General features: G+C 38.1%; 2 protein-coding genes across 2 annotated transcripts; one reads left to right on the forward strand and one right to left on the reverse strand.

Annotated features, from left to right (window-relative positions):
* Positions 1-44,775: 44,775 nt before the first annotated feature.
* On the forward strand, positions 44,776-49,436 carry LOC106954184 (uncharacterized). Its single transcript, XM_015043485.1, has 6 exons — positions 44,776-44,895; positions 44,976-45,038; positions 47,190-47,492; positions 48,331-48,459; positions 48,537-48,567; positions 48,644-49,436. The coding sequence occupies exons 1-6, from the start codon at positions 44,853-44,855 to the stop codon at positions 48,768-48,770; spliced, it is 696 nt and encodes a 231-aa protein (XP_014898971.1). The 5' UTR covers positions 44,776-44,852; the 3' UTR covers positions 48,771-49,436.
* Positions 49,437-52,527: 3,091 nt separating this feature from the next.
* On the reverse strand, positions 52,528-60,598 carry ptafr (platelet-activating factor receptor). Its single transcript, XM_015043463.1, has 2 exons — positions 60,503-60,598; positions 52,528-54,527 (listed from the first exon to the last, which is right to left on the reverse strand). Exon 2 carries the CDS (start codon positions 54,516-54,518, stop codon positions 53,382-53,384), a length of 1,137 nt encoding a protein of 378 aa, XP_014898949.1. The 5' UTR covers positions 54,519-54,527; positions 60,503-60,598; the 3' UTR covers positions 52,528-53,381.
* Positions 60,599-65,095: the final 4,497 nt, after the last annotated feature.

The following is a 65,095-nucleotide window of genomic DNA, read 5'->3' on the forward strand; positions in this document are numbered from 1 at the left end:
TTATTCATCTCGTTCTCCTGACAGCTCAGGCCTAGATTTGTTTTGAAGTACTTTTCAATTGTCCCAACTTTATTTTTCTCCCCACAAATTGCTATGATTCTGTCTTAAAAAGAAAAGTGACCACTGTAGCGCAGAATAATCGCAGAACATTTTCTGCCAGCGGGAAAGAGGAGAGAGGATGGACGTGGGTGTGCCGGAGAGAGGGGAGCCTCTGACCTGATGTTCCAGCACCTATCTGCTAATTAGACTTGTTCTATAACCAGATGCTTATAATTAAATTTACATGCAGTGGTGAATAGCTGGGTAAAAAGAACAGATCCATCAGGAGGCCGTGAAGGAGGCATTGAGCGGCTATTGCATGGTGTGTAAAATACACAAGAACATAAAAAGCTCATTAAGTGAGACAATAAACTGAAGGAAACCCTGGAGCAATTCAAACACCATCTTGATCCTCACCCTGGAAGCGTCTTTCCATCACTCCTCTGTTCTCGTCTCGCTCTCCGTGTCACACTTTATCCCCTCCGTTTCTTTATTCATCTCTTATTTGCATTAGCAGCCAGGTCTGTCTTCTTCAGGATTAGGTCTTTCTCTCGTCTAGGTCTTGCCATGACGTCTCAAAATATGGCATGACCTTGTCAGTGTTAAGCTTACACTGCAAAAACTAAATCTTAAGTTATTTTTCTAGTGCACATATCTTAGTGTACTTGAAATAAGACAAAACTAATAAGAAACTTTCCAGCAAGAAACAGGAGATTAAGTCAATAATTCCCTAATATTGATGAAAAACAAGACATTTTTCCTATATTATAAGTTAAAATGTTCCCCTTTTCATCAATAATAAGGAATTATCGAATGTAAAGTAGGTCAATAGTTCAAAGATGCATCTATCTTCCATGCCAGAGAACTGATGGTGGCGCCACCCTGTCTTGTTCTGCGGTCAGTCAATAGATGGTACATGGGCAGAAAAATACCCCGTTGATTTCCTGTCAATTTAAAAAAAAAAAAACGAAGCAAACAACGGTTTAATTTTTGGTGAAACTCAGCGGCTGGTAGGCTGTGAACTGATCAAACAAAGTACATATTGAGGACCGGTCCATCAAAAGCAAATATCAAAGGCTTCCACAGCCTGAAGTCTAATTGATGTTATTTCCCAAAAGGTTTTCTTGTGTTCTGTAAACAAACAGAGGCAAAGTGAGGAGGAACGAGAGATTTTAATACGCTACACATTCCAGCTTAACGAACAGCTACAGGAAACACAATGTTATGTAACAAAGCGATAGAATAGACATAAATGATATCAATAAAGGATTATAACTTCATTTTATGCCTGGCATTTTGCAAAGCTAAATCATCTAAACAATCTGTGAGCTAATTTCAATATTAGATCAACTTTATTTTGGATCATTTTTTATTCTTATGAGTGTCAAATATTTCCCATGTTTCTATGCCTTCTTTTATCATATTTTGTTCAAATATATTTTACACACACTGCTGCTTCACTTAGTGGATTGTGGTTGAATTACAATAGAAAAAGAAGAGGTTTCACTCTATTAGGTGTCCTTTTAACTTTTAGCTTGAAATGTTGCCATCCAGAAACCACTTTCTGAATTATTGCTGGCTGTGCAGGAGGCTCTACTTCTGCTTTTCAAACATGTACGACTATATATTTACACATCTGTTTGCAGCCATTTTCACATGTGAGTGTAAACGTTTAGTAAGTAGTAGCTTATTTGGATTTAAAGTAACAAGACGCCCTAAAACAACTTAGTATGAAAGGTTAAAACAGGCAGAACTGACCAAACTAAAATCTCATCATCTAAGAATAATTTTACCCTGCTCCTCTCCAGTGCTAATTTTTACTGACTATGCCACCAACAAACATCAAGAAGCTGGAGACAAAAAAGAAAAGAACTGGGAAGCTAATGGCCTCAGAACGTGATGCAGCCTTTCAAGCCCTTTTCTTCACTCTGCTCTTCTCATCATTTCTCTTCGGTTCTGGCAGTTTTTCAGAACCACGCTCCAATGAGCCTGCTGAAGCCAACAAGCACAGCAAACAAGTTCAGTATTCCCACAAATCTTTGGACAGGTTTGATCCAAGTCTGGTGGCAATTACACACCCACACAGGTGCTGCCAAGCATCCACAGGCATGTACGTGAACGTCTGCAGTTTTTCTTTGTTTTTATATCGCTGTGCATGGCCTGCATGAGTTCGTGTGTGATTTACTAGCAGGACGGAGGCAGTTGTAACAAAAGAAGTGGAAAATGTCACTGTGTAACGACAGAATTTAAGCATCCCTGAAGGGAGAAGTTAGACTAATGGTGAAATGACACAATATACATTAGCTAATATATTCACGATCTACAGGGACCCCTTGTCTGCTGCCCACTGTCTGACTGGGGCTCCTCTGCAAACACACCCACATGCAAATGAACGCATACACAAAGAAAAAGCAGCAAACGGTATTCCGGTTATGCACAGCAGCACGCCAAGGTCTGGCCCCGGTGGACCAAGAGCCTAAACCAAACGCATTCCAGACTGGATAATGAGTTTTGGATTCCACCCAATTTTAAAACATGATGGATTTGTCTTTTATTTTTCCATGATCCTCCAAGGCCCTCTGTCGTTTCTCATAAAACCTGTGATGTAGATGCAGGAAGCTAAATAAATTAGAGACTAGAGGTGTTGTTTGGACATGGGATAATTAACAAGCACAATCAGTCTGTCAGTAAACGCCTCTGTTAGGTATAGCCAACTAATGCAAATAAGCAATAATTAATATGGACCATGTGTAGGTTTTCTTCGTCGCCTGTCAATCATTTGTCGCCTATATGTGAAATATTCACCACCTGCAGCCCTGGTTATGTGCAGATTCTTTTCATATCTATAATTATAATGAAATGCAGAGCTGAATTTATTAGCACACATTTGATGCAAGCGTTTGCTGGCGCAAGCAGCTTCAGTTTACTGCGAGCATGCACAGTATGTGCAGACCAGGCAAGAGGTTAAAGCAAGAGAGATAATTTAAAGATACTCTGAGAGGACATATTCTTGCTCCTCTGTTTCTCCTTGATATTGTAATGAGTCTCCATGGTCTCCAAACATGCCCATAAATTTTCATAACTGGTGGGTGGACCAAAGTTGGCACAGAAAGTGAACAAATGGCTCCTTCTCAGGCATCATGAATATCAATGAAAGATGGGAAATGGTGGTCCTGATGAAGAAGGCGGAAGGCAAGCAAATCCTGGTGACTTCCAGAGTAAACCAGATCAAAAACTGTCCCTGAAGCGCTTCATGACCATCCTGCTTTATTCTTCTCTCTGCTTTTATATTGCTCACAGTGGTAACAAGTTCAAATCAAATGGCTTTCTGGCAACAACAGAGAAAAGTAATCAGCACCTTGCTGATATTCTGTATGAATCATATGGAGTCTGCTGTGAAAAATGGTCCGCAAAGCCATAGTGTGTCAGAAATATAAATCAGTCGATTGCAGCCTAATTGTGGTCTATCAGGTTACCCTTTCATGGTAAACAAATCATTAGAACAGTAATTGTAGTAAGGGATGAGCTAATATGATGATTTCAACACTTGCATCATTGCTAAGGAGACGATGTGTTTGACGCTGCATGTGTAGATTTCCCTGGAAACCGTCCATCAGAGAGGGAGTGATGAGTGGAGCAGAGACAGAAGTCGATATAACAAAAAGCAAACCGGTTAGAAATAAAATTTAAAAAAGAAAAGTATTTACATTAAATACATTTATTAATGTATTTAGATGTTAAGGTCAAATGTAAATTCAACATGAGAGGCTGGTTTTGAATGTTGTTTAAAAACTGCTCCTTTAGTATCATTTGAAGTTAACAGAAAAATGAACCCTCCAACCTTTTTCCTGCCTCCTGCCTGCACTCGGCTCCTCCACATCAACCCCACAAGATCGTTTTTCATTTCCAGAATTCATAACTTTTGCTGATCGCAGAATTCATAACTTTTGCTAATCGCAGATTCTTAGAAATATGTACAGAACAGATTCAATGAGAAAGCAAAAGCAGAGCAAGAAAAAACTATTTCCGCTGTTGTATTGTTGGTATATAATTATTAAAATTAGCCTTCATGTAGAAAAATGCTGCCCTTGTTCATTACTGAGTCCTTTACAGAAAAGGGACTCTTTTGAGTGAACAATTTGAACATAACTTTATTCCAACGCTTTATATCGGTTAGAAGAGAAGCAGGAAAGTGCGCGTTACCCACCGACTCCAGAGCCGATAGCTACTGCAGCCAACTGACAGCCGGCCTTTCCACCGCATTGAAATTATGAGCAGGATGGATGTTTGAGCCATGACATCAATATCTACTCATCCACATGTCCATCCAGAAATCGGTGGAGAGGAATGTGATTAAAAGCTTGTGTGATTCAGACTTTCAATTCTATCGATCTCCTTACATAAACTATAATTTGAGCCCAAATGTGCATCTCATATGGACACACAAGCCCCATGCACACGCATAGACATCAGCGAGAAGTGGAGTAACAGATGACCTTATATCCTCACTGCGGTACACACACACACACACACACACACACACACACACAAATACATGCGGGTGTAACACAGATGTGTACATTGTCTGCAGTGAAATTCAAAGGGAAAGGCAGTTTCTATTTGTGGACATGAGGTTCACAAACTGGCCACTGCCTAAGATTTATCTCCTCCTCACAAATTTCATTTGGGGAAGGAATAATAAGGTCTAGGAAATGAAAGTTAATCATGAATCCTCCTTCCCCTTTTCTCTACTATGCACAGCTCTTCTGAGGTCTGCTTTAGTCTAAAACCTTTTGTCTTTGTTGCCCCCTGCAACCTTTTAAATACATCATAAATCAGTGACGACGTTCAATTCTAGTGGCTAATTGTCCGATAGAAATGAACTGCAGTAAAGGTTCCTCCTCCAGTGAAATAAGGAAGGATTTTCCTTGCAAAGGAAGGTCCTATGGATCCTGTTAGGTGGGGGATTTTTGCTCTTACTCTTGTTTTCCCTCCTCTGCTACCCGTTTGTGTCTGGCTGCAACCTTCTGATCCCTGCCAGCCGTTATCCTCTTATCGCAGAGCATCTACTCAAGCTTTCTCTCCACTCATGGCTTTTTCACACTAGATCATAACATCCACACCTGTGTCCAAGTTCTTCTCGTTTTTCATGTTTTGATATTACTTTTCATGTTTTCTTTTCTCTCCCTCAGCCTTATCTGTCTTCCTGCCTTGGTATACGTCTTAAAAAATACTCACCTTACCTCCAATAGCAGATTTCACCCTTCAGGCTGTTAGTGGGAAAATTGTGGATGAAACGTGAAAAGAAAGAAGACCAAGAGATTCTCAGGTCATTCCACAGATGCAAGACGTCTGTTTTGTTTGTTTGTTTTTTTTTCTCCTCTCCAATGCGTCAATCCAGAAGAAAAGTGGAGCGCTAAAAAAATCCCTGAAAGATTTCTCACTTTTTTTTTCCCCTCTCACTGTTGCACATTAAATTAGGATGCAGTATAGGTGAGTAGAGACAATACACTGTGGAAATCACCTGTGTTAAAATACCAGCTATTTGTGGCATAAACCAATGAGACAATAAAAAAGATTTGAACTCGTTCCACCTTTAATGTGACACATGGTGTACAAACAAACCAAGAGTTAGTTAGTTAGCAGATCTAAGTCAAAACTAATGTTGAGATCTTTATTTTCTTTATCTTTATTAGTTATACATGTTTTTTTTTATTTTGAAAGCTAAAAATCATATTTTGAAAACATAGCCATGAAACACTACTTTGATTTGATTTATAACATAAAATCCTTACATCAAGATTTGTGGCTGTAAGGTTAAATTATTATGGAAATATTTGATTAAAATCTAATTTTTATGTATAATTTTACATTTCTTAAGGTTCTTAAAGTCTCCTATATCCAAGTGTTGATGTTCAAGGTCAATTTTCTAATCACTGTTGCTTTTTAATAAAAGAAAAATACAGAAAAACAGCCAGTTAGACTTTTGGAATGACTGAAAAAAATTCAGGACAGAAGAAATTATAATTTCTTTTAAAAATATGTCGGTCTTCTTTCATCTTTTATCTTTTATCAGTTATTAACTAATAATAAAGTAATATGATTGAACCTTCAATGGACATAAAAAGACCATCAGAGCTGCTTTTGCAAATTTGCTACTCTATTATGATGTTGACTTAAACTAAAATCATCTTTTCCTTTGAACAAAAATTATTTGAAAATCACAAAAGCTTTAATTTTTTGATAATGTAATCCTCACATTACCTGATGAAAAATCTGAATGAAAACACATTTTGAAAAACTCAAAGTAATTTCAGTGTTAAGTCATCAATGAGTAAAACAAGAATCCAATGTTTCCTTTTCGGATTCATACAACGGCATTTATATGTTTGTTTAGGAAAACCTTTCCAGCCCAAACGCAGTCAAACGCTTGAAAGCAGCCATTAGGCAGTCACTGATGAATCCAATTTTCCTTGAATAAAGCAAAGCCGGTGTCATTCAGCGAGTCACTTAACCTGAAAGGCTTGTGTAAACATCCTGTGGGATAAATGAGCATTATCTTAGAGGAGGCCAAAGGCTGGTAAGGCTGGGAGTTGATGGAAATAACTAGAAAACAGCTATCGCTTCCACTTCCTGGACTATACGGATGGCTGTAATGAGTTTTAGTGTGTGTGTTTTGGGGATCAGGAGATGATGAAGAGGGCACTGATGGAAAGTAAAGCAGAGGAGATGAGGGGGGAAAGGGAATGAGATGTCTGGGATGTTCAGAGTAATAACAGGGCTCTGAGGTGGGTTTGTTAGCAGCCATGACAGTCACACCAGTCCAGATTATTCCTGACTGATGTGGCTGGAGTCTGTAGGGTTGTGATGCTTACCTAAAAGTGTTTCCTTCTCCCCTTTTCATGGTAGTTTTATCCAGATTAACTGCTTCAAGGCTGCATCTGTAGTTATTAGCAGCTGCTTCGGTTCAGTTTTGCCTAAACAAAAAAAGGGATTGACTATTTGTTGTGTTCTGGCAATTTTGCACCTCCGACATGATGTGAAGCAGAGATATTTTGGTCGTAGCCCAGTTAGCACAGCCACTAGCTGAAAAACCAAACTATTAGCCCAGTAGAACTTTTTCTTACATATGTTGCAGTGGGAGAGACCTGCGAATAATTCATAGGGGTTCTGCGCTTTAGTTTTTGTGAAGTCTGAAATGACTTTGCCAGCCAGAACTTTGTTGTTGTTCTTACAGCCTCAAGTAAAAGAAATAAATTTGCTGTTCTTGCAGAGCATGTTCAAGTCCTGACAAAAGGCAACTAGAACAAAGCATACCTATAGGCTAGTGTTTTTTTAAATGGGGCCTCTAGGGAGAGCTAAGGGGGGCTTAGAAAGCTGGAGGGAAGATGAGGGGAAACAATGCAAAAAATAAGAATTTAAACTTTTTAACAATATTTTTGTCATAAACTCTAATCAGTTAAAATAGTTTATTAAAATGTTATTTGCTCAACTTTCTGATTGGCTTCAGTAGCTTGCTCCTCAAACAAGTGTAGCAATTTCTGACAAGAACAAGACTGAAGAAACTGTCCTGCTGTATAGTAACTGGAAGCCAACTAAATCAGAAAGCATGACGCAGCATTTATGCTAGATGAACATAATTGTTATTGGTACATAAAAGAATGAGGAAAAAAAACTGTTAAAAGTTTTGTTTCTTTATATATTTTGTAGGATTTTCTGTGGGTTTGTAAACGGATCCCTGTCAAGAAGCTGATGCTGTTTGGAGGGCCGTACATGGAAAAATGTGGGAATACTTCACAAGAACACACAAGTAGGACTCTATGGAAGATTACTTATTACTTATTACTCATATTACTTACATTTAATAGCCCACAAGAATAAATTGGCCCAGATGACGTGTCAAGAACAAGACGCAAGAAAAAGTGCATCACTTTCTAATTGCAGTTCTGAGAGAGAAAAGATTTTTCCATTCTTTGGGATTACATATTGCCCCTTAGCCTATTACTGTGTTAACAGCCTATTTACAATGAGTTACTAGCATTCTAGACGATATGACTTAACATTTTCTACCAAGATTCAGCAAATTCAGATTGCGAATTTGTGCTCTACCTTTAGTTTCAGCTTGAGGAGACCAAACTTTAAGAGTCAGCTCATTCGTCTCTGCTTCCTCCTTTTTTCCGGCTGCCACCAGTTTTCCGTTGCACTGTAATTGGATACTCTTCATCTCCCTTCTCAGACTCTGCTTTGAATTTAAGTGGAGCTCAACCCTAGCTGTGATAAAAGTGTGCAAGTGTAAGTGCCTGTGACAGCTCACACTCAGGTCACGAAGCATCTCAAACGGTCTTAGCCTGCCAACAAAGAAGCTGAATTCTGTCGCAGCCTGAAGGTTTAGGGTCTCAAAATGCTTAAATTTAGCTGCAGTTTTAATTCAATGGTTTTAATTTAGACTTTTATTGCTTTGTTCTCCTTATTGGAAATCAAGTGCTAGTTTGAGCTTGTTTTGTAGGCTGGAAGCACATAAATAAAGAATCATGCGACAGCTCTTGCATGACAGCCCCGTCATTATCTGTCCGTCAGTCAACTTTGCAGCATATGCATGCACACACTGAGCACATACACACCTAAATGCACCCATCAGGGGCAACTCAGAATATTTTGAATGAGTGTTGTGTCATTTATTATCCAATATACGGTCAGGAGCAAAGAGAAAAACAGGTTGAAGAACCAGACCTGGCACCTCGCAACCATTCTGACGCCCGACTCAGTGCAAAACAATTTTGCTCCTCATTTCTGTTCATTTTATAGTCACTGGATCTCTGTAGGATGTCAGAACAAATTCTTCCTCTCTGTTTGTGGACTGAAGGTGACAGGAGCTCGGGATCGGGTGGTTGACATTGGTGGAGGAACAGAAACAAATAGACAGAAGAAGAATTTTCACATTTAACGCCTGTCTGCCTGATAACTCGGAAAGATTTCTTTCATATTCCTCCTTTCAACTTTCTTTAATCTCACCTGTATGTCATTATAGTTAGAAAATTTGTAATTATAAACCATGAGTACCAATGTCAGCATCCAGCAGCTCAAGGCTTCCCTCCCCTCATCATTCTTTGTATCCTGAGTGTAAATCAGAGCCTTAAGCAGGCAATATCCTCAGCCAGTCCCAAAGCGCTCTCTTATCTTTAATCCATATATTGCCTTTTCAATGCAGCAATTTTCCCATCTTTTCCCTCAAGACTTATGAACATCAGGTTTTATTGGTTGAAGTCTTCGACAAGTGGAATTAGAATGGTGTGAGGGCAGGTGGAGGAGGAGCTGCACATTTATTTGGAGCAGAGTGAGAAATATGGGATGCCTATTAAAGTTGTATTTTTCCCAGCTGTAAAAAAGTCTCGATCAAACGGGAGCTCAACTGTTTGGGATCTGTTTGGGAAAAGGTCACGCCGCTGCTTCGCTCTCCACACACAATCAATTTGATCCTGTGAGGCCAAACTAAAGGGTGTAGCAATTGAAATGACTGATTATGCCTCACTTAGCACTTTAAAAAATAGTCATTAGTATGAGTAAATGCCATGAGAAAATAGGTAATCGGCAATAATAAAATGTGACTGACAGCTGTTTTTTTCCAGGCTGTGATCTTTATAATGCTGCAGCTGTGACTAAACAGGTAATTATTAGTCTTATTAGCTCAAATATAAAATATATTCTACATTCATTCTGTGCATGTTTGAGTTTGAGAATTCAGTCATTTGTAAATCATCAATATTTTTGTGCATTTCAAATCAAATCAAATCAAATTTTATTTGTATAGCACATTTCAGCAGCAAGGCATTTCAAAGTGCCTTACATAATTAAAATAAAAACAGCATGTGAGAAAGAGTTTAAAAAAAAACATCATTAAAACACAAACAGTGAGAAAGAGAAATACAAAGCTGTCTCCATTTGAGGATCGGTTACAAAACGTTCAGTTTATCCTGCATCGCTCTAATTGATGTAACTTGAATCGCCTAATTTTAAACCTGAAGGAATGAAGGTTTGATTTTTACAGAAAAGCTGCTGGAAAAAAAAAACAGGTTGGGGAAATAAATTTGCACTAAGAACAACAAGTTGTTTGGTTTAGCAAATTTAGCAAAGTCTGTTTATAAATGTGAAAAGAAAAACATGATGACACATTAATAGATTATTAATAGTGTGTGTATGTCGGGATCAAGGCTGTACAGTTTGTAAGGTTTGACTCCATCAGGACAAATATGTTATTTTTCCCCAAACATTAACATTTCTTTCTAGTTCTTCTTCTTCGAGGATTGACCTCACAAATGAATTCAATTTAATGCTCTATTTGCCCCTAACGTAGGTCAAGTCATTACTTTCACATTTAGTTTTATTCCTTCTGTGAGATCTGGTACTAGTTTCACCAGTAGATTATTTCACTGATAACATTTTTTATAATACAATATTTTCAGTGAATTTAGTACTTCTTTTATCAATATTAAAGGAATTATTTATTCAACACAAGCTCCTATATCTTGCTGGAAAGCAGATAGTAAATTAGTTTATTCTTTTTCTAGTGTACAAAGATATTTAAACTGGAAATACTTGGTAGGATTTTGTGTTTTTTGCAGCTGTTCTGGGTTCAGTTCTCATTTTTGCTGCAAGTCCTCCCCTTTACTCTCTCGCTCTGTCCATTCCCTGTCTGATTAAAGCTCAAAGCTCAGTACAACATGTGCTCCAAATATATAGACACCAAAATTACTGCAAATTTGTGCACATAGTTCCCTAAGCAAAGAGAACACATCTCCCACAAACTTTCATTTGATAACTGGTGTTTGATAGGCTCTGATTTTTCTCAGGTTTTGTTGTTTGTTCTAATGTTTTGCAGAAACAAGTCCTGTTTTATGAAAGAAAACTTCTGGATAATCAGCACGCTGATGCTTTGGTTATTCTATCCAGCATGTCAGCAGTGTTGGAGCAGATCGGCATTGTCCTGGGAGAGAAGAGCAAATTCCCCATAATCTGCATTGTGATGTCTGCATGTTATTGTTCTTCTGGTTTAAGCCCTGATTAGACAGCAGACTGAAGGTATTTGTTCTGTGACATGCCTCCGATTACCGAGGCACACAAAGTACACGACCAACACATACAGCCATGTGTTCAATGACTGATCACAGGGAAAAGGTCGACTGGAAAAAATGTGCATCACGCTACATGTTAGGATACCTAAAGACCATGCTAAGTCTTTGTGCAAGTCACACTGATGCATGTGCTGTGATGAGTGTGGAAACACAGGTAAAAATCTGACTCATAGGTGACTCAGCAAATCATGAAGTCCTGCTACGATGACTGAGGATGTTCCAGACTGCTGCAATGGCAGATTATTCAAATCTGCTCCTGACTAATGACATGAAACTAACATGTTCAAACCATATTAACAGACATATAAGTAGGCACACGTGCTTTTCAACATGTACTGCATGATAAATCCACTCTACTTATGTTTAAGCATATTGTTTTTGCCCTGTCTTTGTCTTAAGTTAAAAATAAATTCAAACTTGGGAGTTCTGAATATGCTTCATTCATCATTTTGCTTTTGATGAAAATGGTTGTTTCTTCTAGATCCAGCCAAAAAGAAACAACTTTTCAGGCCAGAGCTTATTGTTAAGGAAACAAAAGCTGATGCTCAGCAAACTCTTGCTTCCAGTTTATCACTGACTGGAGCTGGTTTGGTGTAACAGGGGCTGGAGATACAAAAACTACTCTGACAGCCTGCTGAAAAGTCACTTTAGCCTTTTTTTCAGTTCTTTTCTTCCTCACTTCCGACAGACAACAAAGCAATGCGTTCTTGTTCATAAAATCCACATCTCTTAATGGAACACGAACGCACACGACTATAGATATTCGAATACAGCATAGATCACCAACAGTATTTCAGGATTTTATGAACAAGATTTCATATTTTTTGCAGTGCTTCTTTTGCTGTGAGTAGAGGTGAGGCACTGGAAGGGGAAACAGGACATTTTGCATGTAATCTGTGCGGTTACTGCTGACTAATGGATGTAGGACCCCAACTCTGTCCTACTGCAGTGTAGCTTCAGGGTTATTTCACAGCTTTCTTTGCCAATAATGTGAGCACTCAGATGGTTTTATGGTGATATTGAGGTGTCATATGTTAGTAGCTCACTTCTCCTACAATTTTCTTGAACGTAGTGTTGCATACATGTGACTTATCTGAACTTAAATTAGCAATAACTACCACATAATAATGCTTGCTTAATCCCCAAACCAAATTTTTACTTTTAAAGATTACTTCTTTGTTCCTGGAATCAAGGTGGGTCCCAACCATGTAAACAAATTTAGGTCCCCACAGCACAGCTAATGCAAACTGACACACACATGCACACACACGTGTGTCGTTCACCAGAGTCTGGGACTGTAGCAATTAATGGGGCAGCAAATGAGATTGTTACTGATGTGTGGTAGCAAGTTGAGTGAGGGTGCGGAGGTGTTGCAGGAACACAGAAGAGAGCTCGGGGAAAGCAATAGGTGTGAAGATGTGATGCAAATTAGAAACTTTTGCATTGTTTAAATGGGAGTAAAGTTACAGAAAAACATGTTTCTGTAACTTTCTTATCCCTTCAAAACAGGTGTGAACCTAAAGAGGCTGCAGGAGGAACAAGAAAACTTCGAGATCCTGCTTTGCATTAGTTATGGCCAAATGAAATTTGTTCTCTTACATTATCTCCACATTTGTCACCTGATTTCTTTTTCCAGAATAATACTAAACAATTTTAGCTACATGTGTACATGAAATATGCAGGAGACAGTAGGAGAGTCTGAAGAACATATATGTCTGAAGAAGGAGTCTCCTCTGAGCGCTGGCCTGGAGCGTTTTTCACCCGTCTGACGTACCTGACTCGAGTCTAGAACAAAATTACAAATGTCTGATTTCAAAGTGCAGACGGGTCGAACGCGCTGCTAGAGTTCAGTATGTTACCCAACAGAAAACAAGTAAAGCCATACAGTAGTTAATTAAACTACCACAGAATGATGCAGTAGAGAATGCTGTGCTCATTAATGGATCATCCTCCATACTTTCCATCACTGATTAAACATCTAATAAAATATCAGTAAAAAATCAATCTTTATTCAGCCGTTATTGTGCTTTCTGAATATTGAGGAGTTGCAGTTTGACTGATTTTTAGTTTGTTTTGATCTGAGGGTCAATTACATCTGGAGGTGTACTTTTACCGCCACCTTATTTCTGGTCTTTAGGCAGACTAACAGGGTGAAATTAGCATTTTACAAATATGAAATCAATACCAAAAACAGACAAACAAATAGATTAAAGGACTTTACAGTGCCTGGGTTGTGCTCTGGTGCAGGCGTTATTGAATGTCTGCGACTGAACAGAATAATCCATTAATAAATTGATGGACTGTTTTTCTCTAAAAATAAAAGCACAGTGACTGATGTTAATAAGGGAACCAGGCCCACTTAAGGCTCTTAACTTCGGCATTTGCTTTTTATCTGCGTTCCTGTCCTTTCACTCACACACTTATTATGATCCATATCCTCCATATCCTCTGCCATAAAAAATTTCTGATTGCCTCTGCTACTCCATTTGTCTCTTCGTCCTCGCTTCTGATCCTTGGTGACTGAAGAAGTGGCCCTGGAATATTGCACTCCAGAGGAATAAAAAGGGTCTGCAACAACGTCTTTCCTGAAAGCCCATATTTTGCTGCAGGTGGATGCTGCTTCATGAGGACGAGCCATCCATTTATATCACTTAACCCAGAGGACACACTATTAGAGAGCTGTACAGGAAGTAAACACGTTCTGCACATACACAACCACTCATGCAAAACAGTAAGAGGCCAAAACTCAGGCAAGAACACACTTATAAAGACGTGCACTGATACATCAGTGTTTCTTATATTTTAACCCTTTCATGCACAGCGGTCACTGCAGTGGTCAGCTGTCTAAAAACCATTTTCTTGTATTTCTGTGTGTTATAAATGTAGACAAACCACTAGTGAATCATACAATACATCATCAACTACTGGCCATCCACTGCAAGTGCAAGAACATTTTAGTTAAATCCAAAATGGCAGACAGATGAAAAAGCAACTCAGGAATATTTGGTCCATCTTTCTACTGTAGAGGACTCTGCAGGTAAAAAAAATATATAGTAACATCAGCTAACCTCTAAAGACTGATACTACTGATGAATTTTACAAATAACTTTGTATTTGGATAAACTTACAACTGATGACCTAGAAAAAAATCCTAAAAATATGTATTTTTTACTACCTTTTTTGTGCTTTTAAAATAATCAAAAACACTTTGGAAAAAATCCTGACATAAAGGATCATCATTCATGCATGAAAGGACTGAAATACCTAGTTGAAGTTTTCTATAAGTGTAAGTACTTTTCGCCTTTTTAAATATGATTAAGACTTTATTTTATGCAATTTTGCAGGGTGCATGTTTGTTGGTATGAAAGTGTAAAATTGGACGACGGGGCAAGTAACTTATTTCGATATCACACTCTGATATTTTCATTTAATTATTGCCTGACCCTATTAGACTGAATATGCAATAAACATTCAATAATATAGAAATTCCATAACAAACTGAGTATTTCATTTTGAAATCTCATACAGTTCGTTTCTGGTGTGAATGCAGATAGGCGTATAACCAAACAAACTACAGGAAATCTACGTCTTTTAGGACTTCACAAGCTACAGTTGCTGGGAATGATAGTAGAAATGAGTTGCTAAAGCTAATGCTGTACGTACAGAAACTGTACTTGATCTTCTGTTTTCTGCTTAGCGATTCTGTGGGCAGCAATTTGTGGGTCAGGGGGGTGCAGAGCATCTCATCTTCATCTTATTCAGCTTGCAGCTTTTCCTGATTCTGTTCCAAAATTAGAACTATCACATTGTGAAACGTGTTATACGAGATGCTCTTGACATTCAAAATGGTATTGCAGTTGTAATAACAGCATAAATGTGAATAAAATTAACCACACTAAACAAAAATAATAAAGTCCACCTTTAAGACTTTCCTGGTCTGAATACACCGTGAGTGGGCAAATATTATATGCTGAATTATTGAGAAAATAGGTCAGCCTGCCATGCTGTTGGAGCCAATTTAAGCATTCAACATGGAGTGGTAAGTGATGAAATGTGGGCCCAACTTGACTGCATCTTCTCCCATCCTGTTTATCCAGTAAATAAACGACAAGGAGTCCAGGAGAGGGACACTGATGTCGTTAAGATGTTTCCGTAGTCAAAGGGTTTCATAATCAAACATGTCAGGATGACAGGCTTGTAACCACTAAATCCTGTCATGTTGTGGCTCTAGGAAAATAGGAAAATGGTGGAACATTTGAATCAGGAGGGAATCTTTCACAGCTCCAAAAATGTGTTAAATATCTTCTGATTGCATACATAAGCTCTTGTTTATCTCCAGCAGTTAGTGGGACAGATGCTTCCTCAAAGACACAGAATGGACAGTGTATGGACAGAACTTAGACAGGGCAATTAACTTTAAAATGATATTTTTGTGGCATCCACAGAGAATCCACATATGAACAGAGAGAACAAACAAACTATATGCATCAACCTTTTGCTGCAAGGCAACAGATCTATTACTCTACACCTCCTTGTGGTCTCTAAGAGTTAAAACATCTGAATAGGAAGAGTAAATCTCCTCATACATCTTTCTTAGTAACATAACTGCTTCTGTTGTTCTCCTCATCTGCTGATATTTGATGTTGTTTGCCATCAGTTTTGGAAAATCCTGGTGGGGAGCTAAAGAGGACAGAATTTATGCCTCAGCACTGCAATCAACGTTGCCGTTACCAGACTGCAAAAACTTTGAGGTAATAAAGAAAATGACCCTCTGTGATGGAGTGAATTAAAGCAGAAGCAGTAATTCTTTAAACTTCAGAAATGGAAAAATCAGTGCAAAACTGTTCGAGAAGGATTTTTAGTGTGAACCGTCTAGTTTATAGCAGCTTTATGGTACTGTCCTGTTTTAACATAACTGCTTTTTAACGCTTGCACAGAGGGTACACATAAACACATGTATACACACTTGGAGGCAAGTAATCTTTCAGGTGCTGGCACACTTGCACACATAAAAGTACAAAAAAAGTAGAGTGGCACATTAGCGGAGGGCCGTTAATGAACTGAGTCCCTGCCAGCAGTAATGAGGGTGCATATTTAACTACATTAACATCCCATTCTCTCTCACCAGTGCAGCAGGCAGGGCGTGACAGCGCTCACAGTCAGACATATTACAGTTATTTGTTGCAACATTGATCCGAGCATCAGGAAACTGCTGCCTTATCAGCTTACGGGGAGGCAGGGGGGGATTTTTTTTTTTTTTCTGAATCTCTAAGTTCTTTGGATTTGCTCTGAGCTTTGTTTGTATTTGTAGTAATGCTCTGAGAAGGTGTGCTGTTTGCTGCAGGGCTTTCCTTTTATGAGCGTCACAGCAAAGAGAGACTTCTGATGCAAAACTGAGATATTTATTTCCTGCAATAAAAGAACAGTTGGTGGTATAATAATAAAAGAACAAATAGTTGATGCAAAAAGAAATTAGAACTGCCTCGTACACCAAACCCTGCATGCCTTTACAATTGAGCTGCACAATTCATCAAATTTTAATGGTCATCACAATGTTAATGTGCAATAACTCAATTCCAAAGGAAGGCTTGGCAGCAACATTTGACAAGCTACAAGATTCCAGATGTCATGTATTAAAACTGCTTGCAAATAATATATTTTGCCAGCTACATATAGCTTTCCTTCACTGTCCTTCACGCCTGCTTGTTATGGCAAACACAGCTTCCTTAGCACATAAGCCAAGCTGACATTAACATTTTTGGACAAAAATATAGCACAAGCTTTCAGCACCATGTGGTACACAAGTGCACCAAATATTGCAACAACAACCCAACAATGATGTTAACATAATCTCACAACATGCTGTGGTCTCTGCACTGATCAATACTTACTCACCACAGCATGCTGAACGCTTGAAACTCAAAGTAAAACTGACAACGTGACCCATTTTCTGCCACATATCTGAATATTTAGGGAAACTCTTTTAAAAAGGAGCTTGTGGTTTTGATATTGCAGATCTTTTAGCTTACTTCATGTTGTTGGACAGAAACTATTTAAATGATTTCTTGATTAAAGAGTTCGAAAGGTAATTGGGCCTTGATGTGGGTAATAAAACTGAACCCCAAAATGTAGTTAAACACTTAATTTGATGAGTTAATGAGATGATTTTTTTACACAGGGCCAGGCTGCTACGGGTAGATTTTCCTCTTAATACATTAATCCATCATTTAAAAACTGCATATTGGATGTACCTGCATTTTCTTTGTATTATATTAATATTTAATTATCTGAAATATTTAAATGTGACAAAAAAAAAAGGAAAAACAGAAGCCGTGAAGGACGTAAGTTTTCAGCCATGATAGTCCAGTAGACTTTGTTTGATTGGGACCATATTTGCAACATTTGTTACATTTTCAGCTAGTTCGCTTTCACACTGCACTGTATCATATGATCCAAACCCTTTAAACAAACCTTTTCCCTTCCTCACCTATGGGGGCGCTGCACTAAGAACCACCAAAGGAAACAAAATGAAAGCCTCTGAAGAAGACATGAGCCCAACTTCCATCTTAACAAAATGTAAACAAAATTGGAGCAGTGTCAGAATTGTATGATTTCTCTTCTGTCTTTGGCAAAAGACCATGAGCCATTTTCCCCACTAGCACTAGACTCTTGCATTTGTTTCGGTTGTATTTACCCAAAAGTCCCTGTGCTATCATCCACTTCCTGCTTTTGGAGCAGACTCTGGTACACTTGGCATCGGCATGCATTCGAACTGCACCACAGTTCACTTCAACCGAACTGAGATTCAGATTTTCAGGCATAGCAGAGTTTGTTTTTTGGTCCTCATCAGAGTTAATTTGTGCATTCACACCTCACCAAATGAATCAAACATTCAAGACAAATGAGCTAGAGTTGGATTAAGGGTGAACGCACCCTAAAACGCAGAGATTGATGGGGAAAATGTGGGTTGATAAAACTGCAATTGAATGCAGCCCTACTTTACAGTGTGACAATTTGTTTTTGAGCAGGCAGATGCCAGTTACATTTCCAGTGTGCAATGACTTTAATGAGAGCTTCTTGATGCATGACACATCATGTACATATTTGACCATGAAATGAAAGCATAATTACATCAGGGAGAGGCTTTTGTCTTTTCATTTCCTCTCCTCTGTGCTCTGTTCCTCTCAGGTGGCCCCAGCCCCTACAAGAATGCACTCAGGGGCAGCCTGTTTCCTCAATCTCTCTTCTCCTCCCCCTGGCACACTTGTAGACTCGCAGAGCTCTTTGTAAAAATCATTGTCAGGCCAGGGCTGTAGAGAGTGGAATAAATAGAGAGAAAGGATTTGACTGTGTGATGGGGCTGACTTGTGGATAAAGGTCAAACAGACTGATGGCTCCAAAGCACAAGGACACAGGGTTATGACAACTTATATCACCGCCGTCTTTGCCGCCAGTGCCATCAGCGTTGTCTCCATCATTGCAAGTTTTATATTACTAGTAAGTGGCATGAGGTATCTGACGTTCCAAGGCTTCTGCAAATTGTTCTCTCGACAGTTGGAGCTGGTATTTCTCTCTCTCACACAGGTTTTACTTTGAGATGAATAGCGATGTTTAAGTGGTGGCTGGGGATGCCGTCAAATTGTCCTTGAGTGTCACACAATAGACACAAAACGGAGGAGAGAGTGGCGAGAATGGGAGGCGGAAAGAGATAAGAGGGAGAGGGTTAACAAAGAGGTTGTCAGAGACTGAGGTGCTTTGTCATTGTCGGGAGCATTTAATGAGCAAGAATTAAACAATGACAGCCTGTAATAACCTGAATGTTGCGCGAGCTGATGCAAAAACAAGAAAAAAAGAAAACTCAAAAATCAAGAGTTTTCTTGAAGCTGTTTGGCTAGTTTTGGCACCAGTGGTACAACCTGTTCATGGCCTTATGCACACCCTTTGTACTTTTTTTTTTTCCCTTTATAACCATAAGTTTTAAGTGTATTTTGAAGAGTTTTTATTCGTCAGACCAACATAAAGTGTTGTGTAATCATAAAGTGGAAGAAAAATAAAACACACTTCCACATTATTTTCGAATAAAACTGTGGAAAGTGTGGCATGTCTTAGTATTCAATCAGTTTTTACAATGACCTTTGGGCGTTTCCACTGCAGGAAGCCTTACAGGAACTCTGGTGGTTTTCCACAAGTAAAAATCTACCCAGAGATCGCTGGGTAGGTAGGACTTTTTTATAAGTGAAATAATCTGGAACAAGTACTTTTTAATCAATATTAAGGAATAGTTGACTTAAAACAAGCCCCTATATATATCGCTAAAAAGTTTCTCCAATGCATGAACTCATGGCCATACAGTTACCCAGAAAAGTACCAATAAATAGTTCTTATCGTTATCACAATAGTATCACCAAATATCGTGAATAAATGTCAAGTCCATATTTCCCATACCTACTGGGAAATACATAATACACCCCTTCTAGTTAAACAAATCCAACAGATAACAGAATAACTTAATTTACTTGATTGGAGGTTCATGAGTTGAACTGTTGCTTCAAAATGAAATTAAACATTTAACAGCTCTAGTAGTTGTAAACACAACTAGTCTCTGTTATACACTCTTTCTCCTGCAGACAAAATAACCACAGAGTCCTAATGAGCACGATCCTGCATGTTTTCCCCTCGCAGTCTGGTGAAAGGTTGGGCCACCCAGGTCTTCTGCTTTCCAGCTGATTCCAATTAGATGCTCCCATTAAATAATACTGTAATGCAGCGGTTTACCGAGAACAGAGGAGAGAGGAATAGAGCGCATTAAGAAAGCCTCTCTTCTCCAGAGGTTAATCTTCCATTTTCAGCCTAATTTACAGAGCACCAGGAAACAGGCATGTAGGGAGAATGAGAAACAGGGAAGCAAAAACAGCAGAGGTGGTTTGATCTGAGGGGAGAGATGCATCAGAGCTAAAAAAAAAATAATTACATTTACACAAAAGAGAAATAAGAAAAAAGGCCTCAGCGTCTCCTGGATTCTGACCACGCAGCAACACCACATGTAGCTAAAACATTTCATTTGTTCTCTGTCTGAGTGGAAAATGACTGGTTGTGATCCAATCAGACGGCCTGTCACCGAGACGTGAGACTGAGCGAATATGAGGAAACGTTTACAGGCCGGCCCACCCTGCGGCAAGCATCAATCTCCCCTATCAGATTACGCGTGCACTGAAATAAATCCAGAGCGACTGGCCGATATGCAGATCACACCGCTTTATGTAAATGACGGAGGAGCTGTCTCCAAGGTGGGTGGAAACTCTGGCAGAAACGCCAGTCGACACAGTCACGTTCAGAGCAAGAGGGACTGCTGCAGACGACTGCCGTGGCATGGCATCAAATGTTTGAGAAACAATGCATCAAACACGTGTCAGATGAGGGAACAATAATATTGTGAATATGCTGAAATAGGTCAAGCTCAGTCCAGCTGATCTGAGATCTTTGTGCAGAAGCTGCATGCGTGAGGAGAGTGCATGTCTGCTTTGAAGAGAAGTTTTGTGTCTGAGTACACAGCACCCCCTAGAGGATAATCCCAAAGTCCCGTTCAACTGTGCATGTATGTATTCTGCAAAACACAAAATCTTACCTAGTATTTTTGTGTGCAAATATTTTACACTTGAAATAAAATCAAATTAACTTAAAAGTAACATTTCACCAAGAAATGAGTTTGTTTCAAATCAGTAATTTCTTAATACTGATGGAAATAGTGCTACACTGGCAGATTATTTCACTTATGGGAAAAATGACTTGTTATAAATAAAGTAATGCGTCACTCACAACAGTACTATTTTCATCAATATTAAGGAATTATTGACTTCAAATAAGCTCCTAAATCTTAACAGTAAAGTTATTTGTATGTTAGTTTTGTCTGATTTTAAGTGTATTAACAGAGCTCTAGAAACAACAGAAATACTTGGTAAGATTTTTTTTGTGGTAGATCTGTGTGTTTGAGATTTGGAAATGGAAAAATGGTAGCACACATTAGACTGAGCAGAGACTCAGTGATAGTTTTGATAATCTGGATTAAATCCTTCTGGGACAGTATTAAACACCACGAGTCATGCACGCACACACACACATACACACAGCCTATATTTTCTAAGATTACAATACTACTTTTGATACCACCTCATTCATATTTATGTGGATTAGATTTCTTCATCTCTCGTCCACAACTTTGGATTCATTCCGTCTGAAACGTGAACACACCTGCTTCGTTCTCTGATTCCACCGATAAAAAAATGTAATTTAGTTTGTTTTCGTGGAGATTGCACCACCTACAAACTCCTGCATATCTGTGTTTCCTGGGTCGTTTGGAGAACTAAGGGGTGGGCAGAGCTCTGCCTGGCCCAGAGGGAGCATTATAGGTTTGATTGGATTGGGGTTGGGGATTTGTGTATTAAACTGAGATTACGATGTGATCCAGCATTTCACAGGGAAATCCACTCAACAGTAGTCCACTGACCTCTGCGCTGCCTGGTTTTATTCACTTCTGCCCTGCCCCACTGGGCTGTGGCCTCCCCACTTGTCTTTACAGTTTATTTACTCCACCCCAGTGTGTGGTGTTTTCTTGTCTTGTTTCTCTACAACCCACTGAGTTCAGTTTTAACCGACATGATGTTCCAGTCTGTTTTATAACAGAGCAGATTTACACACCCCTCTTCTTGATAAGCCAAAATACAACCATGTTAATAAAAAAATTCAAAAATGTTCCTATTCATTATGCACAGCAACTCATCTCAATATTCAAAATTAGGTCATAAATTAATGTTATGATAATCAAGTTTTGACATTTGCTAATTGATTCATAATCGTCCTTGTACATATTTAGAGGCATTCAAATTATTTTATCCGTCATTGTTTTACACACAAACCAAAGCTCAGAGTCAACAATAATAGGAGAAAATAATAGGAAATTTCCAGTAAATGGATAGAGACAATAAGTAAATTTGTCAGGCAGGCTGCCCAGAGGCTGACAGTAACGCTGAAAATCTGGTCAGTACTGTTTTGTTCTGCATCCGTTCTCTATTAGAGTGGACTAAGAATTTGTTGGGTTGTTAAACAAAATCATTTTCTTCCAAATAAAACATTTAGGCCCGTTACAATTTCTGAAAACTAGAAGACTGTTTTATGGTCTGGTGGTTGCATTATGTTCTGGGCTTTTATTCTGAAGGAACAGGGACTCTTGCAAAGTTCAGTGAAATTATCAACATCCGCAAATCGGTTCCGACTCTAAACCTCTAGATCCCTGTCAGAAAGCTGGGGATAATCATGAACATTTTGATTTTTGCAGGATATACGTCAAATCAACTGTGGAAAAGGGTTGCAGCATTTTATCATCACTTATCTATTAACAGGGTGTGTTCCCTTTAAAGCAAATTGTAGCAAATTACTCATTTGAATTTCATTTTATCTTCTCTTTTCATTAAGTTTTACTCACTTCAATGTTATTTATTAAAATTAGTTTGATTAATTATGGAACAAACTGTAAAAAAAGACTCACTTGGTCATAAACGTCATCAGCATTTCAGACACTGTTGTAAACAGTATTGACCTCTAACTGATTGTAAAAGCTTGGCAAGCAGCTTCCAGCTGAAGACCAAAGTCACAATACAGACCAAATTATTGAGATGCATTGTTATTGATCCCGCTGTCTGAGTCTCTGCAAGCAAACCATTGAATACATTTGCAAAAAAAGATCGAACTGTGCCTTCAAATGTAGAAACCGTCTAGGGCGGATGAAGAAACCAGACAATGACAAGTTTTGTCCAAGTGTAATAAACTGTACATTCATCCCAGATCAATGTAAAGAATCTAAATGCCTTATTTTCCATAGAAGCATAATTTTACACTTAAAAATTATCAGCAGTTCTTTTAACACTGAGGTTTGGAGATATTTACCATCCTCTTTCTCACGAACTACGTTTCCATTACAAATCGCCAATGTTGAAAAAACCCAATTTCGCAATTGCGGTGTCTTCATTAGATAAGAAACACAATTAAGATCGCACGTTAATAAGTTTGTTCATGCAATAAGTCACTAATAAAACATAATGATCATGTGACTCATGATGCAAAAAAGTGATTACATTGCAGTTTTGTAAAATAAACCCATTTCAATACAGCCAAAAAAAGACTTCATCCTACCATCTTTCTATCAAAAAACAAGTGTTTTATCGAAAATGACATTTCCATTTAGTACATTTATTTTGGAAATGTCATATTGTACAATTATATGGTCAATAGAAACGCAGCTGCTGTGCATTGTGCTGAGATTAACCTGGGTCCTCAACCAGCCTCTCATTGTGCCTGTTGTTTTTAAATGCTTCTCAAATCATAACTTATTTTAAGGTTTTTGACAAATCTCATTACCAGTGGGACAAATGCATGTTCTTGACATTGCAGTAATTCTGAAGAAACCTCTAACTAGAGACTGAGCAGCAGAGACAATATTCCACCTCAATGGTCGCCATTTGTTAGAACTGCTAATTGAGGCTTAATTGAGATTAGCAGCCTCAATTAGCAGCCATTGAGGCTGCTAATCCACATCAGTTGCTTTTGCTGCTCCTATTTCAGTTTCTATCTGGCAATGCAAGCGATGGTTTGAACTTCCTCTTTCGCTCTTTTTCAGTCCCGCTGTGCATCCATGAAGACACCTTTTCAACTCCTCTGGGATTTGGGATGCCAATCAGATGCTCATCAACAATGTCTCAAAGTAAAAAAGTATGGGTACAATCCTTCATCCAAACATCCAAAACCAGAGGGAATAACTAAACAAGAAGTGCTTCAAGCAAATAAATATATTTATTTAATTACTGGTATTGGATTTCCTCCCATCAATATTAATTTAATTTTGTTGCATCTGGAAAAATTAATTCTAAATTCTGTTACCAAAGCCAACAGAATGCCGACTAAATTGATCATAATCTTCATACAACATCAGCTAATTTCATGTTTTCTGCTCTGCTCTTTTACTTGACTTGACTCTTCAAAGTTAAAAACTAATCTGATTAACACAGGCCCCTCTGTGAATTTTTTTCCGGCCCGATCCGTTTCAGAAATACAAAGACACCGCTGCACATCTGTTGCACTGATCTGTTCGTTGTCTGGATGGTCGAGGTCGCGAGTGAGCGCCTGAGTCCCCGAGAAGATTAGCTCACAAAGGAAATCAAGATTCAGTGAAAGAAGACGTGTGACAACTCTTTATTTCTGTCCTATGGATTCATGTCTTTCCGGGCGTGAATCCATAGTATTTACCATGGGTCGACCTCCCCCATCCCCGACACTCTCCTATCTGTCTCTAAACAGAGGTAGAAGTATTGGCTCTACAGAAAGGGACATTGATTTTCTGTCAGAAATGCAAGGGCTGAGGGCCTATTAGGCAAGGACCAGACAGACGGACAGATGCGCACGTGCGCACACACACACACACACACACACACACACACATTAGCTGTACCACTTCATGCATCTAAACGACTCTGGGTACAAAATTTGCAATATTTCTGCATGCACATCCCCACTGCAGTGGGAGGTATAACTACCGAAACACAGTTTTGTCGCTGCATCATAGTGAAGGTAAGCATACAGTATCTGATGTACCATGTGGTCCATATGTCCCACTGGGACAGTAAGTGTAAAAGATGGAGACCACCTCAGAGGACAGCAGTTCTGCTATTGCATTGTTTGAAAAAAAAAAGGTTTTTGGGTTTTTTTTTTCATTTTATTTCACACACCTAAATGAATCAAAACATTAGGTAAATTAGAAATTTTGACAGATATCATTAATCACATAAAAGTAGATCGATGTTTTCATTTATTAAGGCTGCAGTATGTAACTTTTATACAAATAAATTGTTTTTACATATTTATTAAAGTTATCATTTTGTCGTGACAGTATAAGACAAATAAGATGTGGAAATAAAAAACTTCTACATTGTCCCAGTGCTCCCAGTAGAAATACACCACTCAGTCAGAAACAACCAATCAGAGAAAGGAGGAGGGTCTTCGCACTGTCAATCATTCACATGTACTCGCTGCTCACCCTTCCCCTTTCTCTCTTCACCACAACAAAGCCTACCATGAATGCTAAGGCTAGTTAGCATAGCCACCAATGATGACGAATCAACGGTTTTCCTTCAAGTCCTTTCTTTGTCATTTGCACATTTAGTAGAGAGTACAAGAGCTTGATTGACAACGCTAAGACCCTCCTCCTCTGATTGGCTGTTTTTGACTGTGTCCATCCACTGCTCATTTTATAACACTTTTCATTCTGCTTGTGTGAAGTATACATGTTTTGTTACCAAAACAGCTGTGATGCAAGTTCATTTTCAAAGTTTTCTGACCACAATGGGACACATTGAGAAACTTTTATTTCACTCTCAGAAGCCCACAAAATATTTTCAAAGAAGTCTTAATTATTTCCAAACCGTGGGCCAGGTTCAGCAACATTACATGTTTTCTGCATTTGAACAATTGTCGTCCACTTGAGTCACAAAGACTTTCAAAACGACTTTCCCTATGACTTTAACATTGAAGTGTTGTACATTTCTTTTTAAAAATTAATTTTGACCAACTTCATCTCATCAGTCAGGTTCTTTTTATCTATTAATTAATGGCAAAAAAATATATACACTTGTATACCTCTAAAGGTTTGTAATGATCATTCTGACAAGATACCATAATTTTTTTATTATTTTTTTTTCATCAATCTTTTCATATTTAAACTAAAGCTCAGACCAACTTTTTGGATATGGCTGTAGCTCCCCAGATTGACATTCCCATGTTATTTCCAACTGCTTGCAAGGATGAAAAACTGGTGCAAAAGTGTGATAATCTGAAAACATTAAACATTTTCCCTTCTTATGCTGTTTGAAATTGCACATACAGGCATAGAAGTGGGTCTTAATCAGCTCCACATTGCCACATTTTTCCTCTCTAAACTTCAAATGCTTTCTTTTCGCTCTCTCTCCCTTCCCCTCTGAAGGACATTTGGTTGATTGATGGTGGTCCAGGCGTTTGTAAAGAGGCTCCAGGTGGAAAGCTGTTATCAGCTGCAGGCCAAAAGATTACCTCCAACAGCTTCCTGCTCAAACTTCTCCTGACTAAACCCACCAACATCCTGACGGCCCCCAAGATGCCACACAAACTCAAACATCCACTTGATTTATGTGCATCAGCAGCAGCAACAGAAAAAAAAAAAAACATTTGTATAGTTTTACCTACATGCATACATTCAATACCTACAAATGCAAGACTTTGTGAGTCTTGGCTTTTGGTAGTTCTAGAATAGCAGAGCTATTTTCATTGCAGAAATTATGCGGAAAAAATACAGTGTGCTGAAATCTGAGAGTAATTTTTATAAAAAATATAAAAATAAAAACCTGATATAGGGCTGACTTTGCTGAATTGACACTAGGTGGAGTCTCTGCTCACTTACCAGTTGAGGTTAAAACTGACCAATAGTACCAGTGGAGACAAGGAGGATGAGTTCACTAAATGGCAATAACAGGTAGTTATTTTATACAAATTTCTATGTGAAACAATTTTACAATCAGGGCTGAATCATTTTACCATTTTAAATATCTGCAGCAGTCTATTAAAAACATCCACATACTAATGCGAACCTGAATGTTACTCTCTCCTGATAAAGTCAGAGGTTGTTTTTACAGCATTGAGTGCATCTTGTCAGTAATGGAATCTGTCTGTTCAGAAAAATGTTTTTCTGTCTCTTCTGCAGCAGCTGTATTTGTGGTTAAAAAGAGAAAAACTGCAACTGCATGTAAAAATAGCTATGATTAGTTTTCATCTGCGAGACTTGATGGGCATGTTTGCGTGTACGTAAGGCAATCTGGGTCATGAAACTGGTGCAGAAATAAAGCAGGTTTGCAAAACTTGTGGAAAATATAATGCGTAGCATCACCTCTAATTTCCCCCACTCCACTTGCTAATCTCCTGCTGACCGTTTAGCCTGCTTTCCTCATTATTACCATGGAAGTGAAGAAACTTGCAGAAATATTCATCATTTAAGTTTGTCTTTGCATCAGGCCTGGCATCTGATTCAGCCAGTCCTTCAGTCAGGCTGGTTTTGAAGAAATTAGTCATGCACTTTTTGTCAAACCATATAGCAAAGCCAAACTGTTGCCTTTGAATGAGTTGAGGTCTGTATAATGTCGCAAGGCGAAATGTGGTGGTAACATGAGGTTCACCATGTTTCTAACATACAATATCAACATCATCTCATTAAAGAATAACTCTTTTGTTTAGTTTACATTTTTTAGTAGTACTAAATTATTTACCAATCCTCAAATGAAAATAAAACCCTCAGATTTACCCTTTAGATTGAGCAGGTGAACTTCATATTGTGCCTTTAAGTCTCCATTAGACGTGTGAAAAGTCTTGTTAGGTTGCACAAAAGTCTTCTTATCTGTTGTGGTATGCAGCACTGAACCTGTTGTCTCAGAACTCTTTACTCAACTTTGTCTCAGTTGCACCACACAGTAAGTCTGAAAAACATCTCAAAATGTAATTCTTTGAGAATGATGTGCACATAGAAATATGTTGTCACAACTGTACAAATTGTTCAGTATGTTGCACAAACCACATCCTCTTAAAAAGGTTTGCACGAAGCATACTGTACTTCTTCACGTACCTGCCTGTGCGTTCTGTACACCTGCAACATGCAGTAATGTGTTGAGACTCCCATCAGTGAAAAGACTCCATTAAGGTTAATTGAAGAAAAAGTTCAGTGCAAAAAAACTTCTAATTTGAGCTTCAGTCTCCTAGAGGTAAATTTGGGCAGAAAATGAATTGCCATCCTGGCGCAGACACAGAACAGCCTTGGGATGCATTTAAATGGCATAACATGCAAGAGAGGAAGAGATTTTTTTAAAGTAAGATCTGTGCACAGACTGTGATGGAAGCAAGAAAGATGAAAGCAGCCTGGTTTAAGAATAAGAGTCTGATGCACTTTGATAAACAAAGGTGACTGAGAGGTTAGAAACAGCAGAAAAGTTCCTGTATTTAAACAGGGAAATTACAAAACAATAGAATTTGTTCATTCAAATGATGTTTTCCAGATGTAAAAGTCAATCTAAAGATGCTGACATGTTGATAAATATACATTGTCCTAATTTAAACAAGTTAGTAAATAAATGAAAAATTAAAATATTACACATTGGAAAAATAGACTCAAATTAGGTAAAGGATTTGTCTGGGTAATAATAGCTGGGTGATGTGGTTTTGCACCAGATAAATGTCATTAAAACAGAGAGAGAAGTAAAGTGATGAGAAAGTCTCCTGGTTAAAGACAAAGTGAAGAATAAGAAATAAGCACAAACTGGACATTTTTAGCTCGAAATGCAACGTAAACTTCTCCATCTCCTTGTGAATGCTAAGCTTCTCTCCTTGTACTCTGGCTTCCTTTCACAATTCAAATTACATTATTTTTAGGTTAGCTGCTGCCTCCAACCTGTACTTCCCATTCAAATTAGGATTAAGTACCAAAATTCAAAATTACCCCAATTTGTTTAGCTCCTGAGAGCAACCTTTTGAGGAGGATTAGGGGCCACACTGAGAAAATAAATATAATATATAAATCAAGTAAATTTATAACAATGAAATCGAAATAATACAAGACGACTTTATATTATTATGAAGTCATAATAAGACTTCATTCTTGTAATACTACGCCCTCATTCTCGCATTATTCTCATAATAATATGTCATTAGTCTTGTACGAGTTTATTCTCATGATATTATGACTTTATTCTGGTAACTTTACATTTAAAATTTTTCTCAGTGTGGCCCTAATACTCTGTTGCATTAATAAAAGTCAAACATTTACTCAGTAGAAATAATGTTTTGCACATTAATTTGTTATTCAGAAATGTGTTCTTATTTAAAGATCATTGAACCAGAAGGAAAGAAGTTTGTCTGGGAACATTTTGATCGATTATGTGGTGGATTATAATGCTGATTTAATTACTTACATCAATATACTTTGGTGCACCTTATCAACCGCGATAATAAATCAGTTGCTTCTCTAGCTTCAGCTTTCACCCATCCTCGTTGCACGGCTCCAAGCATGAAAATATTGCAACATCTCTGTGTCCTGCTCTCACTAAACTGCAAATCTTTCATCTTCCTAATCTTCATCCGGCTTTCCTTTTCTACCGTGGCAACGGGCAGCTGTTCAAACTTGAAGGAAGATTTAGCACAAAAGAAGAAACAGAAGCAAAAAGCAGAAGAGCACGGAGGCAGGCAGAGCAAGGGGATGGATGGAGAGCGGCGACATACGGTGAAATGCAGCCCAGCAGATGGAGAGCTATAGGGATATTTGGAGGATACATGAGGCAGTTATCAGCCTATTTGGTTTCGTCTACAGGAGCGCCCAAGTGTCACTAATGGCAAAGTAGGGGCTGGTAAACACATTTCTGTGACAGCTTGACACTGCTGAAAAACAAATCAAGCTCGCCCTTCACCCATTTCACACCCTCTCAACCCTTTTCTCTTTATCTCCTTCAATTACTCAATTCTTGTAACTCTGTTTCTGTCTCTATCTGCCTGGGCTGTGAGTCCATCCTTCTGTAGAACTTCACTCATGCTGTCACTCCATACACTCCCATCGCTCTCTAATTTTTGGTATGTGCATCCAAAAGCTGAAAAACAAGGCCATATGTGTGGGGACAGCAGGCCGTGCTGCGCTCCTGATGTTCCTGCTGAGGCAGTTAAGAGTCTCTCAGCAGGCCGCGCCCACTTCATCCCTGTGCAGGACGAGAACAATTGGCAGCAGAACAACACAGTGGCTGCTTTCTGGCTGCATGTCCAGCAATGAGACCGAGAGCCTAATGAAGCTTCTGGGTCCTTGTGTCGACTCGCTGCTTCTTGTACAATGGCCGTCTGAGCTGCTGGTGCAGAACCGGATGGCAAATGAATTAACTGTTTTAGTTTTTGCGGCATAAAATGTGAAATTAAATCTGGTTTTTCATGCACACATTGATATGCTGCTTTGAATACAGTATAAACTGTGATGCTTCAAGGCTCAGCTGGGCGAAGAGAACAAATTCAGACTCAGCTTCTATCATGTGAACCTTACTGAAAGATTTTTAGGTTTTACATATAATGAATAAAATTTTACAAATAAAAACAAGCAGAATTAAAAATTGTATTGTGGATGTAGTGAAAACACAATATATGCAGTCTTCAAGTCTTTATGGATCATCAATAAAATGATAAAACATTGAGTTTTAAAATTTAACAAAGATTCAAGGAATATTTTGGATTTTATATGACTGCAACATTTTAACAAGCCACAATTAAGATGAGAAATGGGAGCATAAATAAGACAGAAAGAGACAGCTAAAAAGACACACATAAAACATGAGACAAAAGTTAGTACCATTGGTGAAAAAATGATCTGCGCTTTTAGTTAAACATAACTATTTCTACCTTATTGTAGCTCTAATTTGTTTTTACAAAAAGGACTGCAGAGGATTTGTAAATGCTCCAATGTGTAATCCTGCAAAAGTGTTTTTATCCCAAACCGAAGGTTTGGTGCATCACAGATTAATTCATGCAGTTACATGGAGATTATGCTGAAGGAAGAATAACAGGAACACGGCGTGGGCTGAATTTCACAACTGGATTTCACATCAAGTTTCTGCCGTGATGGGTCACAGAACGCTATTTTAACAGTTCGGCTTAAGTCAGAAGTGGAAATGGAAAATACTGAATCATTTAGATCAGAAGTTTTTGAGTATTCACTCTGTCACAAGCTGCCTTGCCATCATCTCAGACCAGACTGCCCACTCTCCTCCGACATGTGAAAAAGAGATTTTTATCCAAACAGCTGCTGCTCGTTGAATTCTCACTCTGTTTTTGGTCCTCTTTCTCTAAACTTTGACAATAGTTTGTCCCCATCACGTAGCTGCAACGTGACTGAGTCACTGTTTGTAACAACAAGCACTGCAACAGGAAATAAGGTGACAGGTCAGTGTGTAAATATGCTCAGGCTTTTGCAAAGTTCAATCCCTAAGTTCTCAGACTGAATTAAAACTGCATCTCAGGGTGTTTTCACATCTGATAACCCGTTTGAATCTGTTCTATTGGGGACCAAAGTTGCAGCATTTGTTACATTTTTGGTCGGTGCGGTTTGCTTTCACACTGAAAAACCTGTTTCCCTCCTTGCGTGTGGTGGTGCTTCACTGAGAACCACTGAACAAGACAATGACCGCAACTTCCTTCTTCAGAAATGTAAACAAAAATTGAGTGGCGTCAGATTTTAGCGATCGTAGGATTTCTCTTTTGTCGGTGGTAAAACATCATGAGCCATTTCTTACAGTAGCGCTAGTCTCATGTGTTTATTTTGATTGTATTTACCCAGAATGCCATGCGCTTCACCATGTGTCCTGCTTTTGGAGTGGTCTCCATTCACATATGCATTTTAACCATTCAAGAGAGTTCACTTCAACCGAACCGACCGAGGTTTTTCTGCATTCACATCTCTCCAGACGAACCAAACATTCTGGGAAAATGAACGAGAGTTTGATTAACGCGGATCAACAGGGCTGGTGTGAATGCACTTTTAGTTATGCTTGGCGCTGCGCTGTCACAAATACCCAAGCCACAGTAGCACCAACTCATTGCTTATAAAATTCAGTGCACAACAGTTTGAAAACAACACAACAGCCATGCTGATAATGTGACACTTGGTTTTAGCTCTGTGTCCCTTTTCCCTTCTCCATCTCCTCTGTATGTAGCACCCTTCATGCGTTCTCTTATCAGCAGAGGTGTCAGAGGAATGAGCTTAACACTTACAACAAGCAATGTGTGTGTGTATGTGTGTGTATTTAGCAGGGTGACACTTCAGATCAGCCATGCGGTGCCACAGGGGCTGATGCCCATGTGTTTGGGGGTGCACGGGTCACTAAGTTACTAAGTACTGCAGAGAGAAAGCCAGTCGGGGGCGTCTGATGTTTACAAGGGTCCTAGGTAACAACTACCATCAGCTGGCACAGTGCATGGATGTGTGCAACTTAGTGTGTGTGTCTGCAAACCTCTTTGTGGACTTTAATTCTTGTGAGAAACATTAGTAGCGAACCAGAACACTCCCATCTGCCTCGACTCTGTCCTTCATTCTGCCTCCAACCCATTTTCTCTTCCTGTTTCATCATGTCTGAGTTCCTTCTTCATTCACTCCTTGTTTCAGTTCAAGGTTTCATTTGCCTTTTCTTTGTTTCACCATTCATTTAAAAATGGCTGAATCGACGTTGCTTTCATTTGTCTGTTTTCGCCTCTTGTCTGTCATTTGCACCACCTGTTCTTCTTGATGGCACTCCATGTACTATCCCTCCCAGAGTGCTGCCACCCGGTCTCACCACTTATACACACATTTTATTGCACTCACATGTGCAGACATTTAACATTTTTTGGTTATTTGCTACCAAAATGCCACCGTTGTCGAGAGCTTCTGTCTGTCTCTTTTCCTTCCCTCTCCACTATTTTTGCACTTGTACACACCACTGCCTCCAACATGGGGAACAGTCAAACCGAAAACAATAAGCGTTATCACAACAGCCACTGAATTCAGCGAGATAAGAAATTCATTAGGTGCCGGCTTGCTAATGACGTGCAAAGAGATGAAATTATGGCAAGGACAAAAAGGGTGGGAGGGATGGTGATGGAGGAAGAAGGAGGGGACCGTGAGGGAGAAAATGTTCTCCGGAATGGGAAGATGCACCCTAGCATGCCGGCTCTGTCATTTTCTGACCTCTGAGTGCTGAAAAATGAAAGAAACTTGTCATTTAAGAACTTTTTTCTCTCTTTCTCACTGATTTCTGTAGTGAATGTCAGCTATTATAAAAGATGTTAGTGTTCATAGGTTATCAAAAATCCCTCAAATTCAGTCTAGAGGAGAAATTCTACCTTTCCAAAGACTTAACTGCACTTCAAGAGGACTTATAAATGCAGTGTTTATATTCTGACTTGTATTAATTGAACGAATAAGCATGGAAAATTAGCTATGTATTTGAGGTGGGGGGGAATCAGTTATTATACAAAAAGTCTGTCTGGACTGCACAGAGAAAATGTAAAAAATCAGAATATTAACTAATCCAAAAGCCAAAAATTCAACTGCTCACTTACCTGCTGTTGGTTTATCCCATAAAATGTGCATCCGGTACACAATTAGATCACCTATGATTTAGATATTACCACAATAATGATCAGATAATTCACTCACATCCGCATGCTGAATGCTTGTAGCTAAGTACAGCAAACAACAGAACGATCCCAATGGTCTTGGGTCTGCAAGAAAGCTCCACAGGGCCATAATAGAAAAATGATGCACCTCTCACCATGTTGCTTTATTTTGCTAAAAAGCAAATCTGATAAAAATGTTGTAGTACAATGACTTATGTTTTTAAAAGTCTTTGAAGGGACAGTATTATGTATTTTCCAGGCATATAGTTGCATTTTAGAGCACAATCAAGTAACTATGTAACCTTCAGTAGTTATAAAAATGCTGTGTATCAAATATGACTGAAAATAAATTCAACTTTGAAATTGGGCCTCTGTCTCTTTAAACTTTTTGAAACTCCTGCTATTTCTGAAACTACGCCTTCAGGAAATTATGAAAATATCACTACTCTATGAACCCTTTAACAATGTTTTTATCGGTGTTGCACTGAAGTAACTTGAATAATGAGCTCAGTTGATGCACCGTTCCGCCAGATGTTTGTTAGTTGCTGCTGACTAGTCTGAAGGAGCTTAGTGGGGGAGGTTAAAAGGTTTCTCAAACATGCAAGGTAACACTCCATATACGTTTACAATGAAGGAATAACAAAACATGATGTAAAGCTCAAAAAAGTCGATTTTAAGAGCACCAGCCATTAGGAAGAATGAAAAAGGGACTGAAAATATGTCTGTTACATTTTGTTGGGGGTTTTTCCCCATGTGATTCTTGTGTGGGAAGAAAAAAAAATTAAATCTGCAGGTCCATCTGCATCACTTTAGAAACAGACCACCATAATCCCAATGTCAGCGCCTAAAATTCCCTCTAAAGAACACACACACACCATCTGGTGCCCACGTTAAACCATTCCCCTCACACACTCACCTCTGTGCCCTGTGCTGGATTACCCGCTCAGTATTTACATCTTGCAAATCCAGGCTGCTTCCTCTGATAGGGGCCATGTGTAATCTGAAGGTTATGATTGCTGGGTGTGCGTGTGTGTGTGTGTGTGTGTGTGTGTGTGTGTGTGTGTATATATGTTGGGGTGGGGGCTGTAATTTGTTCCCGCTCAGCATGGGGAAAGTATCAGCATTTGTGACATCTGTTCAACACAAGGCCCACACAGGACATCTGCACAAGACAGCAAAATACCTACACACACACACACACACACACACACACACACACACACACACACACAGCCCTAATACTGTTGCTATACACCACTAGAAACCTTCATGTACACCCAGGTACAAAAATGATGGATTTAGTAGAGAAGTCTTTGTTAATGAAGGTGTGAAGACTTCCTAGCAATGTGTTAGAATCCCCATTTAATTAAATGTTTTAGATACGATATGAGTAAATTTCCTCATTTATCCTTCCTAGCATCTTCCTTATTTTTCCAGTACTTCTTGTTTCCTCCAAAGCGTGCTGTGTCTGCATGCACTTACAAGTTCAACTTTGGTCGTTTGATCAGATTATATTCTTATATTTCACAACCTTGTCAAAAGGATTTTCTACTTACTTTAAAGGGCCTCCAACAATCTTCTTCTTCAGCAGTGGAGTCTTGTGCAGTGAGTGTTATTAGGGCTCATGGCAGTTGGGGGAATTTCTTCTTGTTTTCATAGATAAGCCATATATGCAATTTGCAGGTCTTTCTGAAGCGAGTGTATTTTTGATTGCTCTGTACATCACTTTGGTTGCCTTTGGGTTTTAAAGTGCTTTATAAATAAATAAATTAAAGAATAAATGAGTGGTACTTGGTTCTTGGACAACCCTGGTTATATTTTACTCCTCTGTAAGAAATCTTATGAGGAGAATCCAGTCTTGGTGGCTTTATGGTAAAAGGACTTTCTTACCACAGGTGCTTACTGGAACATTCAAAAGTTTGGAAATATATCTGTAGCAAATTTAATTAATATGTTTCGCTACAATATAGTAAATAGGCACCTTGCTTTCACCCAACACGAGATCTGTGAAAACTAGTTAACCTTTTTATGTTATTTCTGTTTGAGATGACTAACATGTTTTATGAAGGATCCCCACTTTTTGTTTTCATTTATTCAAACTTTCATGAGTTTGAATAAATGAAACCCGACCAAGTCCAGTAGACAAGTCCAGATTGTATTTAGGTTGAGGTTCTGGGGGCCAGATGAAAAAAAAAATACTCACAATGTCTTTAATTTCAGGACCACTTTGGTTCTTTTCTGCATGATTGGTTCCATTTCTGTTCACTCTTAAATAAAACCAGAATACTATTTGGAGTGAGTAAAGGTCAAACTAAATTAAACTGAAATAATTTTCACATTTGATTAAGCAGAATCAATGATAACCTGTGTTCACAGAGAAATTAAAGAAGTTACTGAAGCATGCATATTTTGGAATGATGAGGGGATGTTTTAGATATTTTAGTTAGACCTTAGTTTGGTAAAGTTTCTGAAAAGGCTTAGAATGACATGTAATAAAAAAGAGGAAGTTTCAAGCATGAGATTTTTTTATGATTATTTTAGTTTCAGGCTACAATCATTGAGTAAGTAGGAAAACCATTTCAGATAATAAGTTTACATCCTCTCATTGACATGAATATTTGCTATTCTGGACCGTCTCTTAAGTTCATAATAAAATTGAAAAAACTGGCAAACAATGTACCAAGCTATCCACATACTTTCTTTGACACGATTTCCAAACAACATAGTTCAACCTACATGTCTGTCCAAACAAATGATCCCGAAAAGGAAGTTGTGGTTGATTTAAAGTAACCTGATTGGTTTTCAAAGGTTTAAGCTTAGCACCACACTGCCCCCTATGGGTTTGGCATGTTTAAAACAACGCTGAGTGATATTTTCATGTGGATGAAAACTTTTCTGAACCTGTCCCATGTGAACGATATTCCCAACAGTCCCAGCTGTGCAAGGCTTATTTATAAAAGTAACCAAACTTTTCAGCATAAATAAAGTGTTACACATAAGTGTCAGAAAAGAAAACAAAATGGCAGAGTGGTTCTGGTTTGTTTTCTTTTGAAATAAATACTGCTGAAGAAAAAATGTGTACCTGAAGCCCATTTATCTGTTCTGTCTGAGGAAAATTCAGTGCAACCCATCCAGTGTACATTTATGTCAGTAAATAAGTGCCAAAGTGGTCGTTCTGTCTTTTTACATTAAATTCAGTCAGCTAGACACATCCCACTTGAGCCTCCTCAGTAGTTTACCTGTTCACAAACCAGTTGAGACTATTTCAGTCAGAAGCTTCAGTGGTGGATTCACTTCAACCCCCCAACCTTCCCCAGAAAGCAGCAAAAAGGCTTTTCAATCCCACTTTCAAGTGTTTTGTAAAACTCCTTACAGGAATAAGTGTATTTTTTGTTTGGTCAAATCCCAATTTAATCCTCTTTTTTCCCCTTTTGCAGAAATACCACCAGAGAGGCGAGCAGGCGCCTGAATTGAAGTCAGATCATCCGTCTGTTTCTCGTCAACTCAGTTGGGACACAAACAGAGAAAGAAGAACAAAAAGAAATGAATTCATAGCTCATGCATTCAGGGGAAATGGATGTGGCTGGGATGAAGTGATGATCATCTCTGTTCTCCGCTAAAATGAAAAATGATGGCGAGGGAGCTCGGTGCCATTTCCTGCCTGGCACAGGAAGCGCCCATCTGGAGCTCAGCGCCGTCTGTACTCTGTTGTTTCCCCGTATGCTGTTGTAATAACTCTTGTAGCTACTGGTTTTCCTCTACTTCTAAAGCAAGGTGCAAAAGGGAAACCATATTTTGATGCAAGATGCTGCTTTGTGAGAGGAATGATTAAACGGACAGTGACAATAGTGGAGTAACTCATTGGAACTGGAAGGGTGAACGGGTTGAAGGGGGGTTGCATGTTGGCAGCTGCCTGTAAGACTGTGACATCCCACCATCCGCCAGAAAGGCAGGAGGAAGCCACTCATCACCAGCATGACAACCAACGTGTGGCAAGAGGAGGGAGGAAAGTTATCCATCAACGCACGACACAGGGATGACTGCACCCTCAATCACACGCACACACTCGCTGCTTTCATATTTCATTTGAATCATCAAGAGCAACTGTCTCCGAAAGGAAATCTCTGACTGTATGTCGCGCTCTCGCCGCTCAACAACATTATAATGCATTTCCCTTGTAATGAAGTGACTGCTGCTGCTCCCCACAGGGCGAATGTTCAGAAGATGCAGACAAACTGAAGGCACCAGAGGAGGGAAGCAGCAATTCAAGTGTGAACAGAAAAACAGCCCACAGCCAAACGCTTTCACAGAGACACTGAAAGCAGCTGCATGAGGAGTTCATTTAAAGGAACCAAACCAATGAATCTGAAATATATAGAATAAATCCATAAATGCATCTATGCATGTGTTGATACATGTGGATTAAAATAGTTTCTTTAGAGGAGACTGCAAAGTGCCATCTGTTTATTATCCAAGAGGAATTTATATTCTCGACTTCTTCAAGAAAACGAACTAAAAAATTCATAATTTCGTGTAATATACATGCAGCACATGATAAAAGACTACAAATGGGGCTTTGCAGCATTAAGGCATTCACTCAAATTGTGGAAACTTAGCACCATCCAGTGGTTGATTTTGCACTGTCAAACATTTTCAGAGATAATGAACAAGTGCAGAAAAAAAAAAACACCTCAAACAAACAGCTTTCCTGTCTGCACACGGAAATAAAAAGAAATCAGCCAAGATGTCGGGAGGAGAATGGTGGAAAATGTCCAGATGCCTCAGGATGTCACATTCATTATATATCAAAAATAACTTTGACTTTGCAGTTTGGTGCCTCAAAATTGGCCTCTGTCTCTTCAAAGAGGAGCTATGATGTTTCTTTGAACAGGTTCGTATCTATGGGCTATACAAAACATACATTTTTTTCACAGATTAGTTGGCTCAGTTCTGCCGGTTTTGAGCGCCTTTCAGTATGATGTTTCAGGGCCTCTTGTCACTTTAAACCCAAATAGACAGCTGCAGGCCACGCCCCCCAGCTCAATATTTACACTTTTACATCTTTGAACATCACAAGCCTTCTGCACAACTAACAAGAATGCAGCAAGTAGTTTCTGGATGTTAAGTCAGCAATGAAACACTTGTCTTTCCTAGTTGCCATTGTACAGCACATACAGCGGTAAATCCAGCTGACCAAATATGCTGGAGCTCTGCTGGGAGATAACTGCCCGTTGATTGTGACTCAACAATCAAGAGATTTTACATAAAAATCCCCCTTTAAACAATCGTATGCAAGTAGAAACACCATGGAAATGTGCAGCCATCATAATCTTTGAGATGGTTCCTTCTGCGTCTGTTCACACATTAACCCCAGAATTAAAACAAAACGCCTTAAGAAGATTCTGGTGGTGCTTCGAGAGGAAACTATTACTCAAGAACATCAAAAATAGCACATTAGAGCCTGGAAATGACAATCCTTAAGAAAGAATACTGATATTTAGAAATGTTAAAGTAAGAACTCAAAACCAAGTTAAATCTTGGGTGCAAACAGGCTTTCCGAATGTTACTCTAAACGTGTTGCCAAATTAGTGACAAAAGGGCAAAATCTTAAAAAGCTCTGATCTCAGAGTCTGGGCAGAAAAGCTGCTTGCCTGACCCAGTTACTAAATCAAGTCTGTTTAAAACTCTAAAATGCTGTTATTATTCATATTTCACATTTTTGTTGTGTACCAATAGGAATCTACTCTTCTGTGTTGGTGGCTTTTTCTATTTCTATGCAAAATAGTGCAAATAGTGAAATAATGACTCAAACTGCTTAATGCAGAGGAGATGACTTCCTGCCTACCCTGAGGAGAAGCTGCACAGACATTGGTTTTGCATCTACTGGGCCAATGCTGCCCTCTGGAGATTAATAACAACAAAATTCCTATAGAGGTAGTCAGGCATGACAAAACGTTTTATTTTTTCCTTTTTATTTGATCAAGTATGAGAAGCAGAGATCAAGATCTCAAAATGAGTGAGTGAGAAAAGCCTGACCTCGATATTTTACTGGAAGGAGGGCTGCAGCGGTTTCTGTGGCGATAACCAACAGACATCTATGCAGCCTGCAGAACAGCCAGAATAATGAATGAGTGATGAATAATGGAGGAATAATGAAGAATAATGACTCGGGATTAAAATACACGATCAGGGATACACACTCAGATGTGCACACGCGTGAGAATGGATAATTATACAGCATTACCATTTATCTCTCTCTCAGAAACAACGTGGTTCCACTCTCACCTGTGGTGCACACAGCTTCAGTTACACTATAATGTCCCTGCTCACCTGTTCTGTGCTGCACAGCACATGTGATAGAATACAGGTAGATTTTTCTCTAACTTCACTATGTTTTAGTTTAATGATCAAAGCTGCAGTAACATTTATAGAAAATATATTTTGTCACAGTGACATGACCGTAGGGTACGAGACTGATAATCTATGGAAGAAAATTGAGCTCCTCTGCCTTCTCCCAGAGTCAACTACAAACAACCAATCAGAGCCAGGAGGCGGGTCTTAGTGCTGTTAGTCACAATCTTGTGTGGCGCTGCTCTTCCCCTTTTGTCTCTCCCCTTGTTCTCTGGTACACTCCAGCTAGCATAGCCTGTTGTGAATGCTCAGGCAGATAAACGGTTTTCCTGTAACAATAACTTGTTTCTTCACCATTAGCTCATTTAGTAGTGAGTACATGAGTATGATTGACAGCACCTCTGATTGGGAGGAAGAGGAGAAGATCAATCTTAACTTGATGACAGTTTTGACAAATACCTAAAAAACATTCTTTATAAAAGTTACATTCTGCAGCTTTAACATCTAAGGTATTTGTTTATACTTTAACATTGTAGATCTTTTTTTCCTTCCTTGGTCAACAGGAAGTGACAACAGGGCAGAGTGCATGATCACAGCTTACTCCTCTTCTGCAGCAATAAGGGAACTGTGGGTGTAGTCATCAAGAGAGAGATGTTCAAACTATGACCAACAAAGGCAACGGAAACTTTTTTTTTCTTTTACAGGAAGCAACATTTACATTCAAGGCTTCCTTAAAACAAGATGAAGTTCACTGCCACACCTAAAAATACAGTGCATCACAAACATAACTGCAGATTTAAATTGGAATGTTATGATAGACCAAAAGAAAGTAATGCATATCTGCAACAAGGAAGGAAAATTATACATGGGTTTCTAAATTTTTGCAGCAAAAAAAATTGGAAGAGTCTGCTGCACATTCTTTGAAGGCCACATGGGTTTGTCAGAAAGCATTAGAGAGCAACCAGCATCATGAAGACCAACAAAGACAACAGACAGGTCAGGAAGAAAGCAGGTTTTAAAGCAGCACCACAAGCTTTAAGCACAGAGCTCTGCTTAATCCACCACCTGAACATGGAGGAAGGATGGAGAAACTCCAAACCAAGAAATGACCGTCCAGTTAAACTGGCATGCTGAGCAGAGGACAAAGGCATGCCACACTTTTAAGATTCTGCACCAATTTTTTTTTTTTCTGCTCCATCACATAAAATCTCCCAAAATACACATAAGTTTGTGACTGTAATCGACAAGGAAAAAATGTAGGGGTGCAAATACGTTTCTACAGATCTGCAGTTTGCCCCATGTAAGAATTTGTCATTCATAATTTTGCCTCTGAAAGTAGTAGCTTCATTAAAGTTAAATGTTTCATTATGTGGCGCGGATGATTACTTGTGGTGGGCAGCTCTCTTTATTCCACCTATGAGTTGTTGCTAAGTGCTAGCGGCATGGGGATGAATTTTGCGGCGTTTTGTGAGAAAAATAAGGATTGTTGAAGTTTGGGTGCGGTGGTCAGACTATGGTAGGTTTTGTTGCGTGACGGTTTTGGAGCGAATGGTAGGAATGGCACTCAGAGAGAGGGAGAGAGGATAATCGTAAAAATATTCTCGATTACTAAAATATTATTTTACAACAGCCCTACAAAAGTGGGAATGCAGGGAAGTAACGAGTAAGTAACGGGAGGAACTAGCAAGGAGTAACAGGAGAAGAGGGAATTAGATACTGAACAAAAGTCCTGGACTGGTGAGATAACGACTGCAGATGTGAAGGGAGAGAGAGAGAAAACGTCACAGGGAGTGAGGGAGAGTACATAAGGTACTAGGAAATGAATCCAACACTAAAGAACAATAAAGTAATGAGGAATAACTTGAAACAGGAAATAAGCATGACTAGAAACACTAAAGGACTGAACTAAAGTAAAACAGAAACAAGATTGATCAAAATTAAAAAGATAACACCTTTGCAGCAGAGTTAACAGCCCTAAGTACAAACTAACAGCACCTCTGATGACAGATCGATGTCTTGCTTGTTGACTTCTATGAGAAGCTGAGAATATAGAACAATTTACAACAGATCTCTCTGATGTGGTTTGAGGGTTATTTTTCTGTCGTTTTCCACTGAACAAAACCAAAATTCACCCACATGCAATGCAGTAGTAGCTAAGAGAGCACAAGAAATGGTGCAGCTTCTAATGGCCTGTTCTTTATAACTCAACCTACTTAAGATGTTTTGAAATGAATCATAGAGACTCGTGACAGACCGCCGAGTCTCACGTAAAGTGACTGCATTAAATATTATTTACTGTTTTAGCTTTTCATACCAAGTCACTCAGGTTTACTTCTACTATGTGTTGTGAAAACTGTATCCATCCGTTTTTCACTCGGGACCGTATCAGTCTGTTTGTTTTAGCAACACTTTATGATGCAATCAAAACCACTTCCTTTATTATAGGAACATCACAATGTCACATTAGTAACTGTATCTGCAAAAACACCTCAGTAGCTACAGCCCAGTTCCTCTGTAAATTATGCTTATTATATTCAAGTACTTCAGCTTGATTCTTCACTTTTTCAGAGAAATGTTACCGTTACACTTCACTTGTTGAATCATTTCAGGTACATGTCATCTTGAATAAAATATATTTATGATTTTATAAAATTAATATTTTGTCCTTCTGAAGACCCCAAATGTACTTGAGCTTGAGGTTACGAGCGGATAAAGACGTATTGCCTTCAGGCTTTTCAGTTAGCAAGCAGAATTCATGGTTTCAATAACAACAACATCATCCTGATTCTGAAAGTCGGGGTAATTTTAGCCCTTTCTCAACGGGTGATTCAGGTTCCTGTGCGTATTCACACCCACTGTAGTGAGAAACTCGCTGCCAATGGAGACAGAAACCACTTGGCTAGAGCTTAACCAGACATTAACCAGTGTTAAGGAAGAAATATTCTAAATTGGTTAACTTTGGAAAAAGTTTGGCTCTCTCTCTTCCTCTGGATCCCAGGTCCTCTCGGCGGGCCATGTGTGGCCATAAGGAAAACAACAACAATGCGTGTTGACGTCACAGAATTACAGAGTTTAATCCAATGTAAGACAATGTATAAACTTACACCAGAAACTGCAGAACAACGGAGACATACATTCATTTACCCGACATAAATGGAAAGAAGAAAAGCAAAGACGTGCAAAGACATCTTTGGAGAGTTGCAAGAGCAAATCTGATTTGTTACTTCTGTGTAGAAAGTTTTATAGTAAAAGGCGTATTCTTATCTTTAATTTATTCAAATAAGGCGTATCTTTGCTCATCCAACCAGGAGCTGTCTCTGACCCTCTCTCAAGCCAGAAACCCCTGCCGTGTTTACGGCTTTTCGCAGATGAGTGTGAAAAGCTNGAACTTCCACTGTATTGTTTTCCCACAGACAAAAGGCAGTTCAAACGATCCTAGCAAACCATCTGCTGTAACTACAAGTAAAATAACGGTCAATAGGCCAGAATAAGTTACTGATTTAAAACCACAATTTAGGCCATTTGAATCAAGACATGTTAAGTTTTAAAACTAGCTTATTTTAAATGTATTTTCTCAACACCAGCTAGAGTAAGACTAGACAATGGAGAAGTGGCTTTTGTAACCTCATGGATGAGTGGTTGAGGGGTGAAAATGTTCACTGCTTAAAAAGTGGTTTTGTCAGCAAATAAGTTATTTTCATCAGCAATTAAAGTTCTTTAAGTGTCGATTTTTGAGACGTTTTAGTTCGTTTCATGTTGGCAAACAAATCTGCTTGGTTGAGTACATAAGAAACTTTTTGGAGCGTTATATCATGATGTTGCTTTGATTCTTTAATGCATGTTGAAGAAATCACTTGATTGTGGTGTGGAAACCACTCGGAGTATCAACAAACTTCCTCCATAGAGCTGCAACCCAGCTGAGTTTCTGCCCCACAGAGCACCCCATCCCTGCGTCTTCTCTACTCAGTTCCTCCAGACTAGTGGCAGCATCAATTAGTAAACAACTGGTGGAACTACACGTCTGCTGAGTGCGTTATGAGAACTACTTCTCAGTGCATTGCTGTTAAGAACGGTTGTTGAAGGCAGATCAGAAAGAGCGGGAGCTTCTTAAAGAGACAGAGGCCCAATTTCAAGGCATCAAATTTGCGAAGTCAAATTTCTTTTAAGCAATTTTTTAACAATTGAAGGCAACATATTTAATTAATTGTGCTACAAAATAGCTCTGTGTGCCTGGGAAATGTACAGTGATTTCTGGGATTAAGGTGTGGTTTGTGATACTGAGCTCAATTTTTAAAAAATGTAACTAATTAAAACTGTTTCACATTGAACCAGGCAGGGTTGAGATCTTTGTTTAAGACAAAAGCTAGCCTGACGAACTGAAATACTCAAGTGACTTGGCAGCAAAAAATAAAAAGAAAAAGGGGCAAAAACTTTTTACAGCTCTTTGACAGATGTTGAGAAAATACTAAATTAAAATGCCGACTGTCAGACAAGGTTGCTGAATATTCTGAAGCAGGTTTCTTTGTTTTGTGCAGAACGGTTTAAAATCCAGTTGCTCCTCCTGGCAGCCAGTGAGCAGCTCCCTCAGGTCAGCAATCCAATCTGCCTGCTACAGTCTGAGCTGCCATCTCAAGCTGAGCCTGAAGGAGACTTCTGTCGGAGATATGAAACTCTGAAACCAAACGTGTTGCGTTTCTGATAGACTTGCCTGCCAGCTTTGTTTTTTAAAAAATCCAATAAAAGCTAGTAAGAAATAAAACGCAGTTCTCCCTTCAGGTTATAACGGAGTGGCAGATTTTAAATGTTAGAAACTTTTCCCGACCAAATTATGTTTTATAAAACCTCTGCTGACTTTCTGTGCTCATGCTGTGGAAAACGGAGCGTGCTAGGGTTTTGTTTTGTTTTTTTCTTCCTTTGTGGAAGCTTGTGTGATCAATGATCGCATTGTTTTGTAAATTTTTAATGAAGGGAAGTTGAGACTTCTCTTCCTACAGTTTCCATGTCTCATACTTCCTCCTGAGTTTGGAGTTGAACAATAAATCAGAGTTGCATATCACACACAGAAGTAACAGGAGCAGATTCATCACATACAACATGTTTCTTTGCTTTCTTGTTTTTTCCCTGTGTGCAAGCACAGGTAAGTAAAATGTCTCAAGGCAAAAAGCGAGAGCAGCTGTTTTTTGATGCCTTTTAAAATCTCTTAAAATGTCTTTGCAGTGAAATGCGCGAGTACTAGTTCACCCACAACTACAAACCTGATGAGCACAACTTCGACGGAAGGTAATACACACCTGGATTTCTTTTTTTCTCAGTTGATTTAAAAGACAACGGTAGCTTTGTAAAAGTAAAGCTGAGGTTTAAACCAGCAGAGATTTGGAGGTCTAGATTGTCCACCTTTTTATGGACAAATTCATTAAAAAAAAATGCAGGTTTTCTACACAATCTGAAAAAATACGGAATCCGTTTTTTGGAGGAAATAAATTGGACATGGAATAAAGCTTAAGTTTGAAGAGAGAAAACGTCATTTCTGAAAATGATGTGCTTTCAACACACATTTTTATTAATGTCCTTAATTGTTGAGGTTCCTAAAAAACATGCATTTAAATGCCTGGATTATATAAAACCCTCAAGGTTTCAAAAGCCTGGATTAGACACAATGTGAACAGATATCAGTTTAATGCTGGGTAAACCACTCCAAGCCTCAAACTAATCAAACATTTTCCAGAAAAAAGTAATAAAACATCAATCTATTCAAATGATTTGAGGTCTGCCTTGCTCCCTTGAACAAGCCAAGATAGGTCTGTGTGCTATACAAAACGTGTTAATTACATTTAATACACAAAATTATGATCAGTTCTGCCTGTTTTGAGCTCATTAAGGAATGTGCTGTTTGAGCTGCTGCTGGTCGCCCTCCTAACTCAGAGTTTAGCGCCTCAGACTCTGAAAATGGATACAAGCAGACACACAGTGGTACAACCTTACATATCTGACCGCGAAGCACAACCAAAAGCAAATTAATTCAGCACAAAAAACATTTTTTTTCCGTAAATGCAATCTTTTCTTTACATATATTTTCAAGGTTAGAGGAGAAAGCATTTCTCTAAACATTAAAAAGGAAAATCAGACTGTTGGTAATGTCCAGGCATCTTCTCAATGTACACCATCTCCTCCAGTTTACTATAATTCTGACAGTAAATGAGCAGACATTGTGAGTAATGTAACGTGAGGCACAGGGCTAGCAAAGGCGTCAGTTAGCACAATGTTAGCTTATGCTAACTGACAAATCATGTTCATACCAAACAACAAATTTTACTTTAAATTTAGAAAGTCAGAAAGCTTTAAGTTAACTAGAGTTGACTTCAAATATCGTATATTGATCAGGCTGGGCAATATTAATAAAACATGCAATAATGTTGGAAGTTGTAGTGATGATATGGTGCAATAAATCAACAATTATATCAACTTAACTAGACAGTATTAGCATACTTCTGCTTTGACCTCATTACAGACAACAGCAGGGTTTTATGTGACTTCTGTTCTGGCATAGAAACAACTGTTTTGTACTTTTCTAATTGTCAGTATAAACATTATTTGCGGGTTTTTTTCTCAACTTTTTGAAGTTGATATTGCACACAATTACCCTAATAAAAAATTTCTTATATATTGTGAAGTTGTAGTTATTATTGTGACAGCTTTGAAATGGAGTTATATTCTTAATGTTTTTGAATCTTATTCACTCAAATAAGTCAGGGGTGACTGTGTGGGTAGAGTCGTCATCTTGTGATCGGAAAGTTGTAGGTTTGATTCCAGCTTCCTCCTACCACATGTCGATGTGTCACACTTAACCCCCAAACTGCCTACCAATCTGCATATCGGTGTGTGAATGTGACTCCAGTGTAAAGCTTTGTTTGAGTGGTCAAAATGACTGGAAAAGCGGTATGTAAGTGCCGTCCATTTAATAAAAGTGATTTAGAAAAACAGCCTGATTTATTCTTGTCGGCTGATTGGAGAATTGGTCCCCACAGCATCTCTTCCTGACATTTCCATTTTCAGTAAGATCATACAAGATAGAGTTGTTTTAGTTTGTTTAAGCATATGAAGAAAGCGTTTATAAACAGAAAACCCAACTTGTCACCATAATCTCATGATCTATACCCAAAAAGACTCTTTATTTTGTCTGATATTTCCAATAAAAACAATTAAACATAGTGCTAGTTGTGCTGTTTAAAGATTATACAGGAAAATGATGTAGTACAGTAACCATATATGTATGAAATATTAATTCTGAAATAAGATTATGGCAGATCATGAATCTCTAAACTATGCTTAGTAAAACTAAAAGCTACAAACAAAAGAAAACACTGCTTTGCTATAATTTTTTTATGAAAATATTCTATTTTTCTTATCTTCTTCTGCTTCTTTCCACTATAGCACCAACAACAATAGCGACAACAATACCACTGGATTGCCTGCATCTTGTGGCCACACCAGACTACCCAGTTGCTGCAGGTCTAACAGTTGAGCTACGTTGTCAAACAATAATCCCACTACAAAACATTATCTGGTCCAGGTACCATCTTCAAAATCAGAGCTGGGAAAATGTGGGTTTGGGTCACGTACTGCTCCTCACCGAGCCCAAACAAACTGGGATGTACAGATGTGAAATCCGCATTGGGAATGTGGAGCGCGTGAGCCAGATTCACGCTGTGTACATCGTCTCCATATCAACAACAGGTCGGTTGGTTTTTTTAAATAATCTTTTCTCTATTATTACCTGATTTTGCATGATGACAATACATTTCAAAACATCTTCTCAGTTGGGTCAGATTGCTAAATTGTAGAGATCATAACTCTGAAATGACCACAAGGACATAAAGCCTTGTCTGCAGCAAGGGGAGAAGCCTGTCAGACTGAGCTGCGGCAGACGAGCCAACGCCAACAGGGTCTTGCAGCCCTTCAATATTTATTCACTTCTAAGCATAGGCGTGTCGTCATGGTGATAATTCAACAGCAAAAACAAGCATAAGAAAATGCATTCCATATGTGGAAACTCTTCAAGAAAGCTGCATTTGACATTTTCAGAGGATGTCACCTATCTTGAAAGCATTTTACTTCTTCCTGGAAACCACATCTTATTACATCCTGAGCCAGGAATTGAACCCAAAACCTTCTTGGTGCAAGGAAATAGTGCTATCAACTGCACCACTGTGCAGCCCACCAGTAATTTTTAAAAAATCTATATTGGCCAAAATTTGAAGTGACAGGTCCGTGATCTGCCAGAAAACTGCGATCAGTGCAAATCTTTATGTTACTGTGTTTGAGTTTCATTATATGAACTGAATAACTGAACTAAATTAACTTTTGATCATTCTAAGTAGATAAACCTGCATTATAAAATCAACCAAATCTTCCTTAAGTTTAGATAATAAACTGTAACAACTGAACCAAACTGAAAAATCTTCAAAACTGGATCATGCTTTAACCGTATTGTCTGTTTTCATGTCTGTTGTTACATTAAAACTTGAAGTTTCTGTCTCTGTTGACAATCTGTTTCCCCATCTTGTTTCCCTAGGAGAGAAGTTAGGAAAAGCAGCCTTTGCCTTTACTATCTTGATCTTGATTGGCATCATCGCCGGTCTGGGTTGGTTCTTTTGGGAAAGATCTGGCAACAAACTAAGCGCTTTGGATGCTCCAAAGAAAGGTAAAGATAAATCTGGTTGAGTCAAATTCTTATTTAAAGCATTTGTGAATCTTTAAAATGTATTTATTTTCTATTAGATGTCCCGCCACCACCTGAAGTGATCCCAAAGTGAGTTTCATTCTTGAATCTGTCTGGGTAAAAATGTGCAATATGACAAGAGTAATTAGAAATTTTCTTTCTCCAGGAATTTGCCACAGACAAGTGATGCTGATGTTGATGTCTACATGAACTATACAAGCAATACTGAACCCTACACTGACCTCAACCCTTCCAACCTCGCAAGGGACGATTTCTACTCCACTCTGTCATAACTGATGATGTGAGTGGGTGTGGAGTCAAATAATTGTTTGGTTGCTATGGTGATCTCTGCAATGCTGTCTGAACTTCCGTGTTTTATGGTTTCAGTTAGATTTAATCTACTTTTACAAATTTTTTTGCAATGTCAACGTGGTGAAAGCCTTCTTTGTCAAAAATGTTTTTGTGATTTTTTCTTTATCTTTATTTTCTTTCTTCTTTATTTGTAAGCTGTGCAGTTATCTTCAAACTATCTGTGTTTGACTTGTTTAAGAAATATCTTTAATTTAGCTCTAAATATTACAAAATAGCACATTACACAACGATTTAAAAAAAAAACGTTTTAGGTTAATGTTTTTGTATGTTAGTTTTTTTTAAGGTCTATATCTTTTGGGATTTGGGCCAGAAAAACTCTGCACAAACCTTTAAGTACTACGATTTCACGGACTTAAATACATAGGGCTAAGTGGTGCCACAGTGTGAAGTAATTACAATCAATCTTGAGCAGTACAGCCTGAAAAACAGTTGCTTCTTTCAGATTTCCTCTGTTTTTGCTTCTTTTTTTCACACGTACATGTAACAGTTTGGGTAATTTTAAGACGTCAGGTAAAATAATTTTCCTCTCAGGTAAACGGTTTCCAAACGGTGATTTCATTTATTAAAGGTCACCTCCTTAATACAGACCTAACGGTCATGCTAAACTTACTTTTACATGTTTTGCGCTAAATCATTGTCAGATAATGAGATTTCATCCTGATCAGTTCTGCTCCTTTAGCTCCTCTCACATTAAGTTGCTTTAGGGCCTCCTGTCACTTTAAATCCAAATAAGTCCCAACTCACTGTTTATACTCACATGTGAAAATGGCTGCAAACAGTTGCACAATTATATAACCATACATCTTAGAGAAGCAGTAGTGGAGCCTCCTGCACAACCAACAAAATTGCAGAAAGTGGTTTCTGGATAATAAGTCAACACTTGTCTTTTCCAGCAGCCACTGTGCAGCGCACACAGCAGTGAAAAGAGCTGGAGCTCCATGTGGGGTTGCTAAGCAACGAGGCAGTAAACACTGATTGTGATTTAATAATCAGGATGTTCATTTTTCAGTTCATTTTCTTGATACCAAAAAACTTTAACTTATTTCCAAAAAATGATTTGGGTTGTTTCTTTCCAAACAGTAGAAACCTACAAAAATGTGCAATATGTGAATTTTGCATAATACATCCCCTTCAAGAAAAAAAATCCAAACCAAAATGAATCAATGTTAAAAAGTAGATGAGATGTGTTTGTTTGAATGGAGCATGATGCAACGCATCTTACCCCAGACTAAAAATATTCAAGAACAGGTAAGAAACACTCTGTCATTAGGGAATGGATGTCAAAGGCTTTGAGACTCATGCAAACCACAGTAAGCACCATGCAAAGCTTTCCAGAGGAGGCAGCGTACCGTATTCACTTGCCTCAGGTAATATCAGAGGTTAAAATAAAATAAAATATGATAAGAAGAAAGAGAGGCTGGGGAAAAGAACAGAAACACCAAGTCCTGTTTCATAACAAGTCATATCAAGGCACTTTGCACTTGGTCCTGTTTTTCCCCGACAAGAGTGTCAAGATTTAAAAAACCTTTCATGAAGATTTACATGGTTATCTAAAATAAAAGTTATAAAAATGCTTATATAGCTCTGGAAAAATTAAGAGACCACTTAAAAAATTTTTTTGTTTGTTTTTTTTCAATGAACTACTGACAACATGTCTGAAATTCAATGGAAAAATTTAGTATTTATTTGCAGAAAATGAGAAATGGTCAAAATAACGAAAACAATGCATTTCTTTCAGACGTCAAATAATGCAAAGAAAACAAGTTCATATTCATTAGAGACAACAATACTAATGTTTTAACTCAGGAAGAGTTCAGATATTTGGTGGAATAATCAGGAGGGTTTCAATGCAGTGGGCTCTTAGTTTTAGTTTTTTTTTATGTCCTATTTATAAAACTTCTGCTTTCTCAGGAAGAACAGAAATACTGCAGAATGCACCAACTAAATTCAACATGTGTGAAGTTCATTTGCATAGTTTTATTAGCATGTTATCAATATACAATCTCTTACAAACATCTTTTTAGCCATTGAACTATTTCACGTTTTCACATTAAAGCCACAGAACATGTATAGCACTGGCAGATAGGAAATGAGACATGGTTTCAAAATATTTAACAGACAAACTCTGAAGCATACAGCATGCCTTAATTCACACTTCAAAAGTCATTGTACAATAAATAAAGTCCATCTGAGTGTAATTTAGTAAAAGGTCCAGCTGTTCTGTGAGAACATTTTTGACCAAACAGGATCAGAAAGAACAAGGAACCACAGCCAGCTCAAGGAGGAAGTTGTGGAGAAATTTAAACCTAAATTAGGTTAAGGAGCGGAAAGACTATGTCACACCAAGATATGTTGGACCACCTAAACTGAGCACACCCAAAGCAAAACGTGGTGGTTGCAGCATCATCCCGAGGGGATAGAAATGGCCAGAAGGATGGAGGTAAATACAGAGCAAAAACAACCTGCTGGGGCTGCAAAATGCAGGAGAGGGAAGGGAAGGTTCACCTTATTCAAATTCAAAAATACTTTATTTATCCCAAAAGGAGATTAAATATGACACTAAACATACAGCCAGAGTTTAGATCAAAGCATATTAGGTGGTATAATGGTCTAGTCAAAGTCCAGACCGAAATCCAATTAAGATGTAAAAATTGATGTTCACAGATGGTCTCCTTCCAATATCATTGATGATTAATAATTATGAAAATGGCACAAAATCTCAGTCTTTAGAATCTTGAATCCGGTACAGCTAAAAATCAAGTGAGAATGCATTCTGCTATATCTTCTGGTAATTTCAACATTTATATTTTTTGACAATATTAAACTCTTTTGCAAATTTTGGCTCCAATGAAAAGCATTAAAATTCATTGGAATTCCATAAAACTCAGCAAAGACGTTGTGCTGTTTGACAGCTCACTACTTCTGCTTGCATCAACTTAGAAACTGCATTTAACTTTTAAACAAGTCACAAGGCATTCAGCTATTTTCAAATGCTTCAGCCTTTTCATACAGTTCACGGTTTTGCTAAAACCATGATTTAAGTTTTACACAAGTTTTTGGCTGTTTTCAGTTTTACAATGTAATCCAATGACTGAATTCTTGAACTGCCACAGTGCTGTCGCTTTCTCAAATTTGGCAGATTTATCACAAACACAGTGATAAATCTGTAGAGTAATTCATTACTCTACAGAAATAAATTATGCATCAAAACTTAGCCACAGGCATCTGGTTTAAGGGAATGTGAGCATCATTGCCATATGTTTTAGGGTTTTCTCTAAAACAATCCCTGAGTTCAGGCGCTTTCATTCTCATGCCTGTTTCGCAAGAAGCAATTTTTCTTGTTTGAGTGAAAGCAAAACCATTACCAATGAAATCAAAAACAATCTTCACCATCTGCTTTCCAATAAAATACATCTTGAGATAATAATACAACAAACTCAAGGAGTTTCAATACTTTTAAAAGATATAGTAAAACCAGAACTACACAAACAACTTAAATAATGAAGTAGAAAATCACAAAACTTAAATGTGCAGTTTTTTGGCAACAGCCTGCGGGGCATTGCCCTCCCACAGAGCCAGCCGTTCTGGGTTTACACTGTGCGGCAGTGAAGGAGACCTGCTGCTGCTGCTGTGCAGAGCTACAGGTGTTAGAATCATGGCAGCAAACCAGCAAAACAAAGAACTTTACAGTTTTTTTCCCCGCAAACGAACCGACTGTTGAGTAAAGCTGTTGGATGCAGGTAAAGTTAGCTAAATGTAACTCTTCTTGTTTAGTCGTCTGTCACCTAGTACAATACAGAATAAAAACTCTTCACAATGTGGCTTTGACTGCAGCCAAGTGGTCCAACAGGCTGAAAACTAAAAAACTAAAAGACACGGTTAGCGCCGTGACTGAGTGGTCAGTCACGAACACCAACCGGCGCAGCTCCCACTCATAGGGTCACATTTTTCCAGCCCAACCACGAGAAAAACTTTGCAAATTATATTTGTAGATGTTAAATATTCTTACAGTACTTCGTTAATTGTTGAACTAGAAAAATATGACCCTAAGTAAAAAAAGAAGTGAAGAGCTGCCTCTCTTGCACCTTCCTCCACCAGCGCTCCTTCTGGTGGAGGAAGTTGTGAGAGTCCCTGACGGACCCGCTGCATGCAGTCACTCATCACACCACTCCAAACAAACGCATTGATCAATAATCTCATAAATACATACAACCCTACAATCATTCTGACCAAAACTCACACAAGCTTTTATCTCTATTACATAAAGGATGACTAGCTAATACCAATACAGCACCTTAAGCTTAACAAGTAGTAGCCTGTAGGCTACCGATGTTGGCTACATAGATTCGTTTTGCCCCCCCCAGAGTTAAACTTCTCTGGAGCCGGGGTGGGGGTGAAGGAACTAGCCAAAATAATAAGTTGCAAACATTAAAACAAAACATAAAAGTAAAAAAAATCAGTAGTCCTGTTCAGTATGTGACATGTCCCAATAAAGACACCTGTTCTCAGGTGTTCTTGTGTCTGTCATTGAGTTATTCCTCATCCGGCTGTGGGTGGATACTCTGAAGTCTCTGGCTGTGGTTCCTGCTGTCCATGGACACTTGGATGTTCTCTGAGTGGGAGCAAGCCTCCCCTCTTGATAACTTTTTGATGTGCTCCACAATGAACCTCCTGAACTTCCTTGTGGCAAAGAAATACACCACAGGATCCAGGATACAGTTGAAGCCCATCAGAAGCAAAGTGATCTGATGGGCGTCGTTGAGTGCCTGCCGTGTGTCCTGGCTCCAGTTTACATGACCCCAGCCCTCCTTTATATTCAGCACAGCCAGCGCCCAGGGGCCCTGGACGACATGGTGGGGCATAAAGCACAACACAAACACCCCCACCACCGCCAGGAGCAGCTGGAGAGCCCTCCTCTTCACCCCTCTGGCCTTGTTGGGCCTTTTAAACGTAGACGTAAGCGTCTTGTTAAACGTCCTGTTGGACTTGATTGTGTCAGAGAAAGCCTCTGACTGAGGCATACTCTGAGAAAGCAAGTTTCGGGCAATCAGGAAATTGCACACCACAACAAGAAAAAATACAACAAAAAACATCGCAATTATTAGGAAATGAATAATTGCCACTTTAATCTTTTCATCCTCCGTTTGATTGTGGTACGCTTCAAAGCATCGAGTTACGTTTCCGTCATCGTTGGTACCTGGTCCTGTGAAGAAGGGGATGGACAATGAAATGGTAAACACCCAGATTACGACACATACGATGATCCCACGGCGCCTGTGGTCCGACGAGGCTGCGTCCAGAGGCCGAGTGACCGCCCAGTACCGGTTGAGGCTGATCGCTCCGAGGAATAGGATGGTGCCGTAGTTGTTGATGAAAAATAACGATCCTGCCAGCTGGCACATGAAATCCTGGAAGACCCAATCCCCCTTACGCCTGTAGTACCCAATCCAGAAGGGCAGCGCACAAACAAACAGGAGGTCAGCGATGGTCAGGTTGGTCATGTAGATGCGTATTTCTCCCATGGCTTTTGCTTCACGGAGACACCGCAGGACGAACAGCACGTAAAGATTGGCGAAGAATCCCACAACAAAGATGATGCTGTACACAACTGGGAAGAGCACGTAGCGAAACTCCGAGTCCAGAAAGGTGGAGTTGGCGTCTGCACCCATCGTTTCTAACTGAAGGAGAGAAAATAACACATGAATAACATGAAGCAGTTCAACGACAAGACAGTAAGAGAGCAACTGGGTTCGAGAGTTATTTTTAGGTTCTGCTCAGGATGTGAAAGTTAAGTAAGTCAGCATATTCTAAAAAAGCTGATAGGACAGTGGGGAAAGTGACTTTCTGGTTATTAGTCAGAGCCGTGCAAATAAAAAGAGCCAGAGGTCAACTCTACCGATCCAGAGATAAAACAGTAGCTGTTCGATTAGGCAGATGGGCTCTAATGGATCAAAACCTCTGTTTGGAACAAATATATAATTTTACATTTGCTTCCTTCTTTTACTCACTTTCTAACCTTTTGTTATTTTTATTATAATTAAGCTTAACTTCTTTGTGTTATTCTCTCTGTGATCATTAGATTTATAATTAGCAATTTGAACATTTCTGTTGCTAATTTCTTTTCAGTTTTTGTCTTCATCTAAACAAGTATTTGTGTGATTTATTAATCTTAACATAATAAACTTAACTTAAAATCTTGAATTTAATAGTGATTTGCACCACTAATCATCTCATTTCATTTGAAATGTGAATACTTTTAGTCTGATTTATTTTTTTTTTATCACGTTAGCTGTTAGCTGCTTTTATAGAAAATGATATTTTTGAGTTTGTCACAGCTATAAAATGAAAACAAATCTGTATGAATGCAGTGGTAGACTGGATGAATTTTAAAAAAAATTATACATAATGATACTGGTCCTTTTAAATTCCAGAGAAAAGCTTTTATGTACAACATGTTGGTAACTTATCATCACTGACAAGTTGCAGACTTTGTTTCTTTGTTCTTTTACTCAGCAAACCACACAAAGGAGACACATTTTGCTTTACACCTTCCTGTCTGACTGTGCACTTTGCTTTATTTAATCTTTTCAATCTTACTGGAACTGAACCTCAAAAACACCTTAGAGGTGACTGTCGTCAATAACATTTTTCCTTTAACACAACTTCTTTATTATTTCTCCACGGTGCACCACAAACTCTCACTGATGCCCCAAAACACGATGAGGCAGCTGCTGAATATTCACCAGCAGAAACATGTTTTTTTGTCACATTTACTGTATAAAACAAACCATATAAACCAAAATCAGACCGAGATTATCTAAGAGATAAAGTCGGACCAAAGTGATGCATCAAATCACAAAAGTTGTTGCAGGAGATTTGTTCTACAAGAGATATTTGATTGGATATCGTATTTAAACTGTCCTGCATTCACACTCCGCATGCAAGTCACATATTTTGATTTGTCTGTTTGCTCTTGAAGCACACCATAAGTCAAATGAAAATGAAATCATGGGAAAGAAAAGAGGAAGTTGATGTAGTCAAAGAAATGTAGGATCGTAGTGGCATGCTTCCCTGATCTCAACCAATATTTATGATAAAACCTCTAAGGGATTCAAACCAGAAAACCAACAATTAAATTATTATAAGACGAAGCACTAAAACAGAATTACAAGAGGAAGCATTAAAACCTCCAAGTGGTTGTGGCGTTCAGAAAAAACGGTAATTTGTTGAAAAGAGTTCTTTACCACTAAGTGAAAATCATCTAATTTCTTGTAATTAGATGAATCTGGCTGTTAGCCTCCATTAATTGAGAAGAAAGCCGGATGCCACGATGCATTAGCTTACCATCCGGTTATCTGATCTCCAATAATTAGTATTATTTTATTTCTGCTAAGTTCGGATTCGGGGTTTTGCTAATGTGCAGTTGGACCTGTAAATTTATATATCCATGCAGAACATTTTCCAAAGAATGTAAACTATGAAACGAAACTTTTTTATTCTATCGTGGTTTGTTGTTAGCTTGTGTTGGCGAATGTTTCAGTAAAAACATTAGGAAATTAAAAGTTTCAGGAAATTGTTCCAAACAAGCATTCTGAGGAGACGTAAGAACGAAATGAAGTGTGTGAAATAACATGCTAGAATTATTTCCGTAAGATGACACGACATGTTCTTTGTCATCGTTCTCTGACGCCACTATTTCTCAATTTCATGTCAAAATTGCAGTTTGTCTCTTTCCACCTCAGAAACTCTACCAGAGGATGTAAATTATTCACGCTGCATGTCATAGTTTGTTGTGAACTGTATTGGTTATAACAGATTATCATCTCTGCAATGATTATTTACTTATAATCATATTTTAGCAGTGATATATTGCATAAATATACACTAACTATTATAATCTGATTTTAAAAATGCAGCTAAAGATATTAAATATACACCGACTCAAATTTTTGACTCACTTAATCTTTAAATTTTGGGCTTGCCTAACCTGGAAATGTACTTGGATTACTTTATAAATGTACTTAGTCATCTCAGTCAGACTTATGCATCCCACAGAGGCATATTACAGACAACACCAAGAAATATATTTCAGTATAAAGACTTATTTTCAGTTTTGTCTGAATGTGTGCCCTTTTTACAACTGAGGTTAGCTTTAAATATTAGAAAGCAAATTTTTTTATAAGCATTTTAAGGTTATTTTGACCATATGACATGGATGTTGATTAAAAAAACAGAATTATTGAATTACGTTATATACACTTGCACCATAATTATTCACTTTTTTTCTTTTAAAAGATATTTCTTTAATGTTTAACTGATTCTGTTAAATTACCTTGTCTAGATGTTTGTGTAGTTGGTTCAACTTACATCAATTTATAGGATAGAAAATCTGCCATCAATTAAACTGAGTTGATCAAATTGGTTGTTTTTATCAGTGTAGCTGACTGTGAGAAAATGTTAGCAAAAATAAACTTTTTTCATTCAGGAATTCTTCCCTTTTATAAAAAAAAAAAACCTCTTAAACATTTCTAAGTAACTGTGATACACTTTTGTGGGGTCTATTGGAGCCACTACATGCATAATTTTGAAATGACATCAAACTTAGATAATGTTCTGCTTCAATATCAGTGACGTATGAATAGTTATGTTCTTCCTTGTGAAATCGGCTCACTCTCTGAACAACAAGAAACATTCAGTGGCAACACTGTATTCATCTGCATTTTGCATTTTTTCCCCATTCATCACCTGATTTGTTAGACAGAAACGGAAACCACCAAGTTGGATGAGTTCATCTCTCTGGGTCAACATCATCGTTTCATAAGTTAGTCACTGTTGACTCACTGTAAACTCAGCATTTAAACCGTAAGGAGAGGTTTAAACTCGCAGTGACTCCCTTTTTAAAACTTACTGGATAAATGTTGAGATTGAAAGACATGAAATCTATCTTAGTAGCAAATTGTATTAGGTTTTCATTAATTTTAGTTGAATAAACTAGAGTTTTTAGGTTAGCACTTAAAAAAACTGAAAAAAGAAAAAGACAGGAGTGGGAACTATTTCCCAGAATGCTCAGCGACATGTTTCTGTATCCTGACATGGAAGTGTGTTACATTGATCTGACTCTAGTGTTTTATTATTGTTTATTTCTATGTCCTGTTCTCATTAAATGTTTTTGAGCAGAATTCATTGTGATGTTTAATAAAATTCATTATCAGATCTGAAATTTGAAACTCACACCTGATAGTGTGAGTAGAAGTAATATTTGTGCTCTTTAACTTGGTGAGGACAGTTTTTTCTTGCATCATGTGAAATAACTTTAAAATCCATCATTAAGTCAAAACTCACAATTCAAGAATAATGAACGGAAAAATCAATGTTTAGACAACTTGTCTCTTGTTAAATCTACTTAATGAACTTCAATTTCTGAGTTAAAACAAACTATTTTCTTGTTGACTTAAATTGCATTTTCAAGGCAGCAGGTGGACTTTCGTTTCCAAGTTAAACCCCCTTCAAATGTTTTACAGTGTAGATTGAAATTTTACATTGTCCATAGACAGAAGGCAAGTTGTTACTGTAGAAAATAAAGAGAATCTGACCCAGTATAGAGCCCTGTGGGACACCAGTTCATAAACATAGCAGTTCAGATTCATAATTTTTGGTTTTCAAAGCTTTTGAACAAAATAAACTGTAGGATTTTAACATATTAACATCAATAGAACATTTCAAAACAACAAATGGGTTAAGTAGAATATAAGTGATAAGTTTTGTCTAACTTCTGATTCAATCATCTTTAAAAAGCTTGAAATAGAGATGATCATGATCAAGGGGCTGGTGCTATTCAATAACAAGAAAAAACAGATTTAATTCAGTTTTAAGGCTTTTGTTCTTTTTTGTTGGTTTGCAGGAAAGCTGTGATGTCTGGACACAAATTTGATGGAGCTTATTAGTTTTCTGCATCATGGGATTTGTAGTTTTGTCACAGCACAATAAAACCTCAATTACCCATCAAAAACCACAAAACAAGTATATATCACTTATTGATGAAAAAGATGATAAATAAATGACTGCACATTACAAGAGATAGCTAAGATAGCTAAGTGTGTAAAATCTGGGAATATTTAAGATTACTTTTTAAAACCTTACAGAAACCCTGTGTATATTTCCTGAATGCACCTTTAAAACTGGACTGTTTGTTGAAATGCTGCGCACTAGTTACAGACAATGCAGAGGTAAAGTAAAGTAGATCTTCAGTAACTTGATCAAGAGATTCAAGACTCTTACATGAGTTCTTGGCCAAAGAAATGCCTTAGCTAAACTGCTAAATGTAGGCATACCACATGACACCTATAGTTTAAATCAATGTTCATGAGAAGTCAGAGACAGAATTCGAGTGACCAGAGACCTAAATACAACCCACATCTTCCTGTTTCTGTCAACTTTGAGCACATAATGTTCCTCTGCTGCCTACTTATAGTATGTAAAAGTAGTTCCTACAAATTAAATGCAAAATGCCACTTTTAAGTGCTACTATAGCCTCAACAATAATTTAACCTCTTCAGTACTAAGATCAGTCACTGAAATCACTGTCCTGTTTGAAGGTCCAGTAATTCCCCGGCTTCAGCTTCCTCACAGAGAGCGAGATATTTTTCCACTGTGATGGTTGAATCCATCTTGGCTGCAATATTCCAGCGCCAGAAGAAGCAAAGCAGTTCCATTGCATCACAAAGCCACCACCATGCTTCACTACAGGTATGGCGTTCTTTTAAGATTTGCTTCATGCTTTGGCATTTAGCATATGCCTCGGTGTTAAAGAGGAAACTTTAAGTCCTGCAGGTGTGGTGGAGTCACTCGAGTCTTTGTTAACTTAATGAATCTTTATCCTTATTTTTTGCCAAAGGTAGTAATCTGTTTTCTCAACTTCCTAGACTTTTCTTTTGGCTAACCTGGCATGCAGTGAGATGAAAGAATTACCAGTCAATAGTTGAGTCATATCTCAAACCTGAGATCAAATGTGTGACACTGCAGTGATAATTTAGTGGTGAATTTTGAAAGAAAAACAATCACAGTTCTGACTTTTGCCAATAAACCTGTCAGAATTGTCATTTAATTCGTTTTATTCTGTCTTTGCCTGTCAGTGGACATAATCTTATGCCTGAGTTGATCCTTTACATTTTTTAAATGATATGAGACACCCTGTGTCTGGTTTTATGCTACAATAAATCCATAGTTAGCTTTAATATTAGCGATGTTTACTTCATTTTTAGATAATAAATTTGAAGGATATTGCTTCTGTTCTGAGCTAAAACCAATAACTTGGTTGATTTGTGGGATAAAACAGTGAAGCTTATTCTCAGCGCAAAACTCCCAAAGTAAAAGTTCAGACAAACTTCGTTCCTTCAGTTTCAAGACATTTCAGGTAGTTGAGAAATTAACATCACGACGCCAAACTTCTGCATACATATGAATAAACAATCATTACAAATAAATGTTATTTTTCAAAAACATGAAAAATGGGCTTGCTTTACTTTGAGTCAGGAGAGCTCGACTTTATTGCGTCTGCTCATACATCTCTGTTAATCTGAGTTAGTATGGATTTAATTGATCCACATGCTACTGTTTTTATACTGATACAAAGAAAAACGAGAACATTACTTACTGTTCAGCTTCTCCTTTTTCTCTCTGGATGACACAGACGCCTTTCCGTGAATGTGAGTCGGTGCCGCCCGGAGCGGCTCCTCCAGCCGCGTCGGGGGTGTGTCCGTCAGAGAGCGTAAAGACGCAGTCGAGCCTTTCTGAGAAGGAGGAAATCCCCACATGTGGCAACTGATCTCGAGTCCTCCAAAAACTATTAAGATGCCCAGGTTGTTGCAAGACTGGAAATCTTCACTTGGTTTTTATTCCCCCCTTCACGGAGATACGGAGTTATTCTTCCGCTGAGGAAAAGGAACCAGGAGAACCGTCAGAATATTATGCTAAACTTCTGCTTCAAGCATATCTGCTCGTCAGAAACAAATGATTGTTTGATTTTTACTTTTGAAATATGAAAAAAATCGGCAGAAGTTTTAATTTGTAGCGATATTCTTCATATAAAAACAAAATGCCAAAAAAATGTGTCAATTGAGTTCCTGTATTTATTTATTTGTTTTTAAATAATTTTTATTCTTTATTATTTAATAGTTATTTATTAGCATTATATGTTGGTATTATAGCCGCTTCTGTACCTTTTTTAACGATGGTTGGCCACTTTTGCCTTCTTTGCTACTTTTATCCTTTTTTTAGCTTTTTCCAATATTGCCAAATTCCTAAAATAATTGGCACCAAAAAATCACAGTCTCTATCTTTCAAAAAGATTTTCCATGCAAAAACAAAAAGAAAAAAAACTTGATAAAAATCATTTGTCATGATTCAATAGTAATATTCTGCTCATTGGTCCATTAAAGTGAATTGAAAATACATTTTCTGCACTTTTTGAAAGCTGCCTCCTTTAAGCTGGACTCCATTCAAGGTTTAAATGAGTCACACGCCATTGTTTTCTTAATATCTACTATGGTTTTGCTAAAATTACAAAGTTTTTACCAATTTTTTACGCTTCAAAAAGTATTTATCTTTCTGCAAAGGAGATGTAGTAAAACATTACGTTTGTTACATCTGCTTCAGCTTATCTGCTGGTATTTCTTGTTTTAAAGTTTTAGTCATTTCATTTTACATCTCAACAACTGTTTTAACAGTGACCTAAGCTTCAAATGCAAATGTTAGCTTGATTTTGTGATTCTTCAACTTATCTTTCTTGTCTCTTTCTGCTGATTTTTACAACAGTTTTGAACATGTAGTTGTGAGGTAAAACAAAAAACGCAAACTTAGTTTTAGCAAAACTAAAAGTCTGCAGAAAACTGGAATATGACGAGTCACGGAGGGATTTCGAAACATTGAAGGAATAAAGCTGCATAGGAGGGATTGCATTCCTACATCTGAGCTGCAACTTCAGTGACTGAGTTTATGGCAGCAATGTTTCGCAAGAGGCACTAAATCTAATCATCTCCATTGTGGAAGCAGAGAATGCATTTGCAGAAGATGTTTCATTCAGGAAGACATTTCTCTTTGTGATAAAGATGACTCAGAGGAGATAGAGCAGGCAAAAAGGAAGCTACTTTTCTTAGAAATTAGTGTCTTCTTTTCTACATCAAGTAGCATTAACTCTGATGACTCCAGGACTCAATGGCTACTTTCTATTCTTCCAACATTTTATCAGCATTTCAACTCATTCTCCCTCCATTGTTTCAAAATAAAATTTAAATGACAAACATAGGGGATTAAATGGCATGGTCAAGAACGTAAGACCTATGGGACTTCACCTCTGCATTTCCTGAGGAGAGGTTGCTTTTAGCTTTTGGAAAACTGAAACATGAAGACTTGTATTTTATGCAATGTATCTAACGTGTGGACAAGTGTAAGAACGCGACCAGGTAGTACAGAAAAAGTTGCAGGAATTATGGTTGTCTGGAAGAAATAAGTGGATGCCACTCATGTTTAGCCCTGGTCCTGTCCATGACCCATGACTTTTTAAATTGTTACATTAAATCCCAAAACAGCTCTTGAAGGTAATTTGATTTTTCACTTTCATTTAATTCAGTTAAATTAGGGATATAAGAAATTCATCTACTTGTCGATTCAAGATGAAAATGAGTTACAATCGATTAACTGCCACTTAGACCTTCTTTTAAGACCTTCTTTTAATGTTGTAGTTTGGCCGCCACCCAGAAGAGGGCGCAACTGGTCATCCTTAAGCGGACCCGTCAACAAAGAAACAAAGATGGCGGCCATACCAGAACGATAAAGAGAAGAAACGGTCTGAAACGAGTCCGTTGTAGGAAGCAAAATACAATTTAATCGGTTCTGTTTCGAAATGTGAACACTCGACACGCTGCTGGTTTCGTTAATAGCACTCATTCAGCCGATCTGCTTAACAGAGCAGAGTCAGATTCAGAAATTACGGATGAAGGCGAAGACATTATGACAAAAAATAAATTTTGAGACCTTTCCTGAGTTTATGCATTTCGTGGAGCGAAGTTTTAACATCCCTTCAAGAGCAACCACAAACTGTACTTTTGGATGAACATCTTGCTGTAAGTGTTTATTTTATTCTTTTCATCTGTTTTTTCCACTCAGCAACACAAGTGGTTCCTGTTTGTTATATTTTATAAGTATGTCTAATTTTAATAATGTGAGAGAGCCACAATTTCTGTTTATTCAATCAGAAATTTTACATTTTACAAAATGTAAAAATATATATTTTGTTTTTCTGTTCTTATTCAGCTTATTATTTTTTTAAAAGTAATTTATGTTATGGAAAGACGCTCGGCCCTCTTGATACAAGAGAAATCTCGGGTTTTTAAGAAAATGCCCGCTTATCAATTAGTCGATCAATAAGATAAATCAACTTTAGATGAACTCATAAATCGAATTGCATCATAAATTTAAATAATCAAATAAGTTACATTTATTTATTTGACTAAAATAAAACATGAGATTGTGGGATATTAAATGCTCCACAAAAATGAGTGGTGCAAAATCCACAAACTTTCCTTTTCCATTCCCGGAAACATTCATTCACATTTTTAACAGCATCTGTTAGTATAAGGCAGTGGCTTGTTGTTGGTGTTCTCCTATTCAGTGCGGGTTTATTTTACATAAAAGTTTAAGTGATGGGTGTCATGCCACTAATGCCACAGGACCACAAGAGATGAAAGGAATTTGATGTTGCATGTGATGTTGACGTGTGAAAGGCAAGATAACTACAGATGGATTTGTTTTTGAATGTCTACAATTATTTACCTTTCAGGTTTTGTAGCAGCTTGGGATGGGTTAACCAAATTAAGCTTTTGTAACAGTTGTACTTTCAGGAAATTAAACTCTGTTGTGGCACATTTATTTTAACCACAAGGGGGAGCCAGAGACTGAAAAGAAATACGTTGTAATCGGAAACCAGTTTGAAAATGTGGCTAAGTTAAATAGTGATGGAGGGAAAAGAAAGATTTTGTTTTTTGGGAAAGACTGGACTCATTAAGACAATTAGAAGAAAGGAAATGATAAGTAGAAACCAAGAGATGGCAGTAATGCATCTCTTCTATCATTTCCTTGTCCAGTAAATCTGTTTAAAAATTTGTATGTAATCTTTAAAACCGTTTTTATTTTATGCTGCCGTCTACCATTGCCAGGTCTCCCTTAAAATCTCATTTTTAAGACCTGGACCTTGCAGAGAACAGCATTGCTGGTATTAAAGCACATTCTTTGTTTTAAGGTGGAAAAGCAAAATACAGGCATTTCTCCCTTTGCAGGCATTGTCACCCACACACGTTGATGATTACATTTTTCTGCTGATTGTTTAAACCTCCTGATGACTTGATGAGTTTTTTAGTCTGACCGTGATATCTGCTGCGCTCGTCTTGAACATTACCTTTAAGACTAAGAAGTTAAATCCAAACCAGGTCCAGATAATTAAAGTTTTTGCTCTTGCTGTTTTAACGAGGTTTTCCCTTGCACTCTCAGTCACGCTGCTTCCAACTTGCTCCGTTTTGATGCTGGCTGGTTACGTCATTAACAAGCATTACCACATTTTGCCAGTAGATTACAGATTAGGTTGTACAATCCTCACATCATTCATAACTGTCCTTGTGAATTTGGAGACTATTTGGTCTTGATCTACCAAAGTAGAGTGGGGACCCAAATAATTCAGCCACCTTAAATATTCTGTTCCCTCTCCATAACATGGGAACAAATTCATTTCCCAGCAAGTCATTTACTCCGTTTCTCCTCTTGTAAAGAACAGCAAGTCCTGTGGATTTGGAAAGATTTGCTCTTTACTTGCCAAAGTTTAATGAGGGGAAATAAATATTTCAGTCGTCTTAATTTGTTCCCCCTCTATAACGGGGGAACAGCAAGTCGTTTATTTTATTTCATCCTGGGCATGAGGTTTAGCTTGTGAAACTACTCCTAACTCATTTGTCCAAGGCTTCAGTGTGGCGTCTCTGCATGAAGTCGACTGAGGAGCTTAGTTTGTGTAAATATTTACCTTTATAGAACAATAAAATGCTGCTCATAACCAGAAGCGTTACACACAGTAAACACTATTGTCAGTGGATCGTTCTAACATACATTTACTTATTCTAACATGCATTTGCTTATGTCAGTGGTTCCCAAACTTTTTCTTCTGCGCCCCCCCCAGTGGTTTCCAAACATTTTCTGCGCCCAC

Source organism: Poecilia latipinna, unplaced genomic scaffold (genome assembly GCF_001443285.1).
Source record: "Poecilia latipinna isolate Pla-1442-1.1 unplaced genomic scaffold, P_latipinna-1.0 Scaffold635, whole genome shotgun sequence".
Classification (NCBI taxonomy): domain Eukaryota; kingdom Metazoa; phylum Chordata; class Actinopteri; order Cyprinodontiformes; family Poeciliidae; genus Poecilia; species Poecilia latipinna.

Excerpts from the sequence above, each read along its gene's own strand:
- ptafr (XM_015043463.1), bottom strand. The coding sequence starts at position 54,518 with ATGGGTGCAGACGCCAACTCCACCTTTCTGGACTCGGAGTTTCGCTAC.
- LOC106954184 (XM_015043485.1), top strand. The coding sequence starts at position 44,853 with ATGTTTCTTTGCTTTCTTGTTTTTTCCCTGTGTGCAAGCACAG. Across the intron at positions 45,039-47,189 it reads GAGCACAACTTCGACGGAAG|CACCAACAACAATAGCGACA; the intron begins GTAATACACACC and ends TTTCCACTATAG. Across the intron at positions 48,460-48,536 it reads TTTGGATGCTCCAAAGAAAG|ATGTCCCGCCACCACCTGAA; the intron begins GTAAAGATAAAT and ends ATTTTCTATTAG.